Genomic DNA, 59,869 nt, shown 5'->3' on the forward strand with positions numbered 1-59,869 from the left:
AAAAGAAGAAGAGGATTGGCAAGAAATTTTGAGTTTGGTGGGTGTGGTGGAAATCCAGGACTGGATATTTGGAACAGGTGCCTTTTTAAGGTGGGAGACATGGTACCAGGGAGAGTGTCTAAAAGCTTGATCACCATTGGGGTAATAAGTATGACTGTATGGGGTCCCTCCGTCGAGGTTCCAACGATTGAGAATGCAGTTCCTGAATTAAGACTGAGTCACTTAGTTGAAGAGGGTCCAATTCAGTTCCTGGTTGTGATGGGGATGAGGCAATGAATGGCACAGGAAGGCACTGGTCTGCATGTTCCCTTAGGAGTTTGCGTAGAAGTGTGAGATAGGACAGGTAGGACACAAGGGGAGGAGGAGTGATTGGAAAGCTTTGGTGGTTAAGAAAGGGAATCCATAGAGTTGCTCAAAGGGGCTAAGGCCTGAGGGGGCCCTTGGGGCTGCCTGAATTCAGGTGAGGGCCAACGGCAGGAGATTGGGCCAGAAGAGCCTGAGTTCAATAGCAAGTTTAGTGAGATCAACCTTGAGAATGCTATTAGGCCTCTCAGCCTTCCCTGAGGATTGGGGTTGGTAGGGGATGTGGACCCTCCAAGTGATGTTGGGGCCTATGGAGACTAGTTGAACAACCTGAGAAGTGAAGGCTGGACTGTTGTCTGACTGGATGGAGGCAGGAAGTTCAAACCTGGGAATGATCCCCTCAATGAGGATGGAGGCAATGGTTTCAGCAATTTCCCTGGATGTAGAGAAGGCTTCTATCCAACAACCTGAAAAAGTATCAACCAAAGTAAGTAGGTAGTGAAGCCTTTCATGCCTAGGCACATGAGTGAAGTTGATCTACCAGTCTTCGCCTGGCTGGTGGCTCCTCATCTGATGTGTGGGAGTTTAGGTTTGATGCTTCCTTGTGGGGATACTGTAGAGCAGACAGAACAAGCAGAGTGGACCTGCTGGAGAGTAGTTCTCATTCCTAGGAAGTGAAAGAGGGGTTGTAAAATCTGGAAAAGGGGTTAGGGAGGGTTTTAGATGGGCACAGAGTCTCTGGAGCCAGAGGAGTTGGTCATGAGTCGTAGGTCTCCATCTTGGGCATCAGGGGCTGGTAGTCTTAAAGAAGTAGTTGATTGACTGACTGGTTGGTGAATTTGTGTATATGATCTTGCAGGAACTTCTGTAGGCAATTTAATAGACATGGTCCTATTAGGAGAAACATAAAAAGGACATAAAAAGGGGTCTTGCGAGGGGGAGGAGCCAAGGCCATAGGGAAACAGTTTTATTTGGTTGCAGCCGGATTCAGAGGGCACAGGTTCTGCTGTAATCAATTAATTCCCTGAACCCCAAGTTTAGGTAGTTTCAGAATTTTGCACCCAGCATGTAAGGGGAGGGACTCAAGTTCACAATCTGCAGAAGTTCACAAAAAGCAGGTTTTTTTTTTTTTTTTTTTTTCTGTTCTGGGCAAGTTAACCCTTCAAGGACACCTGGGAAGGGGAGAGCTTTTTCTTCCCTATCTTTCCTCCCCCTGCTAGCTGTTACTATGGAGCCCAGTTGGAAGCACCCTTATCTTAGAAATGTAATCATCACTGTGAAGCCCAGCTCAAGGCCAGAGGCCTTGTTTACATATTTTTGTGAAAAATTAGTAAGGGGGTGTCCAGCACCTGGAGTGCTGATTTTTCCCAGACAGTGGCCAAGTAAAAACGGGCAACATGAAAAGAGGAAGTTTATCTACACTGAACTCTTTTGTAGAGATTCTTTTGCTGAAAGTCCTAAAATCAGCCATGGTGAAGATTCTGGAGAAGGTCAGTTAAGACTTTTCTGTGGGCCTGGGTAGGGAGGGGGAAGACGGGAAGGTGGGGCTGAGAGCAGCTCTGGTGGATCTGAGAATGAGGAAGGAGATGTGAAAGAATAATGGGAAGGGGGTTTGGGATTTTCCCTAGCAAGGAAAACTTGAGCAGCAGAACAGGTAGAGCAGAGGGGAAGATGGGAATGAATATGGGACCAGGTGTGGGCACTGACAGGAGAAGAGAGGAGTGAGTGGGTGGAGGGGTACCGTCAGTACCTGCTGCCTTATGCAAAGGGGCAACAGTCTGAGGAAGGGTGGTGGTGTAGGTTTTTGATCTAATAATTGGAAGGGAGAAATCAGGTTGCTGAGGTGGGAGTGAGGACGGAGTCTGGGGCAGAAGGCTGAGGGTGAGGATCTGTTGGAGCCGGGCGATAGGGTGGAGGTTCATCAGCAGGGTCAAAAGTAGTGGATGAGTCCAGAGGAGAAGAAAGTTGGGTATCGGTGGTTGGGGGAGTTGGTTTGCAAGCTAGAAGAATTTGTAGAGGTTTGCAAGAGGTGCAGAGAGCAGGATTGGAACTGGACATAAGCGAACTCTACCCATTTTTTCAAATGCTCACAATAATTGTAGAGATCCCTTAGAATGGAGGGATCCAGGGACCCAATAGGGGGCCATCTGCTTTGGTTGTCTAAGGGATAAGTGGGCCAGGCCTGGGTGCTATAATTGATCAATTTTGGGGGTTTGATGTCTGGTGTCAAGGAGAGGGTTTTGAGGTTATCCAAGAGGCATTGTAGGGGAGAGTCGACCGGCAGAGAGGACACATTACCCATGTCGCAAACGTAGTATAAGGAGGAGGGAAGAGGATGCAAAGATAGTATAAGAGAGAAGGAGGAAACTGATTTATTGGCAAAAGGGGCATCCCCGCTAGAGCCAAAAATCAGGAGTGCCCAAGTGGCAGGTTCGAGCTGCAGAGATTGGTCGTCACTGAATCCTGACAGTCGAAGCTCTCATCCTGGATGGAGCCGGAGCCATGGGAGACCTTGGCCAAGGCTTTTCGGGACCCCTCCTGGAGAGGCCGGAGACTCCCAGGGCCAGAAAGAGGGGAAAGAGAGAGACAGGGGAAGAGAGAGGAAGGGGAGGGTAAGCATCTCTCTAGTGGCCAAGTCTTGAGGTGTGAGGACTAGAACTTTATGAGAGCCACCGAGACGGTGAAGGTCTGGGTGGGGTAATGTTCAGTTCTCTGTCTAGTGTTCCAGGAGGTTCCACAGTCCTTTGAGGGAGACCTACAAAGCCTATGCTAGGAAACTACCAGCTGAGAAGGGGAGGGAATAATTTTGAACCCAAGAGTCTAATCTGCCCGAGGAAGGAGTTCCTGAGGGCCACCGTGGCCTTGAAGGCTGTGGTGGGGTGCTTTCCTCCCCGCAGGTGGGCAAAGAGGTTTGCTGGACAATCAACGGTCAATCCTCCTGACACCACCTTTGGGTTTAGGACTCGAGGAAGGGGAAACTCACCAATCAAAGGCCAGTGGTGGATGGAGTTCAGGCCGTTGGTGAGTGGCACTTCTGAAGGAAGAGGGACCCAAAAGTGGGTTTTAACCCTCTTCCCGGATTTCGGCACCAATGAAAGGAAAGTGACCACAACACTCAGAGCGACCAAGAGATCTTTATTGCAGCAGTGCAACACAGGAGAAAAGAGAGAAAGAGAAGGAGAGAGAGAGAGAGAGTGCAAGAGAGAGAGCAAGAGAGAAGGGGGCCTGGCAGGAGGGAGTTTTTATAGCCCAAATCTAATGGGGTCTCTGGGTCTGCAAGCTGCCTTATTGATACACAAGGGGGTTAAGTGTTCGGCTTTGAGCAGCGGGTTGAGTGTTCAGCCTTGAGCGGGGGCTTGGGCGTTTGGGCTTGAAGCAAACAGGTGATAAAGGACCAGACAGAGGGTTTGAGTGGCCAGGTCATCCTGCAGCTAACTTTGTTTCTCATGCCCTGCAGACAGCTTACTCAGCCTGTCCTGCACCTAACAACTAACTCTCTCTCTCTCTCTCTCTCTCTCTCTCTCTCTCTCACACACACACACACACACACACACACATATTTTTTTTCATTCATTCATGTTTTTTATTCATTCTCAGGATCACATGGAGAGCATTGTTGTGGCCTATAAGATATCCAAACAAAATAGCAGGATGGAGAGGTGTGTTCAGTGAAGTGTTCTTCACTGAAGATATGTGAATGGGCCGAAATTCAACAGGTGGGTTATATTCAGATAAAAAAGGAGGATAATAAAGAGAATTCCAGGAGGGGGAATAGCATAAGCAAAGACTGGAAGAGAAGAACAGATGTTCCAGGGATGAAGGGCAGTGTGGCATAGGGGCCAAGACCATGGACACTGAAGTCAGGAAGTGTGCCAAAACCCCGGCTCCACACAGATAATTAGCTGTATGAACTTCTCTATGCCTTGCTTTTCTCACTTGCAAAATAGGGGAATTGACACAAGGGTATGTTAAATAAAATTAAATTACAGGAGGCCATCTCTTTGGATTAACTCCTATGTCCCAGCACACCAGAATAAAATTCAAAATGGAGTCACTCGTGCTGAGATTCCGTGTCACTAAACCAAAGCTAAATTATTATCTGATCTTCCAAAAAATTCAAAGAGAAAATAGCTAAGTTTTCTAAACAGAACAGTTTCATCCTACTGGATAATAGAGTTCTATCTGCTTTAATCCTTACAAAAAGTGACCTGAAGCAATCTGATGTTAACCAATCAGTTATCATTATTGTTCTGTATCTCTGTCCCAGCCTGAAAGAAAAGCAGATGATCCATCCACATTTTGGTTTGCTTTTGCTTTCTTCAGTCCTTTTCTGTCTATAAAACTTGCCTCCTGTGCTCAGCCCAACGGAGCACTTATTCTGTTTTATGGAATGAAGTGTCACCTGATTCTAGAAGAGCAAAAGTCAACTAACACCTTTAAACTGAATTGTTGTGGTCTTGTCATTTGATTTGTAGGACTATTATGAAGAGTTAATATGCACAAAAGTGCATCTCTCCCCTGCACCAATAAAATAGCATCCTAATGGATCCTATTTCCAGCCTGGCCTGGCTCTGGTCCACTCTCCATAGAAGAGTCAGTGATCTGCTTTCAATGAAAAATCTATTCACACTCTTCCCTAGGCTTGTCATGCATTCATTCAATATTGATTGGGTGCTTCCTGTATACCAGTCTCTGTCCTGATAACTAGAGATACAAAAGATGGATGAGCTGGGTGTGGTGGTGCACACCTGTAACCCCAGCAACTCAGGAGGCTGAGACAGGAGGATCACAAGTTCTGGGCCAGCCTCAGCAATTTAGCAAGGCCTTAGGCAACTTAGCCAGACCCTATCTCAAAATAAAAGATAAAAAGGGCTGGGAATGTGGTGGTTAAGTGCCCCTGGGCTCAATTCCCAGTACCACCCCTCCAAAAAAATTCCAGAAGGTGGTAAGTGCTATGAATATAAGAGAAATCAGAGTAGGGTAGGTAGGAGGTACAGAGGGTTAGAGGGATGGCTACTGTAGGCATCATATTCAGGGGGTCTGTCTCTGAGGAGGTGACATTTTGATGCTATCTAAATGAGGGAAAAGAGTCAGTCTTGAGACCACAAATAAGGGGAAGTGCTTCTGACAGAGGAAATTTGCCCAAGGTCTTGTACTACCAGGCTCATGCCAGCCCTTCAGCCTCACCTCACCTTCTCTTCAGCACCAGTATTGGGACTGAACCCAGAGGTGCTCTACTCCTGAGCTACATTCCCAGCCATATTTATTTCTCCTTTTATTTCAAGACAGGGTCCCGCTAAATTGCCTAAACTGGCCTTGAACTTGCAAGCCTCCTGCCTCAGGATTCCAAACTGCTGAGATTACAAGCATTTGCCACCATGCCCGGCTCACTCTGGCTTTTCAATTCCTCCAGCACGCCTGCTCTCGCAGGTACACCTTCATCACCCTCCCCGGCCAACCCCTCTAATGTTAACTTCAGTCCCACCTTAGGTGTCACTTCTCCTGCAGTCCCTGTCTTGAATGGGCTGAGGTTTTCATCTCAGACTCTTTTTGACTGAGGTTTAATCTCCACAGCACCCTGTCATTCTTCTCCAAGCCACTATGAATAGCTGTTGTTGTTTAATTATTTACTTACAAATAACTGTTTGGTATCTGGGTTCTCTGCTAGATTGTGAATTTCATGATTCAGAAACCATAGTTGTTCTGGTTACTCTCGCTCTCAGAGTCCAGTAGTATCACACAGAACCTGGCACAGAGCCGGAACTTCTAACTCTTGTGGGTTGAGTGACAGGCTGCCTGACAGGCCAGACACCTCAAGTATTTGATGTGTGGTGGAAAATAAAATGAATCTGTTCAGACGGGACCTTGAACCTGAGGTGGTTACACTTGAATGACCCGGCAACAGAATAGCATTTGAGCTAGGGGATGATAAACACATCTCTACATTTCTAGAAATTTCCTCAGTGTGTTGCAAACTTGGTCCTCAGCGCAACAGTGGTGAGGGGTGGGACCACTGGGAGGTGATAGGGTCATGAGAACACTGTCCTCAGGATCAGTGGGTTAGTGGGTTAATGGGTTTTGGAGGGAATGATTTTGTTATAAAAGCTCCCTTTCTCTGGCATATTTGTTCTCTTTTGTCATATGATGCCTTCTGCTATGTTATGAGGTTGCCCTCTCCAAAGCCATGTTCTTGGACTTCCCAATCTCCAGAACTGTGAGCTAAGTAAACTTCTCTATAAATTACCCTGTATTCAGCAATAGAAGACAAAGGAAGAAATTGGGCATGATAGCCCATACATGTTATCACAGCCTCTGTTTAGGCTGAGGGGGGAGGATTGCAAGTTCAAGGCCAGGCTGGGCAATTTAGTGATACTCTGTCTCAGAATAAAACAAAAAGGGCTGGGAATTTAACTCAATGGAAGAGTACTTGAGTAGCATTTGCAAAGCCCTAGGTTCAATCAAGTGTCCAGGACATGGGAGGAAAGGAAGGAAGGAAAGATGGGTGGAAGGAAGAAGGAAGATAAAATAGATTAAGATACTCAGTAATTAATTATTGGCACTGTGTGCCAGGCAGACCCTGTACTTGAGCAAAACCAGAGGTGTCCCTACTCTGGGAAACTTATGGCTGTGACAGTGAATAGGGTAAAGGGAGCCCCTTTCAAGGCCTTTCCGTTTCAAAGGCCAGTCAGTCTGCAAATAGAAAGGATTTGGGTATAGAAAAGAGAGGGAAAAAAAAACCTTTCTCTATTCCTCTGAAGTCTGATAACTGAATTACAAAATAAACTGATAGTAGACAAAATTGTAGAAGAAAAGCCTTTTTAATTAGATACATATGCACTGGAGTCCCACAAAATACAAGACTCTGACTCCAAAAGGGCCAGATGGCTGAAGCTTTTATAGCATCCTGAGCTAAAAGGACAGGAGCTTAGGGCTGAGGGGGAAGGTGGTCAGGAGAGGTGAGAGGGTTGGGGAGGAATCGCATGGTAGAGTATTGTTTTGGCTGTCTCAGGGCAGTCCTCAGAAGAACAAGTAATAGTCTAAAACAAAGTCTGTCTCCTTCCCTATGAGTTGATCTTCCATGGTTGATGTGATGCCCACCAGGGGACTCATGACAACTTAGTTCCTTTTGGAGGTGCTATCTTTAGATAGAAAAGGGAACTTCAGAGAAAGCCCCTTCCTGCTTTTGGTGGTGGCGGCAGGAAGAAGGGGCGAGAGACGGGAGGGCCTGGAGAAGGTCAGTGAGACCTGGGCTCTGAGGCTGCCTTGAGGTCTTCTAATCATTTTTAATTTAGAGCACTCAGCTTGCCAAAGTCCATTCTTGGGGGTGTTTTTCTTTCCTTTTGTTAGAAATATCAGAGTGCTGCAAGAAATCAGGCATGGGCTCAAAAGTTACTTGGCAAGGCAAACTTTACCTCTTTAGAAGGGTGTGCTACCAAACAAAGTCTGGCAAGCAAACATACTTAGGTGGGCCATTCACCTGTTTTGATCCCTCACTCAGCACTACCCCTTGCTCTGATAGGAGGAGCCTGGGGTTACAATCTATGCAATTGGCTAATTTTAAAACTGGGGAGGGCAAAGGAAAGGGCTGTACTTTAAATGGCTATGATTGGATCTTACACCCCAATTATAGCTACATTCTGAAGGATATGGAATAATAAACCCTAGGGAGAAAGAAGGCAAACAATGGGCTCTTGGCTCTGGACTTCCAACCCAGTAACAATGGGTTTCTAACTTTTGCAACTCTTTTCCTGATTTAGACTTTGAACCTATACAACTAGTTCCCTGACTGCCCAAGTCTCTAATGATTAAGTCACACTAAACAATCTGCTATGATTATCTCTTATTCAAACCTATAGAAAACAGACCCCTCTTGCAACCAGTTGCCATTTTCTCCCCTGAAAATGTGCCATTCTCCACTGCTTAATAAAGACAGCTTGATGATCTTTTGAGGTCTGCTCCTTTCTTGGTTATTTTTATTTATTTATTTTTTTAGTACCAGGGATTGAACTCAGGGGCACTTGACCACTGAGCCACATCCCCAGCCCTATTTTTTGTATTTTATTTAGAGACAGGGTCTCATTGAGTTGTTTAGTGCCCCGTTTTTTGCTGAGGCTGGCTTTGAACTCACGATCCTCCTATCTCAGGCTCCTGAGCCGCTGGGATTACAGGCGTGCACCTGTTCCTTTTGGTTATTTTTGCTTACAAATTCTATATTCTGAAAATGGATCTTTGGACTTTCTATTTCCTGCCCCCCGCCCTTCTCTCTCTCTCTCTCTCTCTCTCTCTCTCTCTCTCTCTCTGGTAGGAATTGAATCTAGGATCTCTTTCATGCTAGGCAAGCATTATATAACTAAGCTACATCCCCAGCCTGAGATGGCATTTTTCTGAGTCCCAACAAGGGTAGCTGACTGTGGAGTCCACAAGGAGCTTTGAGAGGAGAGATACATGTGCGTAGGTATTAGCGGGTCCCTGAGAAAGGAGCTCTATGCTTTCCTCCTCCAGGCCAAGGCTGTGGTTGCTGCTTCAGAAATATGGGGACACACTGGCCAAAAACCCAGAAGAGGCTCTATTGCCCAAGAAGATTCAGTGGGCACCTATATGGATTAGACAGGATAGTGAGATTCTCAAAAGTTGCCAACTTGGGCTGGGGTTGTAGCTCCAGCCCAAGTAGCTCAGTAGTAGAGCACTTGCCTAGCATGTGTGAAGCACTGGGTTCGATCCTCAGCAACACTTAAAAATAAATAAAAAACGTATTGGGTCCATCTACAACTAAAAAAGTATTTCAAAAAACGTTGCCAACTAAAATACAGACATTGAAAAATAAAATACAGAAACTGAGGATTAGATGAACTTCCCTCTATCTGTTAAAGGCTCAATGGTAAAGCACCCAAAGTATCAAAAATAAATAAATAAAAGACTTAGCAGCCCAAAAGGTGTATATAACCTCAAGATCAAGGGTGAAGAGAACCCTGAAATGCTGGATATATTTTCTACCACTCGGATGCAACCAGAAATTGGAATCAAAACCCATCTCACAAGCAACTATGAAGTCTAGACTGTTGGGAAGTTGAAGGGTGAGGTTCAGAATTCTAGCAGAGCGTTTGGGGAAGAAAGATTCTTAGCGGAGAGGCAGGAAGTAATCAGAGCTCAGACGAAGATGGATGAGTTTGTGAAACATCTGAAGGAAAAAAATGACTGGTGCCAGGTTGGGAGCCACTGAGTGTGTAGTCTGGGGAGAAAACAGAATTGGGAGGTGATTCAAGGGCTCGGAGGAAGGAAGAGTTAGAGAAACGGGTTTTAACATCAAAGAGGAGCTATTCTAGGGCAGCAGGTGGTGGTTCTAGGAAACATTCTGACAATCTGGGAAATGCTCATTGTGTTAACTTCACTGAAACTGTATCCCTACTTTGGTGTTTTTAAGACCTTAAAGTTCTTTAAAGACAAGCAACGGAGGCCCAGAGAAACGAAGCGACCTGACCAGTATCTCAAAGCAAGCAAGGGGTCACCTGTCTCCATCTTTGGGTCACCCCCCTCAAATGCTGCCTCTGTGGTAGAAATGGGGTGTAGGGCTTGGGTTCTCTTCTCTAAAATTCTAAGCAAACATTTGGGAGCCATCTGCACATCTGCGGTGTAGATCTGCTCTCTTGGTAGAGCGGATGCGACTCCCCAGCTTTTGTGCCTCTAACCTGTCCTCTAACACCTTCCCTTTGTGCCTTTTTAGCGCGGAAAGTTTCTCAAAAGACCAGGCTCCCGCGTTCGGACTACATTTCCCACAAAGGCCCAGGAGGGGGCATTTGTAGCCCAAGTTAAGGCCGAGCAGCTGCCGAGGCGGATCAGCTTGCACTCCACTTCCAAAACCCACTCCGCAGCCCACGTAGAGTCACTTTTTCCCCCTTTCCTGCCTGAGACTTCCGTATCCACATCCAACATCCGATCCCATTCTTCTCTAGGTGGGAATGCTTGGCGGGCGGGTGGGGGGGGGGGTGTGGGATAAGAACGCTGCAGGTAGGGCGCATGCGCTCAAGGCGCCCGCTCAGGCAGCGAGCGCGGCGGGCCTCGTCTCCGGACGCCTCCCGCCCTGCGCATGCGCAGACAATAAACCACCGCCCGGGAGTTGAGGCGCGGTTTTGGTGGCGCGTTTTAGCAAAGTCGCACGTGAAGGATAGCGGTGGCCGGAGCCTGGTGAGTGCGAACCGAGAGATCAGGGCTGAGGGGTAGCACGCAGGACCGGGAAGCGGCGGCCGTGCAGGCGGGATCCGGGCGGAACCGCGAGGCCTGCTAGTCCGAGTGGGGAGGGGTCGGACGTCCTGCGGCGGACGAAGCTTACTGGGGACCCGGATCCTCGTTGCTATGCAACCGGGGGCGTCGTTACTAGGTAACCTCGGAGGCGTGCATTTCCCAGGAGCAGAGAGTTCGAGCACTGCTCTGAGGTCCGGTGGAGGCAGTGCGGCTACCGGACTGGGCGGTGCAGCCAGTGCTGAGCTCGACACCCCGACCCTCACTCCATGGCCCGGCCTCCCGCGGCCTTGGTTCGGGCCCCTAAGGGTGCCCCGAGCTCCTGGGCCACGTCACATCCCTTGCCCCCACGCCACCGTGAAGCACTTGGCAAGGGGACGCGCTGTTCGAAATAGCACATGCTACTGACACCCTGTCTCCCTGAGGCTGGGCCCTGGGGAGGGCGCGGCGCGGCCGGGAAGCTGCCCCTTTGTCGTTGCCCTGCCTCCAAACAGTTGCTGGGTGGCAGCTGTCAGGGATTTAGCGGGGGCTGCCCCCAACCTGCCTGGGCGCTGACTTCCTTCTCCTCCTCCGTGCTGTCTTCGCCGCTTTTAGCATCTTTCTTTCAACTCAGCTGTGCTTTTCCGATGACCACTATATTTGGATCAACTGTTGAAATAGCCTCCCTCTCCCTACCTCTTCATGTCTTACCCTCCCCACTTCTTGGCTGGCCCCTGATATTCACTTAACAAGCCTTTCTTAGTCATCGTTCTGTGCTAAGCACTGGGGATTCCAAGAAAAGTTAGATGTCAAGCCTGACTGGGAGGTGCTTGGAGGCTGGTGGCTACATACTGCGCGATGCTACAACATAGTGGGTGTTATATTGGCAGTTGGTGCCCTGAAACATTGTATTGCTTTGACAAAGTGCTTGCAGAAACGTCTTAACTCCTTGCAACAACTCTTAACCTGGTTTTACCCTGCTTTACATTTGAGGAGACTGAAACCTGACAGGTTAAGTAACAGGCATAAAGGTAGTGGCTTCTTGTTTGTGGCAGAATTGAGCCTGGGATAGAAATCTCAGGTCCTTTGTACACTGTTACACTTTGGGGGCTTTGCCTGGAGTAGGTTTTTTTTTTTTTCCCCCTCAGCTGCTGATCATTTGTGGCAACTATCTGGTTGTGCATCAGGAATCCCTGGGGAGCTTTAAAAGCAAAAGGCTGGGCTCTTCTTTGGGAGAGTCTGGGTTAGTAGCTTTGGGTGGGGCAGACATCCTCACTTAACTGGCTTCCCAGGCAGTTCTGATGGGCAATGAGAGGTGAGAACAGCTGCACCAGAGGGGCAGCTATGAGCAGTGATGGGCCAGTAGCTGCCGTCAGAGGGCAGTACAGTACATCTTCCTGCCCTGCAGTGACTAACAGCATGAAAGGAATAGAGGAAGGAGCGTGCTGGCAGGGGTTGTGTGAACCGCCCCACCCTACCCCTGTAGCAAGCCACAGCTAAACATGTAGTGCTCTTTCACTGCCACGATAAGTAAAGCAGTTTCCTCAGCCCAGCTGGGTTCTCCTGGCCCTGCCTGAGCCATATTGCAGGTGCCTGTTTTGAACTGTCTTCTCACAATAACTCCTGGCGTAAGGCCACGTAAGCCCCACAGGTGGGTCATCTCCTGGTGTGTGATCTCCTCGAGGAATTCTGTATGTCGTCTCACTTTGAGTTTGTTGATACTTGGCAGAACCTCAAGTTTCTTGTGGACAGGGATGGTGTCTTACCCAGAAGTGTGGAGGCATGGGACAAGTGAAAGGGAAAGGCTGACATTCTGATTTCTGGAATAAAGTCCCCATTCTGTTGTGTGATCTTGGATAGTCACTTGACATCTCTAAGCCATACTTAGTAAAATGACTTAGAAGATTGTTGTAAAAGATAAATAAGGTAGTAAAGCCACAGCACTTTATAAATTAAAAGTATTGCACAAAATTTGTGTGTGTATGTGTGTGTGTGTGAGAGAGAGAGAGAGTGAAATATTATCTATTGCTGAGTGCCTTTGTTTGTCTGAAGTAAGACAAGCTTCCACCTGTCAGAGCAGTCTGGACTGCTCCAGTTCTTGATTACCAAACCTTCTTTCTTTATTAAAAGTATTTGAGGGCTGGGGATGTGGCTCAAGCGGTAGCGCGCTCGCCAGGCATGCGTGCGGCCCGGGTTCGATCCTCAGCACCACATACCAACAAAGATGTTGTGTCCGCCGAGAACTAAAAAATAAATATTAAAAATTATCTCTCTCTCTGTCTCTTCTCTCACTCTCTCTTTAAAAAAAAAAAAAAGTATTTGATTGGGCCACATTGAGGAAGCACAATGGTAGTGGGTAGGTTTAATCTGGAAGAATTGAGAAGGAATCCTATTAGAGAAAACAGTTTTAAGAAATGGAGCATCCAGTCATCTGTACCCATTGTCTCCAAATGGTATACTCCAGAATCCTGCTAGATTTGGCTCCTGGTATACTTCAAAAGGTCGCCCAGCAGGGCAATGCTGGCCTCATTTTGGAGAGTGCAAGGTCCCCCAGACTGGGGCAGACGGCCACTTGGAAATTGAGGCCAGCACACAACCGCAGCAGGCTGCTATGAGAGGAAGTGCTCATATCACCCTGACCTTCTAGGGAGGAGGAGATGACATCTGACTCCTCTTGGTGGAGGTCCTTGGATATAGGATCCAACCCAAGATAGCAACGTTGCTCTTTAAGTCCCCAACATGGTTGTGACCCAGATAGCTCAGGAACTGGCCCATACCTTCCTCATCCTGACCACTGGCTGGCAGGAACCATCTGGTTCTTGATTTGTGCCAAAAAAGAGTAGAAGAAGGCTTTCCCAGCCCAAGGCCTTTTGTTATGAACTGCATGTTTTGCAGCCCTGCTTGACCCTACAGGCCTCCGGAGGGAGTTGGGGCAGCTGTTTCTGAGCCAGAAGCTACCCAGAATGTAATATTTTTAGAAGGCTTTTTTGGAGCCTTCTCCTTCCCACTAAGCAAGAGTGGGAAGGACACCTTTCTCTTCCCTCTCCATCTGATGGCTCCAGATTTTTGGCCAACTCCCTTGGTAACTGCGAATACTTCCAAACCTGGCTGCTGCTGCCCTCCCGGCTTGTCTAAGCCTCTGATCATCAGGTCTGAATCACGGAAACTCCCTGGAGCTACAGGTTCGTTTGTGACCTTGGAGGAGAACCAGGGGGTTGACTGTGCTGTTTGACATTTCTCAAACACGGTGGCAAATAGAGGTTGGACCTATAAACATTTTCCTTGGCTGATCCTCACCTGTTTCAATAAGTCAGCACTTGTTGAGTCCTCATTTGTCTGTGCATAGCAATATCCTACAGACAGAGCACAAAGCACAGAGTCCTTAGCTGAAATTTCACTGAGATAATTGGTGGATGCCAAGTTTATTTTAGCTCATGTCTTTCTAAATCACTTCTGAGATTCAAGTTGGAGATAGTAGATCAGAGTGGTCATGTGAGGGGTCCAGAGTCAGAGGCACTGGGATTCACATCCTGGCTTGACCACTTATCTTCACTGGGGGACAATAATAATACCTACTGATAGGCAGTTGTGAGATTAAATGAGATCAAGTGGCTCATGGCAAGACCAGCTAAATTCGAGCTTCTTAATAATATTTCCCCTTAAAGGTTGCTCTTTAAGCCTCTGCCTGTTTGGGGTGCAAGGAGTTGAGATCATTCTGTGTCAGCGGTTGTGATATTTTAGATATTTTATACCTATATCTATCCTCCACACACACACACACACATACACATATAATTTTGGTTCTCATCTACATTTCCCAGCTCAGAGTTCCTGTAGCATTTATAATTTCCTAAGTAACACGAGCAATAACAGTATTTTTTGTTAAAATAGTTGGCCTTTTGGCCTTGCTTCCTGCAACATCTGCAGAAGATGAAAGTGAAAGACAGCTTTTTGTTATGTAACAAACCCTTTTGAACACATCTGAGTTTCTGCTAATGAGACAATTTGGGGCAAATTCCCTAGATAGCCAGAGGATAGGGGTCTAATTGCTGTGGGAATCAGCCATGTACTCTGAGAATTGGAACTTACAGCCCCCAACCTTTGCGGGGAAGAATGCTAAGGACTGAGTTGATGGTCATTGGTCAGTGACATCATTGGCACGGCCAATCATGTCTACGTAATGAAAATTCTATGGAAGCCCATAAAGGACAGGGTTTGGAGAGCTTCCTGCTAGTCACACATGGAGGCTGCTGGAGGGTGGTGCACCCTTGGAGAGGACAGGGAAGAGCCGTGCTCCTTCTCCCACACCCGGCCCTGTCCATCTTTTCATCTGCTCTTCATCAGTATCCTTTGTAATATTCCTATGGTAAACCAGCAAACCTAAGCATCACCTGAATGCTGGGAGTTACTCCTGAGGAGGGGGTTTTGGGAAACCTGATTTACCTGAAGCACAGGTAAAGCAACCTGGGGCTTGTGATTGGTATCTGGAGTTGTTACTGGACCAGATCTGGCTGCTCACCACTGGAGAAAGCCACTACTTGGGAAACAAGAGCTGGTGGGGAGGAAATCAGGTTTGTTGAAGGGCCAGCCCTGAGAACATGCAGGGGCCATGGTCCTCAATTCCATCTTGGGGAACTCGGGTATTCGAGAGGGCTTTCATAGAAAAGGGAGGAGGTGTGGGGCAATAGGCAGAAAGGCTGTGTGCTGAGTGGTGTCTCCCTGATGTGCCCCCACCTGTGCTGAAACGTCCTCATGGACCCCGACCTCCCGGGCTAGTTCCTGTAGCCAGTCTCATTAGTTTTCCACAAGTTCAGCACCACAGCAGTTTACATTCTTTGTGTTAGTTGATGCACAGAATTAAAGAGTAAGGAGGGGAGTTACATAATCTGATGTAATCTGAGGATCACCAGATGTTCTGGGTTCTGAAAATCTAAAGAAAGATTATTTAGCAGGCAACATCTAAATCCTGTAGGTGTAGCTTCTCTTTAGAATGGGCAAAGGACAACACACGAAGGAGTGGCCAGTGTTCCAGAGTGAGGAGGCAGTCTTGGGACTGAGCCCTCAGCCTGTGGGATGTGATGCTACTGTCTCCAGATGGACAGCCAGAAATGACTTGATTTAGAGGACATCTACTTGGTGTCCACTGCAGAATTGGTTGCTTGCTTGGTGTTTGGGTAAAAATCACCCACATGGGTAATCATAAAATTCTTCTACATTGATTTTGAGTGAGAATATGGTAGGAACCGTTTTGTTTTCCCATATCCTCAACGTGGCTCTCAGCTGTGTAGACGCAGACAATGACATACCCAGACAATGACATCAGAACCTCTGGGCTTGGGACATCAGTACTTGGTGACATTCCCAGGTGATTCCATTGAGCAGCCTTGGTTGGAATCACCGTAGCTCCCAGTGAATGTGGAGTTTGGAAGCAGAAACCTGAGTTCAAATTCTGGCCTTTCTGCTTCTTAGCCCAGTGATCTTCGACAAGGGCTTAGCTTTGTTCTCAGTCTTAGTCTCACCTTCTCTGTACTAAGAGGGGCCATGAGGATGATGGCCACCTTACATGAAGGACCTGCAGAGCACATGTGGACTTATTCTTATTTGAGTCCATACTTGAGCACTTTTCTGTACGTCGTCATATGGTGGCAAATCCTACTATTTGCTGTTTTAAAGTTGTTTTTTTGTATCAGCTTTTGTAGATATGAGCTTTTGGGGACAAAGCCTTGAAGTCTTACAGTTCTTTTATGCCTATAGCACCTAAGACCCAGAGACAGGCCTTTGGGTTTTTAGAACTGGAATAAGCCTTAAAGAGAGCCTTCGGTCGGGCATTGAAAGCTTGCCGACTTATTGGTATACAGGTGGTAAAGAATGCACAGGAGAACCCATGACTCATCAGTTGTGCCCAGCTTAAGTTGCAAATCCCTGTTCTTCCCTTCTCAACGAACGACTCCTTCTGGCTTTAGTTGGGGTGCTTGCAGGGGTGGGGAGGATGTTGGGGCAGATCAGAGCTAGGACAGTGGGTGTGTCTACCAGGTCTGACCCTCATGTCACCCTGTGCTCTCTCCTGGCAGGCCCGACAATGGCAGGTTCAGGCAGCAGTCCCCTCTGGGGCAGATACCTGTTTAAAGCCATGTCGCTGGTCCTAGTGGTCCTACTCCTTCTCTACTCGGCATCCTCCCAGTCCCACCGAGACTTTGCACCCCCAGGTCAGCAGAAGAAGGAGCCCTCAGCTGACCTCTTGACCCAGATAGGCCGATCTCTGCGGGGGACACTGGATTCCTGGGTGGGGCCAGAGACGATGCATGTGGTTTCAGAGGTAAGGAGGGTAGTCCCTGTTATGGCTCTGAAGAGAAAAGACATTCTTCATGGCCACATCATCTTGGTGCCAGATCCTCTCTGTGTCATGATCCCTGGGGCAGAGCCCCAAATTCCACACAAAGCACCAGACCTTTTGCTTCCTCAGTGGTTTCTACACTAGGGCCTTTTAGCCCCACCCCTACCTTTTCCTGGTTCCTGCCCTTTCTTTTCCAGAAAAGCTGGGAAATGTGGTTAACTAGAGTCTGACTTTGGTCTAAATGTGGCCTAGAGTCTCGGACTGGCAAAATATCCAGATCTGAGTCCATTCCTCACTCGCAGAAGTGCGGGGTGGCTGGTTCGAGGCAGAAGCCAGGCCTGTTTTTTTCTACCCATTGGTGTCCCACAAATGGCATCGCACACTTCTGATAGGTCACACTGAGGGACTGAAACAGTTATTTATAAAATCTGTAATGCAGTATAGCTAAGAGACTCTTTCATTAAAACATCCTTGCCTTTTACACATTTTTTTTTTTAATCTTTATTTTTTGGTACCAAGGATTGAACCCAGGGGTACTTAACCACTGAGCCACATCCCCAGCCCTTTTTATGTTTTATTTAGAGACAGGATCTCACTGGATTGCTTAGGACCTCATTAAGTTGCTGAGGCTGGCTTTGAACTTAGGATCCTCCTGCCTCAGTCTTCCAAGTTGCTGGGGTTACAGGTGTGCACCACCACGCCCAGCCTACAAGTGTTTTTCCATATACCTTCATGACTCCTAGGAGGCTTGGAGAACTCCAGTTTTATAAAGTGACTACCCGAGGGATTCAGTGCTCCCCCACCCATTCACACACATGTCCTCTTCCTCCTACCTCCAAAGCATCCAGCAAATCAGTTGAATTAGGTTCCAGAGGTCCTGGTTTCCAGGTCAGGAAGGAAGAATGGTCCATTGTCCATTCCCATTCACTGGGAGGTGGGTGTGGAAAGGCCCCTCCGCAGGCCCATTGCCACTGGCTGAGAAACAGGGCAGAAACCCTCCTGTAGGCCTTGCCTGGGCCCTGGCGCGCAGGCTTGGAGGAGAGGAGCCCCATTCATTGTGACTCATCTCTCCTCAGACTCTGACACAGACGGTGTGGGCCTTCTCATCAGCCATCTCCGTGGCCTTCTTTGCCCTGTCTGGGATCGTTGCGCAGCTGCTGAATGCCTTGGGGATGGACGGTGAGTGGCAGAGAACTGGTTAGTCTGCTAGAGCTTCGCAGGGACCTTCCTGCTGGTGAGAGTTTGTCTCCTCAGGGTCTAGACATTTTCCCAGCTGTTTGACACTTCCCAGCATAAGAGCAGACCAGTGACCACCACCACATGCCAGGTGTACCTGGATCAGGCAGCTGCTCAAATGTTGCTTCCCACTTACAGTTAACAGCCCAGTGAGGCAGGCAGAATTGTCCCAAACAAACAAAACTGAGACCTTGGTGTGGTGTCAGTTGCCTATAATCCCAGCAACTCGGGAGGCTGAGGCAGGAGGATCACAAGTTCAAGGCCAGCCTGAACAACTTAGTGAGACTCTGTCTCAAAATAAAATAAAAATGGGGCCAGGGTGTAGCTCAGTGGTAGAGGGCTTCTGGATTCATTTTCCAGTACTGAAAAATGGATGGATGGATAAATAGAGAATAAATAAATAAATATAAATTTTTAAAAACAGAATAAATGAAATGAGGCTTAAAAAGGGAAGTGGTCTACTTAGGGTCCCACAGCCAGTAAGAAATAGCTGAGATTCAAACCCATGTCTCTTTGAGCCTGTGAGAATGGATTACTCCTGAGCCAGGTATGAAAGCATATACCTGTGATCCCAGCAACTGGGGAGGCTGAGTCAGGAGGATTGCAAGTTCAAGGCCAGTCTGGACAACTTAGTGATACCCTGTCTCAAAATAAAAAAATAAAAAGGGGTAGGGATGTAGCTTAGTTATAGAGTGCTTGCCTAACATGTGTGAGGCCCTGGGTTCAACTCCCAGTACTGAAAAAAAAAAACCAGAAAAGAGAGAATAGATTATTTATTTGCATGAATAATCCGTCACTCACCGCCTATCCCCAAGGCATTCATGAATAGATTATTCATTTGAGGAAGAGGGAGGGGAACTGAGGTCCTCAGAGGCCTGGCCCCCTGTCCTTATCCCTTATTGCCCTTACCACTTCATCAGATTCTGTGACTCTTCCTTGCAGGTGACCGCCTTACCCAGGTCCTGAAGCTCAGCCCTGGCCAGGTCCAGACCTTCCTGCTGTGGGGAGCAGGAGCCCTGGTCACCTACTGGCTGCTGTCTCTGCTCCTCGGTTTGCTCCTGGCCTTGCTGGGGCGCATCCTGGGGGGCCTGAAGGTTGTGATCTTCCTGGCTGGTTTTGTGGCCCTGGTGAGATCGGTGCCTGACCCCTCCACCCGGGCCCTGCTACTCCTGGCCCTGCTGACTCTCTACGCCTTGCTGAGCCGGCTCACTGGCACCCGGGCTTCAGGGGCCCAACTGGAAGCCAAGGTGCGAGGGCTGGAGCGTCAGGTGGAAGAGCTGCGTTGGCGACAGAGGCGAGCAGCCAAGGGGCCCCGGAGTGTGGAAGAAGAGTGACAAGGATGTCCCATGGAGCCACCTTTCCCATACCAAAGAGCTGAGCTGCTTCTGGGTTGCAGGCCCTCTTCGCAGCCCCTGCCCTTTCCTGCCCCGTCTGAACCTTCAGAATCTTTATCCCTGCCCTGGCCAAGCTGAGAGAGGAGGACCATTCCCTCTGTCCACTGAGGCTCTCTATCCAGGCTTGGCTCTGAATCGTCTCTCTGCTCCCAGTCTGTCTCAGGCCGATGGAGGTTGGAGGCCTCCCTCTGGCTTGGCATCTGCTCTCCACCTACACTGCTGCTGCTGGTCCCTGTGACTTACCTCGCTCCCCTCTGCTTTTGCCTGGCTTCCCCAAAAATCTCTGGCTTTTGGACCTACGCCGCTCCTCCTTGGCCAAGCACCCAGCTCCCTTCCTTTTCCTCTTCCTTCCAGCCCTGTGCTCACTAAACCACGGTCCCTGGAGGCTCGTTCCTGTCCCCATTGCCCAGTAGTGGGAAGAGGGAGGGGAAGCGGGGTCCTCAGAGGCCTGTGGGGCTGGGGGAAATGATGGACCTAAGTCTGTTACAAGTGCCTTAATCCTAGCCAGCAGGGCCCTCTGCTCACCCGCTGCCATACCGGGTAGGAGTGTGCTGTGACTGCTCTGTGTCCAGAAGAAAGCAGTCCCTCAGAATCCTGATTCCTCCTCAGCCAAGCAAGAGATGGCTGCTTCTTCACAGACTTGTGTCCACCCATGGGGCCCTGTCAGATGCTCTGTAGAGATTTCAGAAGCCCTGAGGAGGCAGGAGGACCCACTTCCTTGTCTGCACAGTGGCAGGAAGTTCTGTACTGTTGTCCCTCCGCTCCTGCCACCAGGAGCAGTTGCTGGTCAGTGTCTGCCCTTCCCCACGCTCTGCAGAGACAGGGTGGGCCCGCTGCTGAGCCCTCTCCACCAGCGCACTTGCTCTTGGTAGTGAGGGGTCACTTCTTCCTTTGAGGCCCTGGTGGAGTAGGTGTCCCCTGCTAGGCCTGGCACACGATGTGAAGAGTCGCGCCCAGTTCTCATATCGAGGTTTGATGTGGAATCACAGCTGCAGTGATATATATTTTTATCAGCGCTTGGTTGGTTTTAAATAAACTGCACGCTATTTTATTATCTTGTTCTGAATAAAATGTATTTACCCAAAGTCTGGATTGCTTTGATGTCTCCTTCTGCTGCCAAACCCCTTTCTGTGGTGCCTGTCAGCTTTCTTGACTTCACCCTCTAGGGGCAGTGAGAAGCTCTTGGAAGGGAGGAAAATTTCAAAACAGAAACAGCAGGTTGGTACCAGGTACTACCTTTCCCTCCAGGGGTGTGAGGCAGGAGGAGAGCTTGCCCCCTTGCAAAGCCCCCAGGAACTGGCCAGCAGGGCTGGGATGGTGTGCATGTGGGCTGGGGGGAAGTACAGCTTCCTCATGGTGGGCCGGGAAGTCTGGAGGACACTTGGGTGGCCCCCTTCTCCCTTACCGGACTGAGGAGTTCCTAGAGCAAGGTTCTCACTGGGTCCCTAGGTGAATCTGTTTGGAGGACCCAGCTATGTTTTTTGGTCTGGTTTTGCTTGTTCTCTTTTTATTCTGCCCAGGGGATGCTAATGAGCAGCCAGACCTCCTGGTCTGGACTTATTCCAACACCACCTGGTAGGCAAGGCTGGGCAGGACCCCTCAGGCAGACCTCCCCCTTTGGGACTCTCCCTGGGGTGAGGCAGGGCATGAATCTGAAGCAGCCTGTGCCTGGGTTCCTCCCTCGGTGGTGGCCCAGGGCTCTGTCAGGGCGGGCCCAGGTAGTTGTCATCTGGCCCCTTTGGCCCACTTTTCTGCCCCTGCAGCTCTGTTCCCATGTCTCTGAATTCCGGTTCTGATTGAGACTGGCTGGTGCCTTTACAGGTGAGGTGCCTACCGGGTGGGCGGAGGTAGAGGAAGCTCCTTAGGAGCTCCCGAGAGGGGGCCTAAGAGAACACACCTTGTGCCTCCTGGCAGAGGCGATCCATCTCCTGGGAAGTGGCCTTCTCGACTTCGGACGCGGGGGCGCTCTGGGGTTCGGGATCCGCGGGGCACTAGGACCCGGCGGGGCGGCGGGGGCAGCCCATGTGCTGCGCTGGGCTCCCTCCCTCCGCGCGGCTCCCGCTCCATTGTCTGGGAACTGCAGCCGCGGGCGGGCGGGCGGGCTGCAGCCGGGACCCAGCCGGCCAGCGCGGCCGGCGCCGAGCGGGCGCGGGAGATGCCGGGCCGGACCGCGGCCACCTGAGCCTGCCGCCTCGTCCCCGCCTTCGGTGGGCAGGAGGTGCGCCCCGATGGCTGGGCGCACGGCAGCGGCCCCCCGGGGGCCCTACGGTCCCTGGCTCTGCCTCCTGGTGGCCCTCGCCCTGGACGTCGTGAGAGGTCAGCGGGAGGGGAGGGGCGGGGCGGGGCGAGGGGCGGCCGAGCCGAGGCCGGGCGCGGGAGATGCCCGCGAGCAGGGGACCCTCGGGTCCTCGGATGAGCCCCAGAGCGCGGTCGCCGCGCAGCGTGCCCTGGGCTGGAGAGGTCCTGCCCCAGGAACCCGCCCCTGTGGCTTTCTTCACCTTACACCACCCGGCAACTCCTTCCTGACCCGCGACCTGCCTGGTCCTCACCCCACTGGTCCCCGCACCGTCTGGGAGCGTCCCCTCCAGCCACGGCATCTAATCCGGTGCCCCTTCCCGGGAAGCATGGGGTCTCCAGCACTCTGCAAGCATCGGGGTCTCCAGCACTCACCAGTCTGCAATCCTAGGAGCACCACTTGTGGTTCCCAGTCTCCTGCCTCCACCATGAACCTCCCCGACCCCCGACCCTGAATGGAAATCAGCCCCTTTGCCAGAGAACTAACCCTGCGAAATATGTCGCGCCCCGTCCCTGCCCCAAGGAGCTCTCTGACCTTGGAGTTGCCAGGGATGGCCCCATCCTTGCCTTCCTGAGCTTTCTTGGGGGTACCCACCATTGGGGGAAGGGACAGCAGCTCTCCTGTGCCTGGGCTGGGGGTCGGACTGTTCTTGGCATGGGCTGGGCAGAGAAGCCGTAACTGCGAGGTGAAGGGTACCATAGGGGAGTGGGGGACAGTGAGCGTGCTCTACCCGCCTTCCCCCCACCAAGAGCGCCAGTCCGTGGGAGTCAGGCGGCAGAGCGTCTTATAATTAAGGAGGCAGTGGAGTGGGAGGTGGGCCAGAGTCCGAGAGCCACCCCCAGGGAGCAATAAATAGTCACCTGTTATTCTTAGGGGGCAGGAGTGGGGACTCCTGAGAGCCAGGAGGAGCATCTCTTGCAGGGAAGGGCCAGGAAGAAGGTTCCAATGAAGCTGTCCCCCACCCCCAGTCCAGCTATGGGTCTCAGAGGGAGCTGGCTCTGGGGCTGCTTTCAACCACCTGCTTCCCTCCCTGAGGGACCCAGTGGGAGCCCTAATAACCCCTTGCACAGGGAGAGGAGGAAAGCTTTGTCACATCCATTATTCACCAGCAGTAATCCCACTTCCAAACAGCACTCTGCAATTGACAAAGCACTCTCCTGTCCCCAGGGTCGCTAAATGTTCTTACCCATTCTATAGGTCAGGAAACTGAGGCTCCAGGCTGTAAATGATTGGCCCAAGTCATGGAGGCAGAGTGAGGGCTTAAAGTCAGGGCTGCAGGCTCCCAGGAAGGGGGAATTCCAGAATGATAAGTCAATGCCCACAAATGAGGACAGGAAGATAACTAATTCAGAAGAGGCCATCAGACCTGCAGCAGAGGCTGGCGGGAAGGCAGATATCCAAGGAGGGCTTTTTGGCTCTGAAGGAGGGAGGCGCCACTAGTAGAGGAGTAGTGAAGCCCTCAGGACAGGCTGCTGCTGTGGAGAGTGCAGAGGTGGCAGAGATGTCACCACTGTAGCCTAGCCTGGGCTCAGTTTCCAGCTGTGAGACCATAGGTGGGGGTCTTAGCCTCTCTGCCTCATTTTCTAAATCCACAAAATCAGCTTCAGAGTAATAGAACCTGATTCACAGAGTTATTATGGAAACTGAAAGAGCTCATTCATGTAAATTGCTCAAAAAAAGTACCTGTGTATGGTTAGTGTTCAAAACAATGTTCATCCTCTTTAGCAGTACAGACAATATGGGCTCAGTGCTCCTTTGTCTTCTGGTGATTGAATATTCCATCTCCCTGGGTTCAAACTTTCCACCCTGCCCCTAGGGCACACAAGTGGCTTCGCTGACCTCTGTGGCACTTCCCTGTCCCCAATCCTACTCGTACACTCTCAGACCCAGATGGGACAGAGAAGAAGGTGCAAGCTTGGAAAGATGTGTGGGTTGCCATGGTAACAATGTCGGGCAGGATTGCTGAGTCCAGCCAAGGACCCAGGGACAGAGAAAGTGTCTCTATTTTTACCAAGCTCACCTGGGCACCATCGTCCACCACCTCCATGTGGGGAGGGTCATACCCCAGAAATGCCTGGCGGAAGAAGCAGGTAGGTAGGGGCAAGAACAAGGAGGAGGAGACCGAGAAGGGGAAATGGAGAGAGGACGTCCAGGTCTGTGCAAAGTAGAGAAAAGAATGACCGGGAAGCTCCATCCAGTCGGGAATCTTGACCCCGGTTTTGTTACCCGCTGTCTGTGTGAGGGTCTTGGAGCTCCAGTTACCTCATCTGAGAAATGGAAAGATTCCCCCACATCCTGGGGCCATGGGACATTTGGCCCATTTCTTCCTCCGCCATTCACCGCCATGGTGTCCCCAGAGAGTTCAGTTCAGCCCCTGCCAGTCCTGGAGCGGTCTCCATCTCTACCCCTCATTCCTCCTTAGTGGACTGTGACCAGGACTCTCTGGACCCCATCTACCTGCCAGCAGCCCTGGAGCTCCTCGATGCCCCTGAGCACTTTCGCGTGCAGCGGATTGGCCACTATCCACCTGCCAACTCCTCTCTGGGCTCCCGTTCTGAGACCTTTCTGCTCCTGCAGCCCTGGCCCAGGGCTCAGCCACTTCTCCGGGCCTCCTACCCGCCTTTTGCCACTCAACAGGTAAGGAGGGGCCACAGGAACTTCCAGGCTCACAGGGCTCAGAGCCTGAGGTGTGCTGCGTGGCTCAGGGGCTCTCCCCAGCCTCACCTGTGCTCCAGATGAAGAATCTGAGCCCCTAGCGGTTCTCTCCTGCCAGGCTGGGATTAGAAGCCTGACATCTCAGCATCCCAGATCTCGCCCACCTCCGCCTCCTGCTCTGTTGAACCTTCCCATTCTTCCTCCAGGTAGTCCCTCCTCGGGTCACTGAGCCACACCATCGGCCAGTCCCGTGGGACGTACGGGCTGTATCAGTGGAAATGGCTGTGACTCCAGCAGAGCCCCATGCGCGCGTCCTCTTCCACCTAAAGGGACAAGATTGGCCGCCAGGGCCCAGCAGCCTGCCCTGTGCCAGGCTGCATGCCACTCACCCTGCGGGCACTGCCCACCGGGCATGCCGCTTCCAGGTGAGTAGGCTGGCCCTGCTGCTTGCTGTGTCAGCCTGCAGGTGGCCCCCAGGGTGGAACGGAAAAGGCTGAGCACATCTGGGCAGGTCGTGGGCCACCTGACTCCATTCCTTTTCTACTAGCTCTCAGTCCTGTGAAGGGGTTATTTGGGGCTCCTTAAGGAGTTCAGGTCATGTGTGTGATTTTGAGCAAGTCACTTAATCTCTCTGAGACTTAGTTTCTGCGTCTGTAAAATGAGGTAACAATTCCAACTTCCTATGGAGTTGGAGCAAGGAATAAAGGAGACAGTGTAGGAGTCACTTGTGGCGATTTCATAAGGCGCTACACTGAAACCCTCAGCATGTGTTTGCATTATTGTTTTTGTGATTTTTATCTCGGCTATTTTGGAGCCTGGAACAGGAACCCAGCGGAGAGAGGTCCTTCTCAGGCTTTCGGATTCTGAGAAGAGACCTGAGTTGTCTCTAGTGAGAGTGGTCCCCGTGGGTGGTCCTGGGGCACTGGGATTGGCTCACTTTGGAATGAGACTGTTCCCAAAAGCAGAAGTCTGATCTGCATGTGGGTGTGTTCTGAGACATAGACCTGGTGTCCAGCTCTAGCAGGTTCCTAGTTTGCTGTCACCTGGGATACGTCCCTGGCTCTGCCTTCCCTGGGCTCCTCCAGTTCTGTTTTTTTCCTGCTGCGGGTGATAGGATTCTTCCCTCCACCCTGCCCATTCTTCCCTCCACCCTACTTTGCCTTCGCAGCCATTGCTGGGCGCCTGCGTGGTGGAGCTGGAGTTCCCATCGCACTGGTTCTCCCAGGGCTCCACCACTCGGGCACAGCTGGCCTACACGCTGGAGCCTGCAGCTGAGGGTCCTGGGGGCTGTGGCCCCGGCGGGGAGGAGGACCCTGGGGAGCAGGCCCTCCCAGTAGGTGATGTGGAGCTGCGCCCTGCGGACCCTCCACAGTACCAGGAGGTGCCTCTGGATGAGGCAGTGACTCTGCGGGTGCCTGATGTGCCAGTGCGGCCCGGCCAGCTCTTCAGTGCCACCCTCCTGCTACGGCACAACTTCACAGCCAGCCTCCTGACTCTGCGGTGAGCAGGGGGCCCCTGGGGACGGTGGTGGGTGGGAACCTCTGCGGGAACACTGAGCGGCTACATACCGTTCTTGGAGCCTTTGATGGAAACCTTGGCCTCTGCAAGACATGGGACCCCCAAATCCTCTTCAGGCAAAGAGCTACAGGCTCCTGTGATGGGCACAACCCTAATTTTGGAATTAGAAGTAGGAAGCATCCCCATTCCCTGGCACCTCCCTGAGACCCCCTGGTCCAGTGAGGCCAGTGTTACCTGTGTTCTGGGGCAGCTCCAGGGTTCATGGAGGGAAGACAGGAAAGGCTTTGGACCTGGAAGCACAGCACCTAGGGCTGCTCTGTGCTCTGATGCTTCCCTAGGGGTATCTGCCCAGCTCTGTTCATCTGCAGGGCCTCCCTGCCAGCCAGGCTTGCTCAGGGCCCTGGCCTTTGGACAGAACCTGCCCTTTCTTATAGAAGTCCCCATTCTTATGTTCTTTTCTGCAGGGAGATTCCCCCAGAGAAGCCCCCCCCCACACACACACACTCCAAATGCAGCTGACATGGATTGGAGTGTGACTTGCCAACTCCCCATGCATCTGCCCCCCTGTCTCTCACACCCTTCTGTGCTCACTCACACCCTTCTGTGCTCACTCACAACTCACTGAACAAATCTTTCTCCAACAATTACCCTGTCCTGTGTCTCCACTCTGGAGGTACAAAGAGGTACAAGGCCCAGCCCCCATTTGGCCCAAAGGAGCCCCAGTGGTAGGGAAGGGAGCTGGATGGGTGTGAACTAGATGGGAAGGCACCAGGTGTGTCATTCATGCACCGATGGAGGATGAAGTGTTGTGGGTGGAGTAAGGGAAATTCATCCACCACTGGAAGAGCTTTCCAAACGAAATGGTATTTGAATTGCTGGAGGCTTTAAAGAGTGAGCAGATGAGGCCAGAAAGGGTGGTGCAGGCTGAAGTACGGCCTGAGCCAAGGCCTGCAGTCGTTCATATGCACTGTGTACCTGGGGGTGAAGAAGTTTGGGGGTGACTAAAGCAGAGAGTGAAGGGGGGATGTCACAGCCCCAGGGAGGCTGGACCAGAGCCTGGAGGGGCTCGAATGCCAGGCTGAGATTGAGCCCATAGGCAATGGCAGTCATAAGTGATCTCAGAGTGGGGAGAATGTTCTGGTTTCCCACGTTCAGCGGAGCTCCTCTGGGAAGGATGGCGAAGAGAAGATGAAGTCTGGAGCCAGGAGACCAGGCAGGAGGCTGATGTCCTTAGCTTCTTGTCTTCCCCGCTGTATCCAGTTGTCAGTTCAGCCCTCACATTGACAAACCAGACCTCTAACCTCTCACCAGGATCAAGGTGAAGAAGGGGCTGCATGTGACAGCTGCCCGCCCAGCCCAGCCCACCCTCTGGACTGCCAAGCTGGACCGCTTCAAGGGCTCTAAGCACCACACCACGCTGATCACCTGTCACCGCACTGGGACCACAGGACCAGACTTCAGGTGGGCAGTTCCCCTCCCCCAGGGGCAGAGAGGGAGAGCTAGCCGTAGAGTGCTAGTGGGTAGACTTGGGAGCCCAAGGGAGGAGGGCTGCATGCCCCCTCCGTACCCTCACGTGAGCAGGCACAAGAACAAAGTGATAAGGAAGCAGCACAAGCAGCAGTGTAGTGTCGTTCATTCATGCATTTGGCAGGATTCATGCAGACCCAGCCACAGGCCGGGTCTAACTGCTCTCTGCGACACAACCTATCCTGCCATCCAGGGACAGCCTTCTCAGTCACTATCCACCCTCCAACCTCACCACATGGGCCCCTTTCTCTTAGCCATTAACATTCCCAAGAAAAGCCTAGCTGGAATTCTTAACATCTTATCCATGCCTTGACCCTAGCTGGGTCAAGGCCATGGGCTTTGTAGACCCTGTTGGAATCCTGCTTCTGACACCTTTTGGGAAAAGGGACCCCAAGAGAACAGCTCTTCCAGAAAACTCATGGATAAGCCAGTTCACATCCTCTGATCCTAGCCTCTGTTTCTTTGCTTGTAAAATAAGGGTAATAATAGGTTTTGTGAAAATAAAAGACGGCATAACATAGCAAGCACCCAGGACAGCTCCTGGCACACGGGTGTTTGATTCAGAAGGGCCGTGAGGGTTATGATGCAAAGGGTTTAATGTTTACTGTTTGGTCCTGGGACTTGGCAGTGCAGTCCCTCCTTGGTGGAACTCTTTGGGTACTTTATACCACTCCAATGGCTATGGGAAGCTGAGGTCCAAGTGGAGGGGACAGGAAGGCAGGGGAGGCAGCAGGCATTCTGGGAGCTGGTTAAACAGCTGTGTGGATCCCGAGAGGCCTAGAGTGGACAAGAACTCGGGCTCTGGAGCAAGGATGCTTGGCTTTGATCCCAGCCCCACCACTTTTTGCTATGTGATCTTAGGTGAGTTACATAACTTCTCCACCTCAGTTTCCTCATCTGTCAAAGAGGGATACTCATTGTGCCCGCCTCATGAGTACAGGAAGTGCCTGGCAGCTAGCAAGCACTCTGTTCCTCTCTTCTGGCCAGTAGCCCCCTTGAACTGTCCGAATTCCTGTGGGTGGACTTTATGGTGGAGAACGGCACTGGCGGAGGTGTGGCGGTCACTCGCCCCGTCACATGGCAGCTGGAGTACCCTGGCCAGGCCCCTGAAGCCGAGAAGGACAAAATGGTTTGGGAAATCCTGGTGTCAGAGCGGGACATAAGAGCCCTCGTCCCACTGGCCAAGGTAAGGTGGCCTCTGTCTGTACCCAGCAAGGCTAGGAGCCAATCCTGGGAGCTCTGGAAACTGAGGGGCCTGGGGCTGAGCAACTTCTGCACCCCCAGACTGAGGAGCTGGTGAATACGGCACCACTGACTGGAGCGCCCCAACGTGTCCCTGTGCGCCTAGTCACTGTGGACAGCGGAGGAGCCCTGGTGGAGGTGACAGAGCACATTGGCTGTGAGTCGGCCAACACACAGGTCCTGCAGGTGAGTGACAGGTGCCCACCTGTGTGAGTATACATTTTTGCGGGCACCAACATGCACACACTACTTACTTCTTTCCCTACTGGGACCCCAAGAGAACAGCTCTTACAGAAACCTCATGTGTGGAACCACGGCTTCAAGATTTTTCTCCCAACCACCTTTCTCTAGAGTGAAGTGGGAGCTATGTGACCTTAGCCACTTTTATGTCCATCAAGACACTAGTAACGGGCTACACTGGTAGAGCTGAGAGCATGCCCTTTGGGATCAGGAAGTTTTCGTTTTAGACCCATTTTTTGTTATCAACTGTCTGTGTGATCATAGGCAGATCTCTTAACCTCTCTTGGGTGGGACTGCTTCACCCTTCCACCTCTGCCCACCTAACTGAAGCTGGTTGCCTGGTAGCTCCAGCATCAAGGTCAGAGGCCAGCATTAATTAAGGGCCAAAGCTGTGAATTCAAACCCCTCTCTGCCAGGAGCAGGTCTCTCTCTGTTGTATCCAAATAGCCAGTTTCTCCAGTTGAGGCCCCAGAGAGCTCAAGGAATGGCCCAGTTGCTCTCAAGAGGAATGGATCTTGGATGCAGAGCAAAATCTTCATAAACTAAGCACAGTGGCTCAACCAACAGCCCATAGGAACATGCGTTTGGGTGAAATACAGAATTGCCTTTTGTTTTCATGGTCTGGGGTCAGGGATGTGCTGTCTGGCCCACACTTGTTATTTATTCTTCTTAGCCTACCTTCCTGTCTCTGCCCTTCCCCAGGTATCTGAGGCCTGTGATGCTGTCTTGGTGGCTGGCAAAGAGAGCCAGGGTGCCAGGGGGGTGCGCGTGGACTTCTGGTGGCGTCGGCTGCGGGCCTCCCTGCGGCTGACAGTTTGGGCCCCCTTGCTGCCCCTGCGCATTGAGCTGACTGACACCACCCTAGAGCAGATCCGCGGCTGGAGAGTCCCTGGCCCGACCGAAGGGTGAGTGTGGGCCTGCAGAAGCCGACTGGCCTTGGTGAAATCCTGCTGAGACTGAGTGTGCAGGGCCTAAGCTGGGTTCCGAAACACAACACTGCTTGTTACTAGCATCTCCTTCCGCCCGTCCTGCCCTAGACTTGAGCTCTGACCACTTTATTTGAAATCAGACCACCCTCCACACTCCTCGCTGCCTCGCTTCCCCCTGTTGCGCCCATCACTTCCTGATCTGCTCTAGGACATACTGATTCGCCACTCCTTCCACACTCTGCCCCCGGGGTTCACTGCTGTATCCTGGAAGCCTAAGATGGCTAATATGGAATAGCCTGTGGAGGAGGTGTCACCAGAACCCTCTGGAACCTAGCTCTCAGGTCTTACAGAGTGAACGCCCCTGGGTTCCCCACACATATTAGCCTCCACGTGGTTCCAACTGGGAGCCAAAGGCAGGTGAAAGCGACTGGTTAGACAGGGACACGCACCCATCAGGAACCCGGCTCGGGCGCCTGCCGAGTTTACCGACAGGAGCTGCGCACCATCGGAGCCTTTTTTTTCTTTCCTTTTTCCGCTGGGGATCGAACTCAGGGCCTTGGGCATCATCCACACCCTCTTTATGCGCAGAGGCCTGCTCCGGGTTAGGAGCCCCGAGCTGGGAGCCAGGGAGGCAGGGGAGGCGGGTCTTCGGTGGGCGGGGTCCACCCTGACGCCCCGCCCCTCAGGGCGCCGGAGTCGGAGGCTGCAGTGGCGGAGGAGGCTGAGCGGCGAGCTCGCGGCTGCCGCCTGCAGTACCAGCGCGCAGGCGTGCGCTTCCTGGTGCCTTTCGTTGCCCATCCGCTGGACGGTGGCCGCCGCCTTACTCACCTGCTCGGCCCCGACTGGCTGCTGGACGTGACTCACCTCGTGGCGCCACACGCCCGCGTGCAGGACCCGCGTGTAGCCTCGCTGGAGGGCGGCCGCATCCTAGTGGGCCGGGAGCCCGGTGTCACCTCCATCGAGGTGAGCAGGCAAGGGATGCTGCAGAGCAGACCCCCTCAGAAAGGTGTGGGTGTTCACACGAGGCACACAGCAGGTGTGAAGAGTGTGGGAGGCGCCCGGCTGTGCCTGGGGAGAGCTGGTGGGCAGTCGATGCAGGAGCGCAGTGGGATTGAGTGAGAATGGGGTGACCATGCCATGGAAGTTCTTTAGGTATAAGAACCGTGGGGGCCAGGTCTCCACTGTCCCCTCGGTGTGGGATTGGGGTCTGGATACTTATACGGCCTAGAAGTTGGGGTGTTGAGCAGAGCAATCTGTGAGGATTCTGGAAGCAGAAATCAGATCCCTTTGGCTGGGGGCTGCGTAGGAGGCCCCCCTTCTCCAGCTCCTTCCCACCCACAGGTGCGATCCCCGCTGTCTGACTCGATCCTGGGGGAGCAGGCACTGGCTGTGACGGAGGACAAGGTCTCGGTGCTAGAGCTGCGGGTGCAGCCAGTGATGGGCATCTCCCTGGCCCTGAGCCGTGGCACTGCCCACCCTGGAGAGGTCACTGCCACATGCTGGGCACAGTCAGCACTTCCTGCCCCAAAGCAGGTGATGGCTGGGAGTCAGGGGGATGAGGTGAAAACCTACAGGCAGGGACTCATGGCCGAGGAGGATGGGAGGGAGAGAGCCCTGGTACCTCGACCCCCTTACCTTAGGGATTTCAGAACAAGGACTGACTTCCCCAAGAGGTACTGAGCTCTCTGCAGCTGGGAGCGATCAAGCTGTGGCTGGCTGGAGTGTAGCAGTGGGAGGTTGATTAGATGGCTCTGAGGACCCTCCCAGGGACAGAGACTCTGGGGCTGAGTGGCAGACAGGTGATTGACACACGTCCCCTCTCTCCCTGTGTTTTGTCTATCTGCCTGTGTCTCTGTTCTCTCTGATCTCTCCGTGTGGCCTGTCTCTGTGGGAGTGGTCTCTGTGTGCATGCGTGCCTGCCCTCGCCTGTCTCTGCCTGTGTCTGTGTGCCCTACAGGAGGTGGCCCTCTCCCTATGGCTGTCCTTTTCTGACCACACATTGGCCCCCGCTGAGCTCTATGATCGCCATGACCTGGGCCTGTCCGTCTCAACTGAGGAGCCTGGTGCAGTTGTGCCAGCCGGGGAGCAGAGTGCCCAGCTCGGGGTGGTGGTGAGTGGGGCAAGCACAGAGGGGCTGCCCCTGCATGCGGCTCTGCATCCACCGGAGCCCTGCCGCCGCGGCCGCCACCGTGTGCCCCTGGCCTCTGGCACTGCCTGGCTGGGGCTGCCCCCTGCGCCCACACCAGCCCCTGCCCTCCCATCCAGCCCTGCCCGAAGCCCGCCAGCCACAGAGGCCAGCATGGGGGGTGAACGGCAGGCAGCAGGCAGTGGTGGGGGCAGCATCCTTGTGAGGGGCAAGTTTGAGCGGGTGGAGGAAGAGGCTGGAAAGGAGGACACCAAGGCTAGGGAGGAGGAGGAGGAGGAGGAAGAGATGGTCCCTGCCCCTCAGCGGGTCACTGACCTAGAGCTGGGCATGTACGCCCTGCTGGGAATCTTCTGTCTGGCCATCCTCATCTTCCTAGTCAATGGCGTGGTCTTCGTGCTGCGATACCAGCGCAAAGAGCCCCCAGACAGCGCCACTGATCCCGCCTCCCCCCAGCCTCACAACTGGGTCTGGCTGGGCACTGACCAGGAGGAACTGAGCCGCCAGCTGGACCTGCGGTCCCCTGGCCCACCCAAGGGGGAGGGGGGCTGCCCCTGTGAAAGTGGGGCCGGAGGGGAGGCCCCGACCCTGGCCCCTGGCCCTCCGGGGGGCACCACCAGCTCCTCCAGCACCCTGACCCGCCAGGAAGCTGGGGGACGGCGGAAGCGAGTAGAGTTTGTGACGTTTGCGCCAGTGCCCCCTGCCCCGCTGCCTGAGGAGCCTGTAGGGGCCCCGGCTGTGCAGTCCATCCTGGTGGCAGGCGAGGAGGACATCCGCTGGGTGTGTGAGGACATGGGGCTCAAGGACCCCGAGGAGCTTCGTAACTACATGGAGAGAATCCGGGGCAGCTCCTGACCCTTCTCTGTCCCGCCAGGCCCAGCGTCGTCAGCCACCAGCTCAGGCAGCAGGGGTGGGTGGGGGTCCAACCAAGCCGCTTGCCTGTCCCTCCTGCTCCTTCTCTGGTGCTTGTTGATCCAAGTCCCCTGCCTGGTCCCCTGCGAGGACTCCCACCCTTCTCCCTGCCCCTTATCATGGACCATGGTTGTGAGGAAGGGCTTATGCCCCTTATTTATGGGAACCATTTCATTCTAATGTTGGGTACAGAATAAACTGAGAAGGAAACCGCCACGCGGGGACTGCTGTGCCGCCGTCTGTCCTTGGGGAGAAGTGCGGGCTTGGTGGGCCATGCTCAGCCCCTGTCCCTGCTAGAACAGTTTTGGACGGATAGGCCCTGTCGTGCTCTCTCATAGCGACGAGCGATCCAGATGAACAGGGTGGCCGTGACAGCCTGAATGCCAGCCAGCAGGAAGAAGTAGCGATCCATCTGGCAGTTGTTGATGTTCCCTGAGGAAGGAGGGGTTGGCATTTATCAGGAAGGGCTCCTTGTCTTGCATCCACTCCCTGCCATGTCCCCGCCCCTGGGCTGGCAGCTAAGGTAAAGCGGGCAGTGGGTGCGATCCAGGGACCCTGGTAGAGAGCCCTCCAGGTCTGGCTCTCTCAGTGTCCCCTGGGGAGTCTCTAATTTCCCTCTGAGAAAAGTAACTGGCCGGAACGAGAGAGTTCCAGAAGCCCAGAGGAGCCTCGCAGGGCCACTGAGTTCAATGCTTCCTTCTGAACAGCTGGAGAAACCGAGGCCCACAGTGAGGCTACGTTGTGGGGGACTGGTCATGTTTGGGCTACAGCCCATTTCCCCCAACGCCAGCCCCTGGTCCATTCTGCCTCCCATCAAAGCCCACAGCAGTTGTCGCTTCCTTCCCACCCCTCCGTCTACCCCCTGCCCAGGAGACCTCCATACTCACCAAAGTCCTCAGGGCAGTACATCCAGCCCCCTGGCAAGGACAGTAGTGCCACTAGGCTGGAGCCCAACAGGGAGCCCACCCCGGACAGGCAGAAGAAGATGCCCATGATGGCGCCCTGCATGGAACGCGGGGCCTCCGAGTAGGCAAACTCCAGGCCTGTGGGGAGGACAGGGAGGGGCTGAGGAGGAGCTCTGTGCACCTGCTGGGCCACCTGCCCCCTCCCACAGCCCCTGCGGCTGTGATGGTGCTGGAGCCCCGGGCCACCCTCCCATCTGCTCTGCTCATCACCATCTGGTTGATCACCTCCTTGCTGACCCCCTGCCCTGGACGCTGCACACACTTCCCCAAGAGCTCTGGCACCTGTCCCGTCCCTCCTATTTTAGGGATGGCACCCCAAGATAGCGCCATCTGACTCCCTACCTTCGTCATTCCCTCTGCCTGTGAGGTCCTTTCTCCCACCTGCTGCATGCTGCCCGCCCCTCCCCCACTCTACAGCACGGTCAGGGTTTATGGTTCTCATGAATGTCTCCCACCCCAGCCTGAGTGAGCTCACAGGGTTGGCTTTATCTCTATGTCCCACCCTACACCTAGCAGAGGAGCCCACCCCAGGCTTGTGGCTCCAGCTCCCCGCCCAGTGCTTGTGAGAGAGACATGCGTGCATAATAGGGCAGGGTGCTGTGGGCAGGGAGGACCCTTCTGCTCAGGGGCTTTGACATTGAGGTTCAGAATTGAAAGGGAAAAGGGAGACCGCCCAAGGCAGGGGGGATAACAATTGCAGACCCAGAAGGTGGGGGACGTGTGGAAAGTGGGTGTGGGAAGTGCCTTTTCACCTCCAAATTCCCAGGACCTATCACAGTGGCTGACTCTAAGCCACTGCCTTCCTCAGTGTGGAAGTCCTGGGGCTATGCCCAAGGGCCCCAGCATGGAAGCATCCAAGGGAAGAGCCCAGCACAGGTGCAGGGCAGGGGAGGGGACCCAGGTACCTGGGATGCTGGCAAAAATCTCACTGATCCCAATGAGCAGGTACTGAGGGATCTGCCACCAGATGGACAGCGGGGCTGCGTAGTACAGGTCCTTTCCAATCAGCTGGGACACCGTCTCATTGTGGGAGATGTACTGTAAGCGCTCCATCTCAAGGACTCCTGGTGGGGGAGCAGAAGGAGAGTCCAGCCAGGCCCACCCCAAGCCCACCCACAGCAGACTTCAGTGTGTGATGGGTGCTATTACATAACCAGTGATTGGTTGACTGGCCTGGAGGATGAGGAAGATGTGAGTTCGGACTCCTCTTTTTGCCTTGGCTGACGGGAAGCTCAGAGCTAGATTTGTACTTGGCAGCAATTACTCTCGCTTATCAAGAGCCTGGGATGGCATTCTTGCAAATGAAGAAAGTGAAACCTGGGTTGAGCAACCAGCCCAGAATCACACAGCTGATAAGTAATCAGGGTTGGATCTGAGCTCCAGTATATCTGGTTTCAAAGCTGGCCTACTTTTCACAGTGTCACATGACTTCTGGATTGCAATGTTAAGTATTATGGGAGTGTTTCTAACCTGGCTTTTAAGTTTGTTTAATCTCTTTCTCTTCCTTGCCTGGAGGACAACTGTGTTCTAGTGGAACAAACACTGAACAAGGAGTTAGGGGACATGGGTTCCAATCCTGGCCCTGCCACTGACTTGCTATATGACCTTCGACAAGTCACTTAACCTCTCTGAGACTCAGTTCCCTTGTGCAAGAAGCAGGAGTAAAATTCCCAGGGTCACTAGGAGGATGGAATAGGAGAGAAAGCATTAAAGCACATAGCCAAAAATGAATCTAGCTTGATTTTCATATTTTCAACATAATACTGTTTATTGAGCTTCAGTTTCTTCAGCTTCAACTTGGGATCCAGTCACATTATAGGTGCTACGCAGACTCCATCGCCTCTAATCCTCACCACACCGGACTATGAAGGCAGAGCCTGGCCCCCTCCAGGTCTGAATGCATTCCTATCCCTGCTTAGAAGGTGCAGCTTGGAGATGTGATGCAACTTCAGGATCACAGAGCTCCTAGGTGAAAGGCTTCGGGTTGAGCAACAGCATGAAGCCTTCCTTACCTGAGCCCTTTTAGGTTTATTTTTACATCTTATTGATTGGTTGGTTGATTTTTTATGGTGTTGGGGATGAAACCCAGGATCTCACATGTCTGGTAGGCAAGTGCTGTCCCAGCCTAGCATTTTACACACACACACACACACACAGGCTTCAAATGCTTTTGAAATAGAAGAAGGAAGGGGATTTCTTTTTTTTTTTTTTTTTTTAAGTCCTGATTTGTCGCCAAGAGGCAGTGAGCGCATCTTTGAAAAATCTACTCCAACCCCCTCTCCACCCCACCCTTTCTTTTTCTTTTTTTTTTTTGCAGCACTGGGGATTGAACACAGGGGCACTGTACACACTAAGCTATATCCACAGCCCTTTTGATTTTGATTTTGAGACAGTTGCCGAGGCTGGTCTCCTTGAACTTGTGATCCTTTGCCTCAGCCTCCTGAGTTGCTGGGGTTGCAGGTATGCACCACTATACCCTGTGCATTATCCAGAGAAGTGGAAAAAAGGAGGAGGAGGAGGAGAGGGAGGGGGGAGCAGGAGGAGAAGAGGGGGAGGAAGAAAAGGAGGAGTGGGGAGGAGGAGTGGGGAGGAGGAGGAGGAGGAGGATCATCATCATCCTTCAAGGAGCCTATATCCCACTGGGGAAATAGTCGCTCTTCTCTCTGCCTGAGTTTACTCATCTGTCAAAATCAGAGAGGCAGATTCAATGAGCAGGGTCTCTTTTAGCTTGACCTCCTGGGAGGCTACGGCTGACACCTGTGTGTGGGTGTGTTGGGGGGCAGGTGGCCTGGGCCACAGCTTCAGCATGGTGGGGCAGCCCCTCCACCCTCACCTCAGACAGACAAACGCTGGATCTCAGCCCCATGCCCCTCCACATACCTGCTACAATAACGGAGGTAAAACCAAAGAACATCCCCAGAGCCATTTTCTGCAGAGCCGAGGGAAGCAGCCCCCGCCGCAGCAGGAAAGGGTCAATCAAGTGATCCTTCAGAGGGACGAGAATCAGCACCACCACCACGTTGGCCAGCAGGAGCCAGGCTTCTGGGAACTGGGCAAGAGGCAGCCATGAGGGGCAGGCTAGCAGAGCAGAAGGACTCCGGGCTGGACTCCTCAGACCTCAGCTTCAGAAGGTCTCTGAGTAACCCAGGACCAGCCCCCTGCCCCCTCCAGACCTCAAACTCCTCGGCTGTGTAACTAGGGGGCGGATTAGATCAGGGATGGCAAATAGGTTCCTCCTGTATCCTATCAATTGGTAGTGGCTGCTTAGCACATTCATGGGCTCCTCATGAAAACACGTCATGATTGATTAGTGATGTCTGCCACAGTCGAGGAAAGGGAGTATAATGACAAATATGTCATTTATCTGCCAGCTCTGAAAACCTTTGATTTTGAGTCTCTGCAATGCCAAGGAACTGACTTAGGAAGTTCTGGTGGAAGGCAGAGGCCCAGGTGTCCCAGGGTCCCAGAGACAGAGGGAACAGGGCGGAGATGCAGGGAGACCTATCTGGGCTCTGTCTGAGGGTGTGACAGGGACAGTGAGGCCTGCTTCAGAGCCACAGCATGGAGCAGTGAAGCTGACCGGAGCAGGATGCCTAGGCTGTGGCACAGGGTCACCCACCCTCCAGGTGCTTCCCCTGTATCCAGAGGGCGCCCTGCAGCTGGAGGAGGGGAGGGCTAAGGGGCTTCCTTTCCCTTCTAGAGGCCGCTCCTGCTGCCTGAACCGGAGGCTGAACACACGCTTTGCCTCACCCTGTAGCCGCTGCTGCTGCTGCTCAGAGCCGGGGAGCTGTTGGCAGGGTCGGCTGGGAATATGTTGGGGATGTGGAGGTGGAGGCCTTGCAGGACGTAGGTGGACTGCATCTGTCAAGAGAGGCCGAGGGGACGCTGGTGTGGAGCTCCTGGCTCCAGCCCCATGGGCTCCCAGGTGCTCCCAGGGAGGCCATTCCTCTGCAGCAGCACAGGGCAGCTGAGCAGCTGTCCTCTCTCCCAGCATCGGGGAGAAGGTCACCCCTGTCCCTTCCTTCTTGAGAGCCAGGTTCTCTGGCCAGTCCAGTGCTGGCAGCCTTATCCCCAAGCCAGGGAACAACTGGTCCTGCTCAGAGTTGTGTCTCCAGGGAGCAGCCCAGAGTGGGGCTGGATAATGTTTGTTGAAATGGGGAGGATAATGACATGGTTGACCCCTCAGCAGGTTCTCCTCTGGCACTGAAGGCAAGCAGAGTCCCGTAGGTTAACGTGCACAGGAACTGCATAGGCACTGCCAACCCCAGAATGGCGCTGGACATAGCTGCAGGAGCGGCCCAGCACCCCGCCTCCTGCCACACCAGGCATTGTCTCTAGCTGCTACGAACCAAGAGGTCCAGGGGACTCCCCAGGAGGGGCGGGCGCAGGGGAGGGCTCAGGGTGCTCAGGGTAGCAGCTGATTACTAACCAATAGGACAACTGGTATGATGGAAAATGGCCATAGACACCCTCCCCGTGTCCCTGATCTCATCATGGACACTCTCTGTGCCTCCCCTAAGTAGCAGGCTGGACTTGCATGACCCTGTCTTATGGGTTCCAATGAAGAGGCTATGGGGGCAACGACCCTATGGTCTGGGGATCAGGGGCTGGTTAGGCTGCTGTCCAAACACACACACACACACACACCCTTGGAAGCGGCATGATGGTTGGGAGGCAGCAGCTCTCAAATCTGATCCCCACATTATCGGAGAAGCTTATTAAACAAGGTACTCCCCCTACACACAATTCTGTAGTCTGGGGTGGGGCTTGGGAATCTGTGCTTTTTAAAAAGCTCTGCAGGAGATTCTAGGGTGCAACTAGGCAAGGAACCACAGTGCTCATGTGCTTGACTCCCGAGCCTACCCCCAACCTGCAGTGGGGCCTTGGCCACCAACACACCCTCCCTGCCACCCACGCCCAGTTGGAGATCTGAATGCACGGAGCTAAAGAGCTGCTGGTCTGAGCTGTCCAGGGCACAAGTCGGGCACTGGAGCCCAGAGGGGTGGGGCATCCGAGTCAAGGAGCTGGGCCTCCTGCAATCACCTGGGGTGGGGCTTTAATCACTGGGGTGGTACCGTATCCGGTCCACAGCAGCTGGTGCATAGCAGCAACTCATTTTGCTCTGGCCCTTCCTGCAGGCCCTGGGCTCCTAAGATGACTAATGAGGACCTGGGGAGCCAGGGCCCCAGGTCAAAAGGCAGGGGTGCCCACCTGGAAGTACACCATCCAGTAGGGCACCAGGGTCACCATTACGGGTAAGATCTTCATCAGCACCCGAAAGTTGGCAATGTCCTCTTCATGAGAAGGACCAGGCTGGGGATATCTGTGGCCAGGCAGCAGGTGGGCACCTTGAGCATCTCTGTGGGCCACAAGGACAGAAGATAAAATGGCAGCCATCATCATTCTCATTACCACGGCCGCCGCTTTCACCTCCTCCATTATTCTCTAACGCCTAAGATCACCACTCACCACAGCCGTCACCTCAGCAGTCACCCCCTCGCCCCTCCACTCCTCTGTGGACATCGTCTTCACCACCAGCACAAGACCAGTGTCCTTACCATCATCACTGCCACTGAAACCATCTCTCCACCCAGGTTTCATTTCTATCACTGTCACTTGTTTGCAGTGTTGGCACCACCACTGTTAATATTACCACTATTGTCTCTTTAGTAGCGAAGGTGGCCAATCATGTCACTCTCCATCTGTGGCCCCTTTGGGGCCAGAGGCGTGGCAAGCAGACTCTTAAGGGACTTTCTGGCTCACAGTATTGATTTGTCACAGAAACCAGGGAAGTCCCAAGACTCAGTGGCTGTCATGGATTTGACACCCAAATTCCCCTGTTACCATCCCCCAGGTCCATCCTCAAGAATGGGCTCAAGGGGGACTTAATATCCCATCCTACGTGACAAGGGTGGGAGTAGAGAGGCAGGAGTGAGGGAGCATCATTAGAAGCCTGGATAGATCCACACCCTGTACCCTTTGCCCTTTCCCCTTTGTCCTGAAAATTTCTGATTTCTTCTTGCCCCAAAGTCTTACAGCATCCTTTGAGATTCCCAAGGGGACACTACCAGTGTGATTGTCTCCAAAAGTGGAGATGCATATCAGTAATGCAATGCCACTCCTCCAACAGCTGGTTCTGTTCCCTGCCACTGATTCCAGGCCAGCCTGTGACACTTTGACCAACAGAGCAAGGCAGAGTGATGCTCTGGGACAGCCAAACCCTCCAGGGCCTTAGGAAGACCCCAGAGCGTCCACTTCCTGCCCTCTGGAGCATTCATTCTTGGAATACTCCCTCTTGCAACCTGGACCCCATGCTCTGAGGAGCTCAAGCCACAAGACGGGCCCACATGAAGGGGAACTGAAGCTCCAGTGGCAGTCCCAGCTGAGTTCCCAGCCCACGGTCATCATCAACTGCCAGCCACATAAATGAGTCATCTTGGATGAGCCCTTTCAAGTCCCCAAATGACTGAGCCTGGTGACGTCAAACTTCCATGTGGAGCTCGGTCACCCACAGAATTATGAGAGGGGGGAAAAGGTTGTTGTTTAGGCCAGTGAGCTGTGAGGTGGTTCGTTAGGCAACGACAGATAATCAGACAACCAGACTCTTGGCACCTGGTGACTACAGTCACAGAACCTCTAGCAGTACAACAGGCTGCGGGGGACAAGCTCTTGACTTTTCCGTCTAGTTCTCACTGACAGGAGCTGTAACAGGCTCCGAGGTCTGCACACCCATGTGCTTAGCATATGCAGTCAATTAAGGTAGGAAGGAGAGGGCAAAAGGAAGCCACTGGGCATGTGTAAAGCCCTGCAGAACCTCCTTCCCTTGGATGTCAGCCAATGGGGGAGTCGGGGGCGAGGTTGGCTGATTTAAGTCTGTTAGACTTAATAACCGGGCAGCGTTGCCAGTGTTGTCTTCACCACAGGGACCAACACCCTTGTCCCCACCTGCATCACCAACATCACACTGTCAAGACCATGACCGTCCTCACAGGTTCCCCAGTTAGAAGGTCACCGATCATACCACTGTCACCACCACCACCTTGACCTTCACTGCCAGCCTCAGTCATGGTGGGTAGCTCTGGCCCCCTGCAGGGAGAAGGTCATCATAAAAGGCCGTTTGCTGGACCTGAACCAGAATGTCTGTCAGTTAGGCCACGCCGCCCCAGAAGGGGACCTCCTTTCCCAGACGTCCCTTCTTACCTGGCAGCATGTCGGTGCCACAGCCAGGGGCAGCAGTTCTGGAGGGCAAGCTTAAGCATGGAGGACACTTGGCTGCCCGTGGGGGGCTTGGAGATAAAGACAGGGGAGGCAAAGAGGAAGACGAAGAAGGCCAGGCCCACACAGCCCACGGGGATGCTGTAGCCCACCAGGAAGCTGATGTTCTGCTGGATGAAGGACCCGACCAGCAGCGAGAACACGGCCCCCAGGTTGATGCTCCAATAAAGCCAGTTGAAGAAGCGGCGGGTGGCATCGCGGCCAAGATCCATCACCTGCCAGCCAGCCAGGGGTAAGAGTGGGGTCAGGGAGGTCCAGGGGCACCGTCTGACCCTGGGCCCCTCTCTCCCCAGGGGCACTTCCTGGGTCCGTGGGTGGGCACTTCCTAATCTCTGATTACTATACACATGCTCAATTAAATATTTGTTGAAACAGTGAGTAAATCTTTCTTTTGGGAGCCACTTGTTTGATCGGAACATTTTGGCACAGCTGTTTTTACATGCCCATGACACACATTGCTTTTTTTATTGTCACTAAGTAGTGCACCCAACAGATGTCACTTCATTCACTTCTGGTTGATTTATCCCTTTGTCTTTGAGAAACCTATGCTATGCGTTACTTTTATAATCAGAAAAAAGCCAATAAAGATCTCAGTTGTGTTCCACACGATTAAATATGATGTATGTATATTACTAAAAGAATAGTTCAAAAAAAAATGAGAATTTCCTCATCACTTTGGAAGTGCAGAGACTGTATTGTAGCCCATCCCTGTGCCCAACTAGCCTCTGTTTTATACCCAATCAAACAAGGTTGGTATAATCAGGGAAGGTGGAGAGGGTCTTTGGATATGGCCCCAAGAGCAGGTTCTGACCCGATAAAAATATTTTTTTTCAGGCCCACAAGCAAGGGCGGGTGGGCAGGAAATCCAAATCTATGCAGATTTAGATCAATCTGCAACAGTTAGGCCACAGGCCAGCTTCCAGTCTGCTGACTTGAGTCAGTGACACTGGCTGTCCTGTCCTACCTGCTAAAACCTGGTGCCAGATTCTGATTCAGCTGGTCTGGGATGTGGCCTGGTCAACTGCATTTCTCAAAAACAGTGAAGACTGGGGTCATTTCTTAGGATAAATGATTCTCCACTTTGTTAAACCACTCACCCTTTCAAACACTGCCACCCCAGTCTCGGAATCCTGTATTGTCCTTCTACCCAGGGGACACATATTTCTACTAACTAAGAAGATTCTACTTTCTGTACTTGCAGAGGGAAAAAGATAAATATTTTGCACCCTGTCTAAATGCAGAATTATAATCCATACAAATGTGCTTAAAATTGCATTTCCCTCGAGATTCCAAGGGGACTTCCTAGTGATGGGGAGGGAGGGACAAGATAACTCATTAGAATCTTTGCTCTGGACTTTCAAGTGGAAAATTGAGTAAGTCCCATTATGAGCAGCCACTTCCATTTATTAATTGGAAATAAATGAATATGACAATTGTAACTCTAAGGGGAAGACCAGGCAGCCCATTCAGGATATAAGTGAGTTCTTCCAGAAGGAGCAGACAGTTTGTCGAGAATGATGGATGGCCCTTTCTGAAATCAGCAAGTGTGTTCAATGCAGCTCCTGGGTATAGCTGTCTGCCAGATGGTGCCAGCCCTTCCCACCCCAGGTCTCCTGACTGACTGTTCCCCTGAATCCTGAAGCTGCCTCCTCAGTGCTCCGTTGCACCCACTCCTGTCAGCCCATCCATTGAGGCAGAACCATTTGTAATCTAGTGATGTCCATCCTCTCCTCACCAGTGTTTCTGCCCTGCCTTGGGTTAGGGTCTTAGTTCTATGCCAGCCTTCCAGTCCAGCCTCCTTCTGTTCAAAGTTCATGCTCAGTGAGTATGGGGATGCACAGGAACCACTGTCCCTGTGGATGCCATGGGAGACTCTATTCAGTGGCCTGGCCCCTGAGGGACCAATTCTGCCACTAGGATAAAGGAGACAATGGGCACTGGATGTCTGAGGTCTTTGGAGGTCAAGGGGCCAGGGAATGGGTTAAGGGTAGCTGGGGGTAGGTGGGTAGTGGGATGTCAACCAAAGAGCAGAATTAAGGGAAGATGGGAAGTTCTTATTCACAGGTGTTGGGGCTTTGAGTCTGAAGAAGGGGGAGAGGGACAGGGACACCCAGAGGGCACCAAGTGTCCCATCATCAAAGGAATCTAAATGGGTTGTACAAGTGACTCCTTTGCAAGGACACCAGACATGGTGCTGGGCGCTGGATTGTGGATGCCAGCTGGATAAAATGATTCATTTTTAAAATATCCCCTTTATAAATGCAATTAAAGAATACTTGAAACACTAGAGTCAAGGGGGGTGGGGAGTACAATTAGCCCAGTGGCCTGATCATACTGCTGTTGAAATCCGTTTCCAGGTCCCCCCTATGGCTGACAGCTGGTGTTTTCACGTGGCTGTTCGCCGGCTGTCTCTGTGGCTCTGCGTGCTGCCCCTGCTCGTTCACACTGTATGTGTCGTTTTAACAATACCCCACATTAGTTCAAATTATGGTCTCAGGTCCTACTGAGCAGAGCTACCAAAATATGGCCATGTTTTAAAGCACTTGCTCATTTAGCAAATAGTTATTGAATTTCTTTTACATGCCACACTCTGTCCAAGGAAGAATGAAGAAAGGCTCAGAGGTTGAGATACATGCCCAACTGTCCCCTGCTGCTGAGGGGCAGAGCCGGGATCTGAACAAGTCAGCCTGACAGTCTCTGGCACTGTTGACGGGAAAAGCCTGGCTGGTCCCTGCCCCAGCGCCCAGATCCCTAGAACACAGAGATGGGGCTCACAGTGGGGCCTGAGGTCCAGCTGCCCATGTCCTGCTTCTTGACCTGCTCTTTATGTCATCTTTCATAAGCTGATTAAACCCTGAGGTCTCAGAGTCCTTATCTGTGAAATGGGCATGATAATACTACCTACCTCCTGGGTTGTTAAGAGGGTTGAGTTAAAACATTGAAAGCATTGAGCTTGGGCCTGGGACATGGCTCAAAGAAGGCCAACTGTGGTCATTCCTATTGTTGTCATTGATCTTCCAGGGCCAGCATCCCCTCTTCTTTCAAATAAGGAAGCTGGCCCAGAAAGGAGAAATGGTCCGTCTGAGGTCACACTAGGTCATACTAGCCTCCTGGCTACGGTCTCAGCCCCCACGGAGTTGCTGCTATTCTTCAATCCCCTGGGCTTCCCGTCGGTGGGCCTTCCTGCCACTCACCTGGTCGCCCCCGAAAGAGGTGAGGCTGCTCCTCACGGAGCTGGCAGCCAGGGCGAGCAGCAGCAGTGTGGCGTAGAGGGTGGGCGCGCAGTAGGGGCTGGGCAGGGCGTGCTGGCAGTCGGAAGAGGGGCAGGAGGGTCCCAGCGGCCACTCGGGCATCTCTCCGCAGAAGGAGCTGCGGCCATCTGGGATGGAGGTGGCGAGCAGCAGGCACGAGGCGGCCAGGTAGAGCAGCAGGCTGATGGTGACGACGCGGTGGCGGCCCAGGTACACGTCCGCCAGCCAGCCTCCCACGGGCGCCAGCAGATAGGAGGCGCCCAGGAAGACGAGCGCGGCCAGCGACGCCTGCTCGCCCGCCCAGTTGAAGTTCCCGCTGTTGAGGTACAGCACGAGGTTGGCGGCGACGCCGAAGAAAGCGGCGCGCTCCAGCATCGCCACCAGCAGCACCGCTGTCGTCGCCGCCCGACGCCACCGTCGGGGACCCCGTGCGCCGCTAGCCAGCAGCGGCCGGCGCTCCCCGGGGAGGCGGGACTGCTCCGCGGCGCGCGGCCCGGGCATCCTGGGCGCCCCGCCTGGGCCCCGGGCCTCGCCCTCCTTTCTAGCCCTCTAACCCCACTTCCCCCGTCCTGCCTTCCTCTCTACCCCTCCGCTCACTCCTCCACCCCCTCTTCCCTTCTCCCCTTCCCACTCCCAGCTCCTCCTCGCTCTGCTCTCCTCCCCAGGGGTCTCCCTGGGCCCTGTCCTCTCCTTCCTGAACCCTGACCCGGTCTCCCCTTCCTTTCAGCCCTTCCTCTCCACCTCGCTGCCCCTCCCCCTCTTTCCTGCTGGTCTCCCCGGTTGGCTGCTCTTTCTTAACTGTGGTCCCCTCCCCCTATGACACCTGGGCCTCACTACCCTCCCACTGGCCCAGCCGCCCCTGTGGGCTCCTCCACGCTCTTGTCCCCAGACTGCCTCCCCTCCTCTCCCAGAGTCCCTTCTGACTCTCCCTCCAGCTCAGCCTCTGTCCCCCTCTCTGCTTCTTAAGAAATTCTGGGCTTCCCTCCTTCCCCTTTCTCTCGGCAGCTAGCTGCGTTTGTCACATGGTATTTAGGAGAAATGAAAGCTGGGGTCACAAGGCCCCTGCCCACCCAGCTTTCTAAAAATCTCCTCTGCCTATGACTCTCACCCCACCTCGGCTAGCCTCCCCAGAGTCTGGAGGGCTACTTTCTGTCTTTCACTTTCGTTTCTCAACAGGAGTTCACTTCTGCTGCATCCCCTTCCAATCAGAATCCAAGGCTGGACTGATGGACCTGGACATGTCATCCCGCAGCGTTGGGTCCACCCACCCACTTCAGAGACGCAGAGACTGAGCCCCAGGAGGAGATGGGGAAAGGAGTGAGCCTTGGCCAGGTTCCTGTTAACAGAAGGCAGGGTAAACCTCTGCCCCTGGGTCCTGGGCGACAGGGGAAGCTCTGGCCGTGCAATTCAGATTGTGCAAATGCTCTTCTGAGGAAGGAAGTGGGGACACCTTCCAGAAGCCAATAACTCCATACAGTACCCACAAGTGAGTCGAGATTGAAAAGGGCACTGAGCTCAGACGCAATCACAGTGAGTCCCCTACTTAAAGCCACCCTCCTCCCTATTTCTTTTTTTTTTTTTAAATTGGTTGTTCACAACATTACAAAGCTCTTGACAAATCATATTTCATACATTAGAATCAAGTGGGTTATGAACTCCCATTTTTACCCCAAATACAGATTGCAGAATCACATCGGTTACACATCACATTTTTACATACTGCCATATTAGTCCTCCTCCCTATTTCTGAGAGCAAGAACCAGTCCCCATCCTGACCTACAAACCCAGCAGGATCTGATACCTCCTCTGACTTCATCTCTGCTTCAAGTTCAGGGAATCCAGCCAACTGACCTTTCTGATTCTTCCCCAAACCGGGTTCCTTCCTACCTCTGAGACTACACCTTTGCTTCCTCTCTGCCAGAAAGACTCTTCCTCTAGATTTCTGCATGGCTGCCTTTTCCTCTTTATTTGAATTTCAACCCTTATTAAATGATCTCTCTCAATAGGCACCTCTCCTGATCATCTTAGTGAGCAACTGGCTTCTCAGCATCCTCTCTGTCACCTTGTCCTGTTATAATATCTTCAGAGCACATATAACTTGTTCAGTCACTGGCGTAGTCTCTTCTCCAGTAGAATGTCCTCTCCGCTGAGTCAAGGACCTTATCTAACCTTTAGCTGTCTCATTCCCAGTGACTTCCCAGAGTCTGCTTGGCAAGATAGCAGATGCTCAACAAGTACTGAGTGAATAAATGAATGGGAATGAAGAATGTCCCAAGGCAAGATTGGTAAGAAATATCAGGAAATCTAAACGTTAACGTGAACTTTGCCAAAGCTGAACATATCACCAAAAATATTATATATATAAAATAGATACATATGCATCTATATGTATTTTATGATACATATGTATGTATCTATAATATGATATATTTTTGGTGATCTTTATGTATCATATAATATATGATCATATATATCATTTTTGGTGATCTATATATTATATCTGATAAGAAGCCAAGCTGTGGTGGATGATACAAACCCTTGGAGGTATAAAGACTGAGGAGTGGTGGCAAGAAAGCAGGGCCCTCTTCTAAATTCTGCTTGTTGTTGCAGTCTGGAACAGTGCGCTTTGGACCAGGCAGGGGAGAGAAGAGGGTGCCTCTATGAGCCGTCTCCACCTCTCCATGGAGGAAGCTCAGGATCCCCAGCCACGGGGTGTGAGTACAAAGTGCAGGTCATATCAGACCCAGCTCCTACCTGTCTTGGCAAAGTCCCTAGACTGGCAGAGGTGACAAGGACCACCTCGGAGTGCTGAGCCTTACAAGGGAGAGTCCTGGCTTGCTCTCGGTGATCTTCGGAGGGTGGTGGAGGAGGGAAAGGCTTCTAACCACAGTGTGGTCTGCAGAAAAGAAAGCAGCAGAGAAAAGCGTGGAACAGTTTCTTCCTTTGCACCTGGACTCCATGCACAGACAGGGAGGCGCGAGTTGCCTCTGACAGATAGGGGAAGTAGTGTCTGCGGGTAACTGATTGTCACTTGGGGCATGAGTGACATCATTAACAGCTAGGGCAGGGACTCCTAGTACAGAGGAGCTGGAGAGCTCATGGCCGCAGGCATGACCCACAGACCTGTGTGGTTTGGTCCAGGTAGGGTTCAGCCCCAGACTGTCAAGTTTTCATTGTTGCATTTGTCATTATTTAAGGATGCTGATCCATAATATGCTGTGTGTGGGGGGGGATGGGAGGATTCAATGAACTCTAGATAGAGCAAAGGGGAAAGGGGAGAGAGGGGATGGAAGGGGGCACAGGGGTAGGAAAGTTGGTGGCATGCTATGTTCATCATTACCCTAAGTACGTGTATGAAGACATGAAGGATGTGACTCTACTTTGTGTACAACCTGAGATATGAAAAATTGTGCTCTATATGTGTAATATGAATTGTAATGCATCCTGTTGTCATCTATAACAATTTAAAATTTTAAAAATAAAGAATTTACAAAGTTATTAATTCAGTATCTCCTTCAGATGTCAAAATGAAAATTCAGCAGGCATTCAGCCACTTGAAGCTGCGGGGGGGGGGCCTGACAGAGGCAGGCCCGCTACAGGCAGCCAACAGGCAGCCGCCCCCGAGCGCTGGCAAGGTGAGGTGGGCTGCAGGGGGCTTGGTTGAAGGCTGCTGGCCCTGGGCTGCTTCACCTGCGCATTTCTCGAGTGTGAGAAAAGCGTAGGCTGCACTGAGGAGGGATGGCCTGGGGCTATGGGTAGAAGTGGCTTCTCCTCCCACTTCCTACTGATGACACTCTGCCAGGTCAGGGAGAGAGTTGTCAGATTTAGGGAAGTTCAAAAGTGGGATTTGCATAACCTCTCGGACTCTAGCCCCGCCTTCTAGAACCCAGCACAATTACTTTATGTGGTTGAAAAGAATGGAATGATGAAGCCCAGATCTAACTTGCAGTTTTTCTAGGTGCAGCTTTTGAGAAATGCCCCAGTACTGCTGAGTTCCACTTCCTGCAGCTCATATAGCCACAGGAAGCATCAAATTGCATAGCCTCATTGGGACTCTGTAGGATGACCATGATGTGGCCCTTGCAGTGGGCTGGGCTGTCTGCCAAGGTCTGCCACACATGCAGAACAATCAGAATTTCTTTTAGACCCGGACAGCCTACTCCCTGTACCTGTAGCGGGGATGCTGGGCTGGAAAACAGGTAGAAAGCAAATACCTGAGCCACCTGGATACAGTATAATATCCATGGAGGAAGGACCGGCAGGACAGAGGGAAGGAGACTGACAGTCCCAGGGACTTCCTGGATTGCTGAGTAGGCATCCCCCTGTAGCAGTGTGGCCCAGTCCAACACCCTGTTTATGCCACAGATGGTCAGTGCCAACATGTCCCACAGTGCAGTGGGTGAACCGGAAACTGTACTTTACCTGCGGCTCGCTGTCCAGGTAGCACTCTCATTCTAATGGGAAGCAGGCGGCTGCACAGGAATGCCACCATCTGGTTGCACTGTGGCAGGACCAGGTGGAGGTATGGCTGCTCTAGTCCATTCCCATGACCACCAGGACAGGCAGGTGCTTTTAAGGGAGCAGAAGCCGGAGTAAATGAACAGCAGGTTCGCAGGGCCACAGCTGAGGATGGGACATTGACTGTGGCCTGCACTGTGGAAGATAGCAGTAGAGGAGGACTCCTCAGATTGTCCTCCTGTCCTCTTGGCACCCAGGAGTGAGGCTAGCCGAACTGAGAGTAAGTGGGATGGCGACATTTCATCAGTTGTATTAGCTTTCCATCACGATGACAAAGTACCTGAGAAAATGAACTTTGTGTGTGTCCGTGGTAGTGCGGGTTGAACTTGGGGCCTTGTGCATACTAAGCAAGTGATCTATCGCTGAGCTACAGCCCAGCCCTTTCTATTTTTTGTGTTGAGAGAGGGTGTAGCTAAGTTGCTGAGGCTGACCTTGAACTTGTGATCCTCCTTTCTCAGCCTTCCCAGGAGCTGGGATTACAGGCCTGCACCACTGTGTGCCTGGCTTAATAAATCAGCTTTTAAGGGGGAAAGGCTTAAACAGTTTCAGAGGTGTCGGTTCATGGTCACTTAGACCCATTGCTTTGGGGCCTGTGGCAAGGTCATACCTCATGGTCAGGAGCACTGGGGGAGCAAGATGCCCACTTCAGGGCAGCCAGGATGAAAGGAGAGACCCAGGAAGGGGCAGGAGTGCCAATATCCCCTTCAAGGGCATGTCCCCAATTACTCAACTGCCACCAGGGCCCACTTCTTAAAGGTTTCATCACCTTCCTGTAGCCCCACGGACTAGGGACCAAGCCTTCCACATATGGGGGACATACAACGTCCAGAATATAACACCAATGGCAGTTGTTTCTTTCTTTTTTTTTTAATTTTTTTAATATTTATTTTTCATTTATCGGCGGACACAACATCTTTGTTGGTATGTGGTGCTGAGGATCGAACCCGGGCCGCACGCATGCCAGACGGGCGCGCTACCGCTTGAGCCCCAGCCCCAGCCCAGTTGTTTCTTATTATATCCTTTTAGTAAATTTTCACTCTCACCAGCCTTTTACAAAACTGATTGGCTGTGATGTTTGTCCTCTATTTCAGGTATCCCCAAGGGGCCTGTCCCCAAGTTCCATTGATGTCGCCTGGCAACTGTGCCCCCCCCACACACACCTGTTCTTCTCTCTCACCCTGCAGCACCCACCATGTTCAGGCAGCCTGGACCTCACTGTAGTAGCACCTTCCAGTTCATGTTCAGCACTGAGGCCAGAAAGCTTGAACACCACAGGGCCCCTTCCTGTTTTCTGGATGGGTCCATACTCCTTTGTCCAACCTAGAGGGTCTGCCAGGATTTACCCCTTCTGTGCCAACTCCCAAGCTGCATCCGTGCTCTCTCCTGCCTGCCACCCCCACTCTGCCCTCTGCTCAGCTTCCAGCTCTGTTTCACCTGGAACTTGGCACATGCTGCTCTTCCAAGCCTAGCACCTTCCACTACTCATCAATACTGACCCCTGAGAGCTTGACTCAGATGCTCTCTCTTCTGAGAAGTCTTCTTTGATTTCCAGGGTTGGATGCAGGTCCCCTGCATGACTCATAACTGCCTGCTGACTTCCCTCTTTCTTCCAGGGCACTCTTATTTATTTATTTTTGGTACCAGTGATTGAACTCAGTAGCACTTAACCACTGAGCTTCATCCCAGCCCCTCTTTTATAAAATTGTTAATTTTGAGACCGGGTCTCGCTGAGTTGCTTAGGACCTTGCTAAGTGGCTGAGGCTGGCTTTGAACTTGTGCTCACAAGTTTGGATGTTTCTATCCACCACTGATCAGCCCTGTTGCACTGGGTTTGTGGCAAGGCAGCACATTAGAGTGAGGAGCATATGGTGGAACAGACAGCTTACCTCATGGCAGGGAAGCGAAAAGAGAGAAAGAAGGGGGCGATTTTCCCTTTACACCCCCAATGACCAGATGACTAGGCCCCACCTCTTAAAGTTTCTACTACTTCTCAAGAGCACCTTGGACTGGGGACCAAGCCTTAGCACAAGGGCCTTGGGACACACTTAAGATCCAAACTAGCTGAGTGTGCTGGTGCAGGTTTATAATCCCAGCGACTCAGGAGGCTGAGGCAGGAGGATCACATATTCAAGACCAGCCTCAGCAGCTTAGCAAGACCCTGCCTTAAAATAAAAAATAGAAAGGGTTGGGGATGTAGCTCAGTGGTCAAGTACCCCTGAGTTCAGGTTCAATCACCAGTATCCCACCAACACAACACACAAATCCAAACTGTACCCCCCCCACACACACACATACACATACAGCCTCAATTATGACAACTGAAAAAGTCACATTATCAAATGTTCCCTAGTGGCAAAATCTCCCTGGTTGAGGACGGCTGGTATAAACAAATATGGTGAAGACCCCACTACCACCCCACCCCAAATAGACGTCCACATCCTAGCCCTGGAGCCTGCGAAGGCTACCTTATACTGAAAAGATCCTATTACAGTGAAGGATCCTGGGAGGAGGAGCTTATCCTGGGCCATCTGGGTGGCACACCTCTGCCATCCAAGAGTCCTTGTAAGAGAAAGTCAGAGGAGATTCGACACACCCAGGCGGGAGAGGAGTCACGGGGGCCACAGGTGGGGGATGCCAAAAATCTGCGGCCACAAGAAGGTGGAAGAAACGAGGGACATTCTCCTCCAGAGACTCGATCTGGATTTCAGGCTCTGGCTTCCAGAACTGGGACAGAATAAACTTCGGTTGTTTTAGGTCATTAAGTTTGTGGCAATTTGTTACAGTCACCTACAAACAAATCCAGAGGGGAAGAGCACACCATCCAGGGATGTGGTTTCACCATCAAAAGTCCTCATCCAACACGGGATTCCCATGGGGGGACTTAGGGAAACACCTTTGACGGGGATGAGGGTGGCCCCGTGGGCAGATCACACGAAGCTGGAGGGGTGAATACAAACTTTGGCCAATAGGCCCCAGCGCCCAGAAATGACAGGGCAACTCAACATGGACTCAGTAGACAGATCTGAACATAGTCCTCCTCTTGGGGCCCTTGGACTCAACCGAAAAGGGCCAGGATGATGTGGTTTAGCTTGGGACTTTTTTTTCCAGTGTGAATTCAGGGTGCACCAACGTTATTTGGGGCCACCTGAGGCCACAGCAAGACAATGGCTATCAAGGTGTGCGGTCACTGGTGATGTTTTTCCCTTTCCTAATTTTCCACAGTTGCTCTACTGTGGTTCAGAGGACTTACTTATTACCGAAAGGTCAAATCTAGCACAGGGGCCATCCCTCTGCTGCACCCCAGGCGGCTGGGGTCCTACACGGATTATCAGATTCAGCAGGCACCCACTTAAAGATTCAATGGGGAGTGGTCGGGAGAGAGAGGGCCTCGGAGGCCAACACCTGGGAGGGCACTGACCCTGGGTTGCCCTTCAAACAGGACCTGTGTGTCTCAGGACAGGAACTAGCAGATTCCAGGTGCCCACTTTCATCCCTGACCACTGGGGCTCTTCCCTGGGAACCAGCAGTTCTCAAAGAGGGTCCTGAAGAGACCTGAGTCCCTTTCAAGGGTCCATGAGGTCAAAATTATTTTCATAATGGTACTAAGACATCATTGGCCCTTTTCACTGATATAATTTGCCTGGCTCAAAAGCAGTGGCGGGCAAAGCTGCTGGTAGCCTGGCATGCATGAATCAGAGCTGTACTCGTAGCCGTTGGATTCTTCACCCCTGTGCACTCAGAATAAAAATGGGGTGGGGGATTGCTGCTCTTACTTGAGAATGTCCTCAATTAAGCAGTGAAATATGTTACCATTATTAAATCCACAACTCTTGGGTACGCATCTTTTTAATATTCTGTGCCATAAGATGCAGAGCAGGCATAAAGCATTTCAGAATATCGCAGCTTGACGGCTGCCTCTGGGAAAAGCACTTTATTTGCTGTTCTTTGATTTCCCAGCTGCACTGGCTGCACTGCTCTCATGGAACACCATATTTACTTGAAATTGTGGTTATTCAGACTTAAGGATTTGGCAGACCTTTTTTTTTTTTTTTTTTTTTGAAAATGAATAAAGTGAGCTCATCCCTTCAAGGAAAACAACTGACAGTGTTTGTTGCCAATGATGAAATTGGAGCTTTTAAATGAATTCAAGTTTTAGGAGACTCTGCCACCATGGTATTGACAGCTTCCCCACTGCTTCGTGTCTTTTTTGATGGTTTCAGACATGATATCAGTGAATGGGTTTCTTGATATTTTGTAGTGAAATATGTCAACATTTGCAAGATCTGCATGCCTCTGTGAACCAGTATGTTCCAAAATGACCAATGCACATTCTTACAAAATCCATTCAAAGTGCAAGATAGGCCAATAGATTTTAATTTAATGGTATATAAAAGGCTACGGAAGCCTGGCACGGTGGTGCATGCCTGTCATCTCAGAGACTGGGGAGGTGGAGGCAAGAGGATCACAAGTTCAAGGTCAGTCTGGCAACATAGCCAGACCCTGTCTCAAAATAAAATAGAAAGCGCTGGGGATGTAGCTCCATGGTAGGGCAGTTATCTAGCATGGGTGAGGTTTTTGGTTTCATCCCCAGTAATGGAAAAAATAAAGGTCATTGACCTGATGTCAGATTTCCCATTGCAACTACCCTTTAGGAAGGATCACTTGTCGAGTTTGGTTGTAGCCAGGGAAGAATATCTACAATCAGCTTTTGAAAGCCATTAAGATATTCCTCTTTTTACTTGCTGCATATGGTGAGCGCAGATTTTTTCCCAAACACTTTAACTAAAACAACATATTTCAGCAGATTGAATAAAGAAGCAGATACGAGAAACCAGATGCTTTCTATAAAGCCAGACATTCAAGAGAGCTGTAAAAATGTAAAAGAACGCCACAAGTCCTAATAAATTTTGGCAGGGGTTGTTTCTTTCTTCTTTCTTTTTTGTGGTGCTGGAGATTGAACCCAGGGCCTTGAGCATGCTAGGAAAGCCCTCTGCCACTGAGCTACCTCCCCAGGTATTTTTAAAATAATTAAGTAAACATTTTGCATTTCTCAGTTTTAATTTCTAATATGATAAACATCATATTTATCATATTAGATTTATCTTATTAGTAAATGATCCACTAAGTGCCAGTTCTTTGGAGTCCTTAATGATCTTTGAGAATATAAAGGGTCTTGTGATTAAAAAGTCTGGGGATTGCTACCCCCTATATGCCAAAAAGTGGAAGGTAAACCCCATGATGATGTACAGTGCTTTATTGGGGGAATTTTAGGGGTTGCATGACCTGGGGCATGCTGGGATGTTGCCTTAGGGTGAAGAATAAGCTCCTGCACCTCGCATCCCTTACCTCTAATCACAAGTCACAGCATGTGGTAGGTGACATGGTTTGAATGTGTCCCTCAAAAGTCAATGTACTGGAAACCCGATCTCCAAAGTCACATGCTCATGGAATTTGGGAGATAATGAGGGTTAGATGAGGTCATGAAGGCAAGGCCCCACGATGTCATGCATCAATGGCTTCACAAGAGGAGGAGGGACGGAGCCACATGCTCGTTCTCTCTCACCATCTGACACTCTCCATATGCTGTGAAGTAGCAAGCAGCCCCTCACCGGATGTCAGCACTGTGCTCTTGGACTTCCTGACCTCCAGAAGTGTGAGCTACATAAACCTCTATTCTTTATCAGTTACTTGGTCTGTGGTATTCAATGATAGCGACAGAAAACCAAGACAGTGGGCCTCTTTGGGTTTTAGGGCATATGCCATCTGTCGTGTGCCTTGATTGGTGGCCCAGAGCAAGAGAAGGCTCTGCAACAAGTGCAGGAAGTGGTACCAGCTGCTGTGCCGCACGTCAGACCCACAAGGGCCAATCATGCCAGAGACACTTAGATGGATAAGGACGCTTACAGAGTCTCTGGAATCTTCCAGTGGAAGAAATCCGCAGCACAAACCTTTGGGGTACTGGACCAAAACCCTTGACTACTGCAGCAGAGAACCATGGGTCACTTGAAAGTCACTTCCCAGGTCCTACTTGTCCCCGACAAACTGTGCCTGATGAAGAGTCACCAATGACTAGGAGACCAGAGGACCCGTTGTGAGCTGGGTATTGTCACACACCAGATCATGAGGTCTGGATGGAGGAGCAGCAGCATCCGCAGCTCAGGCACACACAGGCCCAGGAGGCACAGATGGTGGATGGCCCCTGGCTCCATTGCAATCCGGTTTTCCTTTTAACCCACACCTATGTCCTCAAGGGAGCTCCCTGGTGGAGGAGGGAAGGCTCAGAGGTGGTTCACAGATGAGCAACACCAGTCATGAACAGAAGCTGTTGGAGCCTCACGCAGTGGTGACTCTGTCAGACAATGATGAGGGGACCTCCTCGTGGTGGGCAGATGTGAGAGCAGCTTTGGTCATCGCTGTGTTTGGAAGGATGAGTGGCTTGAGGCTTGGAGATACAGGGACTCCTGGGCAGGGGCTCAGAAGGAGCAAGACAGGATGGTCAGAGACCAGGACATCTAGGTAGAGGCACGAGGGCAGGGGTGTGGGTTTGTCACAGAGCATGCTGTTCTTTATGTCTCCTGTTCATGCCCAGGAGAGTTCTCTGCAAGGGCCTAGGATGACTGCGCAGACAGGGTTCCCTTCCTGTGGATACTGGGCAGCTTCTCTTCTCTGGCCACACCAGTGCGGGTGCAGTGTGGGGCAGGAATAGAGTCCACAGGTGGGGCCGGCGGTTCTGAGAACGATTCCATGAGTCCGAGAGGCAGAGCTGTTTGCCCATGGCTATGGATCTCAAAGAGACCTGCTTTTTTTTTTCGACTTTTGACCTTTATCTACTTTCTGTCTCTTGTACCTCATTTCTGTTCCCTGGGATCATTCCCAAATCACCTATCTGTGATCCAGCCCTTGTCCCAGGACTGATTTGAGGGGGAGGCCAGCCTAGGATACCACCTTATTTAAAAGCAACCCTTCCCCAGTACTCCAACCCTATTTATCCAGCTCTATTTCTTTTCTCCATGCAATTTGCTTATTATGCCTACTGCTGATTACAAAATGCTCCCCGTAAAACATAAGTCCTACGAGAATAGAAATACTTGTGTGTTGGTCCACGTGGCGTCCCCAGCATCTAGAACACATGATAAAGGTGCATCAGATGCCTGAGTGAGGGGCTGGGGCTCAGAGGTAAAGTGCTCACCTACTATGCGTGAGGCACTGGGTTCGATCCTCAGCACTACATAAAAATAAAATAAAGATATATAAAAAAAAATGCCTGAGTGATTAGAACCCATGTGTGTACACTTAGGTGCTGAATACTTGGACCCTGGTAGAAAACTCTCAGGGTCCTGGTGGGGAGTACATTTCTAAATTCAGAGCCCAGCCCTAGTCGTCAGGATGCTCCACAGACACAATCTATTTAGAGGAGTGAGGGAGAAATTCCAGGCACTGTGTTTGGAAGAGTAGGAGACGCTCACCAAGTATTAGTAGCATTAATGTGCCACATGGAGGGTCGTGCAGTTCAAGGACGTCTCTTTCCGGTTAGAGACTCTGATTCCCTTTGCTGGGCCAGGGCCAGGAGAGATTTACAGTCTAATGAAAACTGCCTGGGTTCCCCAAGGATGGAGAGCCACCAGGAGTCCCCTGCAAACTGAGATCAAAAGATCTGGGTTCCCAGAGTTATAAATAAAAATGAGCTCATTGATTTGGGTATCCAGCTGAGTACATCTTCCAGCCTCCTGTTCAAAGCTTCATGTCCATGAAACACGGGCAGCTTGGGGTGCACCCTGTCATTCCAGCTCCAGCAGCACCCACACCCTGCTGTCCTGCCTCTTGTACGCAGTGCTCCCTGCCAGGAGCACCTTCCCAGCACCCTGCACCCACCTCCACCTGCTGAAACCACCGTCCTTCCGCTAGTCCTGTTCTTCCTACTTCATTTTTACTTTTGTGGTCCTCTTTTGGTTTATAACAGGCTCTCTCCCTCATTCCACTTCATTGCTCTACCAGCTTAACAAACGCATTGTACTTAACAAAGTGGTTATGGCTTCGAAATGAGGTGACCCCAAAAGTTCATGTGTAAGAATTTTCAGAGGTGACATGATTGGGTTATAAGAACATTAACTTCACCACTGGATTAATCCACTGTTGGGAATGAACTGGGTAGTGATTGTAGACTACTACTGGTAGGGAGTGGTTGGAAGAAGTAGGTCACTGAGGGTGGAACTTTGGGGGAGCAGCTCTCTCTCTCTCTGCTTCCTGTGGCCATGTCCTGAGCTGCTTTCCTCTGCCACACCCTTCCGCCATGATGCTCTGCCTCACCTTGGGCCCAGAACCATGGAGTTGGTCAACCATGGACTGACCAAGCCTCTGAAACCATGAGTCAAAATAAAATTTTTCCTCCTTTAAGTTGTTCTTGTCAGGTCTTTTGGTCACAGCGATGAAAAAACTGACTAAAACAAAAGTCAAAAGGTAAGTCAACGTTTTCCCTCCCACCAAATAATACAGCTTCCTAACTCTGATCACGCCTTCCCAGTTCACTGGCTCTGGTTTTCTGGTTCTTTAGTTTTATCTGTGTTTTCCTCCCTAACTCTATAAATTAGACATTATTATAATTGTTTAGTACACTTAATGCTTATTTAATCTATCTCTCTAATTATATATTTCTTCGCCACCACTCCTACGTGAAACTTAGATTTTCTTTCTGGGATTATTTTTCTTGATCTTGAAGAACACCTTCCAGAGTTCCCCAAGGCCAAGGTCTGTGGAGTTGTAAATGCTCTCAGTTTTTATCTGAAAAGGAATCTGTCTTGTCTGTTTTATGATGTTACAAGATAAACGCCACACACTGGGTAAAAAGAACTCTACTTCTTACAGTGGTGGAGGCTGGGAAGTCAGTGTCGCCACGCTGGAATCTGCCGCCTGACCACATGGCAGAGGGCACCACGTGATGAGATCCAAGAGCACAGGAGTGTGCAAGCTGGGGTCTCTCTTCCTCTTCTTATAAAGCCACCAATCCCATCATGGGGGACCCACCCTCCAGGCCTCCTCTAACACTAATTATGTCCCAAAGTCCACCCCCCCCCAATACCATTGACATATGAACATGAACTTTGGCAGAAGCATCCACACCATAGCAAAATCTTTTCAGTCTCGTTCTTGGAAGATACTCCAGGTTGACAGCTATTTTCTCTTAGTACTTTGAGATATTTTGTGACTGTCTTCTGGCCTTGGTTGTGGATTCTGAGGAGCTAACTGCAGTTCTACTTCACAGTTCATCCATATTCTCCCTCGTGAGCCCCGGTTTGGCTACTCCAAGTGCTTGGTGTAGATTTCTTTTTATTCAACGTGTTTGGGTTGGGGGAGCTCCCACAAAAGGCACTGAGATCCCTCCTCCAGACCCATTTGTGGGTCAGTGGGTGGTCAGGAGCATTCTGGGTTGATGGTCCCTTGTCTTTCACTCGGTCAATGTTGAGCTAGACTGGCTACTGTCATCTCATCAGGAGGAGCTTTCTTTCCAAGTTCACCCACTGTGGGTACTGGGTTTGGCGCTCTTGGCTTTAGGCAGAGGGCTCAGATCTTGTTCTCCACTTGCTCCGTCCAGGCCCTTACACCACTAATGTGCTTGGCCACCTGGGATCAGCAGATGCCTCAGGGCAACCTCTTTTCCTGCTTCTTTGCACCTGTGCCTTCTTGTCATCTTTGACCTCCGGTGACTCCCCTTCTTTGCTTGCCATCTTGGCTAAGCACTTTAGAAAATGGCTTAGAATATATATATATATATTTTTTTTTCTGATGTTTTGGTCAGAAATGGAAGCCGAACCATCCTTCCCAGCCCATTTCAAATGTGCCTTCTCTCAGGTCCAGAAGACCTCGCCCTGGGTTCAACTCCACCTGGCTGGTGGTTTGGTCACTTTGTGTTTGTAAACCCTGTGCTCCTTGAGGGCAGGGAGGTGGTTCCTCTCTACCCAAGTCTCCGGAGATGAGTGGAACTGAACCCAGGAGCTGGACCTGCCTGTGCCCCAGCCTGTGCTGCCAGTGACTCTCCACTAGAGGGCAGCCTCAGCCGGGGCCAGAGGGGAATCTACCCTCACTGTGGGCGGGGCAGGGTCTTAAAGTGGGAGGGGCCTGATTCCCTGTGGCTCCAAAACCTGCCACTCAAATGTGCCCTGGGTTGCAACCCAGTGGAGTCGGAATCGTCACCGTTCCACAGGTGAAGAAATGAAAAAAGGGGGCCAGGGGCAGGAGGGGTGACCTGACATGGGATCCTACAGGATAGGGCCAGAAATGGGAACCAGCCCCTTTCTGAACCCCAGGTTGATCTTGAACAACCAAATGATCTATTCCTTCCTTCATTCAACATTTATTCAGCACCTACTGTATGTTCCCTTTGGAGTACAGTGGTCAATTAAACACACTTGGTCCCTGCCTCCTTCCTGTGGTGTCTGTCAGTTGACAGACGTCCAGTTGGTCACCACTTGGCACTTTCTGGGCAGCCTTGGACCTTCCTCTTCCAGCCCTGTGCCCCTGCTGCTCCTTCTGGCCCAGAGACCTCCCCCACTGGGGCCTGTTGACATCCTGCTCTCCCTCCAGCCCAGCTCCCACGCCTGACTCCCCCAGAGACACGCTCAATCAGTGGCTGGGGTCAGGGAGTGTTGGGGGAGTCAGGCCCTTCTGTGCCCTCTCGGCAGGCAGCTCCCACGTGGGCTGGGGTCCCTTCTCTGCGGAAGGAGGTGGGAGACGATCTCTCAAATCTTTGGCCATCAACATTTTTTCTGGGGTTGGCTGAGGCTCATGACCACACCCTGCTGCTTTCCAGCCACCATGACACCCAAGAACCAGGCCACCCTTGGGATTTGATCCCATGAGAGCCGTGCTCTGTGGAATGGGACAACAGTGGGTCACTTTTCCAGCTTGGCTTGACTCGGCAT

The 59,869-nt window shown here is 51.9% G+C and overlaps 3 protein-coding genes across 4 annotated transcripts; 2 read left to right on the forward strand and 1 right to left on the reverse strand.

Annotated features, from left to right (window-relative positions):
* The first annotated feature begins 10,329 nt into the window (after positions 1–10,329).
* TMEM109 (transmembrane protein 109) lies at positions 10,330–20,565 on the forward strand. Its single transcript, XM_081261849.1, has 4 exons — positions 10,330–10,485; positions 16,590–16,834; positions 17,929–18,031; positions 19,031–20,565. Exons 2-4 carry the CDS (start codon positions 16,598–16,600, stop codon positions 19,420–19,422), a joined length of 732 nt encoding a protein of 243 aa, XP_081117975.1. The 5' UTR covers positions 10,330–10,485; positions 16,590–16,597; the 3' UTR covers positions 19,423–20,565.
* A 991-nt stretch (positions 20,566–21,556) lies between these two features.
* Positions 21,557–33,076, forward strand: TMEM132A (transmembrane protein 132A). 2 transcript variants are annotated; one of them, XM_081264115.1, is made up of 11 exons: positions 21,557–21,798; positions 24,201–24,415; positions 24,640–24,858; positions 25,602–25,933; positions 27,263–27,412; positions 28,466–28,664; positions 28,763–28,906; positions 29,663–29,865; positions 30,576–30,852; positions 31,231–31,422; positions 31,847–33,076. In XM_081264115.1, the coding sequence occupies exons 1-11, from the start codon at positions 21,711–21,713 to the stop codon at positions 32,885–32,887; spliced, it is 3,060 nt and encodes a 1,019-aa protein (XP_081120241.1). In that variant the 5' UTR covers positions 21,557–21,710; the 3' UTR covers positions 32,888–33,076. The 2 variants fall into 2 exon arrangements, with proteins under 2 accessions (XP_081120241.1, XP_081120242.1); XM_081264116.1 differs by having other exon boundaries at positions 28,469–28,664.
* A 98-nt stretch (positions 33,077–33,174) lies between these two features.
* On the reverse strand, positions 33,175–45,581 carry SLC15A3 (solute carrier family 15 member 3). The gene is made up of 8 exons (XM_081264137.1): positions 44,379–45,581; positions 41,110–41,399; positions 39,121–39,268; positions 37,660–37,770; positions 36,790–36,958; positions 34,815–34,973; positions 33,832–33,987; positions 33,175–33,376 (listed from the first exon to the last, which is right to left on the reverse strand). The coding sequence occupies exons 1-8, from the start codon at positions 44,934–44,936 to the stop codon at positions 33,222–33,224; spliced, it is 1,746 nt and encodes a 581-aa protein (XP_081120263.1). The 5' UTR covers positions 44,937–45,581; the 3' UTR covers positions 33,175–33,221.
* Between the last annotated feature and the right edge of the window lie 14,288 nt (positions 45,582–59,869).

Source organism: Spermophilus citellus, assembly GCF_964194105.1.
Source record: "Spermophilus citellus genome assembly, chromosome: 2".
NCBI lineage: Eukaryota > Metazoa > Chordata > Mammalia > Rodentia > Sciuridae > Spermophilus > Spermophilus citellus.

What these genes read in the sequence shown, in the direction of transcription:
- TMEM109 (XM_081261849.1), top strand. Translation starts at nt 16,598, where the DNA reads ATGGCAGGTTCAGGCAGCAGTCCCCTCTGGGGCAGATACCTGTTTAAA. An exon ending in CGATGCATGTGGTTTCAGAG is followed by an intron (nt 16,835 to 17,928) that starts GTAAGGAGGGTA and finishes ATCTCTCCTCAG; the next exon opens with ACTCTGACACAGACGGTGTG. An exon ending in GAATGCCTTGGGGATGGACG is followed by an intron (nt 18,032 to 19,030) that starts GTGAGTGGCAGA and finishes TCTTCCTTGCAG; the next exon opens with GTGACCGCCTTACCCAGGTC.
- TMEM132A (XM_081264115.1), top strand. Translation starts at nt 21,711, where the DNA reads ATGGCTGGGCGCACGGCAGCGGCCCCCCGGGGGCCCTACGGTCCCTGG. An exon ending in ACCACAGGACCAGACTTCAG is followed by an intron (nt 27,413 to 28,465) that starts GTGGGCAGTTCC and finishes TCTTCTGGCCAG; the next exon opens with TAGCCCCCTTGAACTGTCCG. An exon ending in CCCTCGTCCCACTGGCCAAG is followed by an intron (nt 28,665 to 28,762) that starts GTAAGGTGGCCT and finishes CTGCACCCCCAG; the next exon opens with ACTGAGGAGCTGGTGAATAC.
- SLC15A3 (XM_081264137.1), bottom strand. Translation starts at nt 44,936, where the DNA reads ATGCCCGGGCCGCGCGCCGCGGAGCAGTCCCGCCTCCCCGGGGAGCGC. An exon ending in TACCTCCGTTATTGTAGCAG is followed by an intron (nt 34,974 to 36,789) that starts GTATGTGGAGGG and finishes CTCCCCCACCAG; the next exon opens with GAGTCCTTGAGATGGAGCGC. An exon ending in GTACTGCCCTGAGGACTTTG is followed by an intron (nt 33,377 to 33,831) that starts GTGAGTATGGAG and finishes CTCCTTCCTCAG; the next exon opens with GGAACATCAACAACTGCCAG.